Raw genomic sequence first — 72089 nt, forward strand, 5'->3', positions numbered from 1 at the left:
ACTCGTTCCGACGGCCAAAGCAGCGCCCAACCACTTTGGCAACGTCCCGCCGGCTTTTCCTCTCAAAAGAATTTGAAAACAGATGCAGGCTGCAGTATATTGTTTGGATAAAATGTGGGAAAGAATCACGTAGTCAGGACACTAAGTTTCAGCTGTTGATGAAGCTTGCTTGACTTGCTTCGTAAAATATAATCACGTAATCAGTACTCCAAGCTCTATGTACATGTAAGTTCACATTATGCATTGAAACTACAGGAGCGTGCTGTTTCTTGTATGTGCGTTATTGCACATGTATATCATTATATGAGAATATAGATGTGGTTTATGCATTGCTAACTTGTCAAATTACAAATTGCGTCAGCTCATCTCGAAAGATTTACCAAAGAAAATTAATTTGCATACATTACTTAGCTTTGGTTCAAAAAATTTTTGAACAAGAATCACTGAGGTTACACGCAATCATTTGAACACTTACAAGTTAATAGGCTTTCATGATCATTATTGTCAGTATCCACAAATCGCAGCCCAGGCCGGCGGAGTCGGTTCTAGTCCATTGTTTCCTATTGGCGAATGCTAGAGGACAAAGCAAAAATCATCATCGCTTCCCACTTGCAATCACAATTATATTAGGTGATAATCTCGATACGTCGATATCATCGTCTGAAAGCACATAATTATTATTATATTTTAAAATTATAGTTTTTAAGAAATCATTGTGCCCAACGCTATTCGCAGTCATGACTAATTCTATCCTTACAGTTTAAGAAAAGCTAATTCACCAACTTCAAAATTTTGTCGATATTCATTCTTCCATGTGAGCTAAGGACTTACTTTCGCCCCCAAAAAGTTATATCAACAAATCTAGAGTTCACACTACTCAGCGCTTGCATTACACATGCCTTTTCATATCGATCCAACGATATGCATTTGTATCTAACCCACACAGAAGAAGATGAGTCCAAGGTGAAAGGGCCTACATGAGCTCAGAGGAACGAATCATGATGAATCATGATGAATGCAAGCCTAAAAAGGTGTCCCACGATTCAATCAGGAACCCTCGCGACCAACTCGAAATCGAATATAAATCTAAGACAGCTGGTTATATTCCCAGGTACGTCCTTATTAGACAAAAGAAAAGATTATATTAGGCGAAAAGTTGTCTAAAGAATCCTGTCATGCTATATTGTCTGAACATGCACAGCACGAACTCCCATAGTTTATCCTTTGACTTGTTGGCGATCCAAATGTGAACGCACATAATTTTCTCCTTATTCAATTTCGAAACTTGGGAGGTGGGGACAAGGTCATGTGATGATGTTCTTTAATGGTGTGAACGCAAATGTTGTCAGTCATTTTGCTTTTCTTCAACGCAGATGTCCCATGTTCTTTTCCTATTTATGCTTAATTCTCTCTCCTGTTTCCAAAAGCTCGGACCCTAACTTTTTTGTCTTGCTCAGACCTTTGCAGGCAAGAGATCTCCCTTCATTTTTATTTCTAGTTTTTTTTTTTTTAAACATTCAGACGATGTTGAGACCACATTTCGCATGCGTCAGAGCGGTCTTGAGAGCACACTTCCCCCACACTGATAAAATCCATGGGAGATTTTACTCCTAAAATGCTCTCAACAAAACCTAACATCAGAAGGAGAATAACAATCTCACTTTTATCATTTTTTTCAAAAGTAGACATATCATGGATAAGTTAGTTTCCTGGCTGAATCATCGATACAGCTTTTGCTTACTTCACACCAATGTTTGCAAACCGTAACGGGGACCATCCTAGATAGGCCACCAGCACACAGTTTTACTGGTCAAGGTGGTTTAACCGGAAAAACTGGACAGCCGGTGGAATGAGTGACATATAATATATTGCATTATGCAGTCGCCAGTCACGCGAGACTTGATGGGCCATCAGCATGCAGTTCAATCGGTTCAATTGATTTAATCGGAGAGATTGACCAGTTAGTGAAATAAGTAATATATATCATAGTGCATTTTGTAGCCACGGGTCAAGGGTAGCTACATTGGTCAAGTTTTTGGCTTTTTACATATTATTTAAAGATAAAAGATGAGAAATTGTGTGCACAGTTTGCTAAATATAGTTTAAATAAATCACATAGCCCAGTTGGTTGGAGTACATCTATCCTTCAAATTGTCAATGGATTGAATTGCCATTTTTGCAACCAAAATCTCTCTTTTACAACAAACGCTAAATAAGATCGAGACTGACTAAATACGAAATAGTCTGACCAGTTCTATCGATTTTGACCCCATCGGTACAGGGGCATGAACGGAACCAGAGGTCTAATTGGCCAAACCGGCCAGTCCAATCTGCTTCAAAAAAACATTGCTTGGGACCTCATCAAAAAGAATAAAAGTAAAGGAAGGAAACAAAAAAGCACTAAGCCCAAGACATTGGCGCCACTGCACTAAGGATAGGCTTGAGCGTGAGACTCCACATTGGAAGCCTATTCCCCTTGTCCCCGGAGTATGTTGAGATGGACGTACTAATTGTGTAGGAGAGTCTCAAAATTGTCTGGCGAAACGCAAATCACACTATTAATAGAAAAAAGAATTGTAAAATTGTCCAATGGGATTACTTGTAGTCATCTTGATGGACAAAGAATAAGTCAAGCCGACATTTTCTTTTTAACAATATCAGTGATTACCATGTATTACGTGGGAAGCAAGGATATAATTATGAGCTTCCGTCATCTGCTGCATAAACTAAATGACAATAAGAGTATAATTGTTAAAAGGTTTAGAGATCGAAAGTAAGACTTGACGTCTGACAAAATCCCATTGTGCATTCCAATTAGATGGCGCAAGAGGTCAGCAAAATGGCGTGCTCGATGTACATACCGGATTCTTTTATTAGCGTTAAGATTATATGACTATTCAGACTTTGCTATGGTCCTTGGTTCGTATTTTTTGTTGTCTTGAAAAGTTATTTACTCATTGAATAACAAAAATTGCTAATACTAACGCTTGTTGGAAAAAATTACAAAGATGTCGAGAAAATTACTTACCATCACAGATACTGTTTTTGTTTACCAACCTAAAATGTAATAAGACGTACTATTTTATATTTAATAAAGTGACGGGCCACCCAGTAGGCAATGGTGCGCAGGCATAAAATCTACTCTCTTCCTATTGGGATAAAAAAAAAAAAAAGAAATATCTTTCTTTCTAATTTTTGTTATATGAAGAAGTGTCAAAATCAAGGGCAAAAAAGGAGTGCCAAACATTCCAAGTATGAAAATTTGGTACGGGTCGATACTTAAGCATCGAAACTTTCAAAAGATATACTTAAGTGTCAAAATTGGAGAAAAAAGAAGCACTCAAGTGTTAATGATAAGAATTTTCGACCAAACTGCTGATGTGACAATTTTAAAAAAAAATTATACACATGGCACTTACATGGCTAAATAAGCCCAAAAACAATGTCTTTTTGTCCCCAAATTTGATTATTAATATAAATATTAATTAAATTAAATTTTAAAAAACTAAATTTAAAAAGGGTGGGGAGAGGGGGAGGCAACATTCAGTGAGGCCTCCACAACTTTTGCCGTTGCCGCCCCACGACGACATTGGGGCTAGGGTTGATCGGCGTCATGCAAGCCTCAACTAGTGACCGGTGACCCTAGTTGACCGCCAACAAGGGCTTGGAGGGCCTATAGGCCTATTCTAGAGGCTGATTCGATGTGGATTGCCGGCCCTCGCCTAGAGGCGCCAAAGGCCGCCACTAGCTATGGCACGGCAGGCGAACCTGCCTAATGTAGCCCAAGAACAGCTACTCAGATAATAGGATCAAGAGAGTGACCTACACGTACGTACGGAAACTTAACCACAAAATCAAGCAAAATTTTTTATTCTACACTAGTTTGGGAAAATGAGCAGGAAAATGAGCATAACTTTGTCGATTTAGATCAGAATGACCTGATTACTAAGCCAAAAGAACAATGACTTGAAGATATACAACATTCATGTTTTGAGTTTTCTCAGATAAGCACTACAATTTTGTTGAATTTTGATGGAAGTTGGCGAAATGGGATTGGATAGAATGAAGAAAGGATAGAAACTTCAATGGTCTCTCTTCTAAGCCTCCAAGGAAATTGAAATGGCATCAATTCTTCAAAATTGATGGCTGCAACTCGTCAAGGATGCAGGCTTTAAAATCCCCGACTCTTCAAAAACGGAGTGAAAACTCTTCTAGGTTTTCAAAGGGGTTTGAACTTTTCAAAGTTCAAGAGAATTGCACTAAGCAAATTTCATTAATTAAATTCAGTCTCCCATTTACAGAGGTTTGATGACCTTTTATAGTGAAAATAAGAAAAGACTAGATTGAAAACTAGAAACTAATAATCATTTATGTATATGGAAACTATGAGCTATTAAATGTACAATATTTCCAATGCTTGTGGTTATCCCAAAATGTCTTGATAAAAGCTTCGATGCATAGAAAATGACAAATTCAAAGATGAGGCTCTTCACTTGTGGATGAGGTTTATCAACATTAAATTTATCGATGAGAGTGTTGTCAATCTTAAATGCGTGCAGATTTTCTTGATTGGACGATTTTGACTTGAATATAGGCTGCATCATTCCCCCCTTTTTAGAAGAATTCGTCCCCTAATTTGTATCATCATCATTGGATGAATCACCCAAATAAGATATTAAATGCCGAACAACACACCATGTATCTTCATATGAGAAGGAAGCTTTAGTCAATGTGCATTAGGGTTGATGCGCTCAAGAACTTTACATGGACCAAGCTTTTGATCATTAAGCTTATTGTAACCTCCAACAATATGATGCTTTGATGGCAAATAAGACCAAACAAAATCTCTAGGCTCAAAGATAATTTCATGTGGACGTTTATTGACATCCTTTTTATAAGCCTCAACTTTGCTCTCCAACCTTTGATGTACTTCTTCATGAATTGTCCTTATCGAGATACAATCTAAATAGCACTGACACTAACACGCCAACACATTGTTTCTCAAAATTAGAGAATTCCGAGACGTCGGAACACGTTGTATATTAAATATATATTTTTATATATATGATAAATATCATTTTTATGATTATTTTAATTAAATTAATTTGATTCAAATTCACAAATATATAAATAATAAAAAGAGCCTAGAATGATTTTACACTAAAAACATTAATCCACCATTTGTTAGATCATTCATTATTTCAATTTGACAAATTTAACTACATTCCAATAATTCATAAAATTTGGAAGAAAATAAAACAAGTAATCCACTTTGTGAACTCGCTTGTTAGAGCGTGTCGAAGAGAAGAGCAAAAAAAAAAAAAAACAAAACAAACTTGAGGGTGAATTGTGTGTCACAAAAAGTGAGAGCGAAAGAAAAGAGAAGACTAGATTTTTATTCTTTCCCTCTTTATTATTTTTATTATTATTTATTTTTATATATTTTCATTTTGACCCATCATTTATTGAAAAATTTTAAATTGATCCCATACGTGTTCAAATTACATATCAGAATTCGGACGTGGAATTCCAAACTTGTATGTCAAAATTCTGAACTCGTGTGTTAGAGAGTGTCAGGAGAATCCAAGTGTTAGATTTTCCGACACGTGTTGATCGAGTATCGAAGAGTGTCGAAGAGTATTCAATATAACATGAAGGCTCTCGGAGAATGTCGATACTTCATAGGATACAATATCTTCCACCTTATCAATAGACTTCGCAGCAAAAGGAATGGGTGCAAGATCAAGAGTAGTCTTCGGTTGACATTCATACACAATCACAAATGGATTATATTCAGTGGTAAGATTCACCAAATAGTTATATGTAAATTCTCCAAGTGACAACTGAGTTTCCCAAGAGCGGGGGTTATCATCAATCAAAGTCCTTAATAGATTTCCCAATGACCGATTGAGAACTTCAGTTTTTCCATCCGTTTGGGGATGAAACACAATACTATATTGTATTTTAATGCCAACATTCTTCCATAATTGCCACTAAAAGTGACTAAGGAATTGGTATCCCGATCAAAAGTAATAATCTTAGAAAGGCCACGCAACTTACAGATTTCTTTGAAAAATAACTCAATAATCTGCGAGGCATCCATAATTTTACGACAAGGAATGAAGCGTGCCATTTTTTAAAACCTATCCACAAGCACAAAGGTTGAATCCATACCTCCTAGTGAACACAATAATCCAAGGACAAAGTCCATAGAGATATCTTCCCAAGGGGCTTGTGGAAATGGCAATCACAAATAAAAACTAGCATTAGTAGCTTGTCCCTTTCCTACTTGGTAACGTTGACACCCCTCACAGGCCAATATACATCACATTTCACTTGAGGCCAAAAATATTTCATTGGAACAAATTGCAGAGTCTTGTCACGCCCAAAATGTCCATCATGGTGAATTTCATCAATCACCCTTTGTTGAAGAGAACAATCCAGCACACATGGTTTCCTTTAAAAAGGAAGCCATCACATAAAGAAAAATTAGTAAGCATCTTGTTTTGCGCATCAAGAATGATAATGGAAAAATAAGGATCTTCTAATACAACTCCTAAAAGAAATCAAATCGAAGAGTATTAGAACATATAGTATGAAGTAAACTCTTCTTTCAACTAAGAGCATTGGCGACGTAATTTTGAATTTCAGCCTTATGCTTGATAATAAATGTGAACTCTTGAATATATTCAGCCCATTTTGCATGTCTAGAATTGAGCTTTTGCTGCCCTAAAATATATTTGAAAGCTTCATGGTTAGTGTACAAAATAAATTCCCAATGAACAAGATATTGCCTCTAATGCTCAAGTGTGCGAAATAGTGCATAAAATTCCAAATCATAAGTGATGTAACAAAGTTTTGCACCATTCAAATTTTCATTAAAGAAGGCAATGGATTGACCTTGACTTAGAACTCCTCCTATGCCAATACCTGAAGCATCAAAATGCACCTCGAAGACAAGATCAAAGTTGGGTAATGCAAGGATCGAGGCTATACTCAACTTTGCTTTGAGAAGTTCAAAATTTCTTTGTGCTACATTTGTCCACTTCCTTCGTCAAAATTCAAATTGGGCAAGGCAAATAAAATAAAATAAAAAAACCAAAGGTCATCTTCTCATTTCTTTACGTAAGATGTGAGCGGGGCTACAATGGTATTAAAATGCACAATGAACCGCCGGTAAAAAGAAGCTAGACCATGAAAACTATGAACTTCGTACACATTTGTTGGGGTTGGCTATTCTTTAATTACCTTAATTGTAGCACCGTAAACCGAAATTCCTTCTTTGGATATATGGAATTCCAAGAATAGGATTTGCGGCACCATGAAATAACGCTTGTCAGGGGCTGCATACAAATGTTCTCGTCTTAACACCCATAATACTTCTTGAAGGTGCTGCAAGTGCTCATTAGTAGACTTACTAAATATCAAAATATCATCGAAATAAACCACAATAAACTTCCCAAGACATGGCTTCAGAACTTGGGTCATAAACCTCATGAATGTGGATGGCGCATTAGACAATCCAAATGGCATGATAAGCCACTCAAATAGTCCATATTTGGTTTTGAATGCAGTCCTCCATTCATCTCTGAGCTTGATTCTAATTTGATGATATATGTTCTTCAAATCCAATTTTGAGAAGATGGTTGCACCAAAAAGTTTATCCAAAAGATTATCAAGATGAGGATTAGGAAACTGGTACTTGATAGTGACCTTGTTGATTGCCCTGCTATCAACACACATTCTTTGAGTGTCATTCTTTTGAGGCACCAAGAGAGCTGGAACAACATACAGACTGAGGCTCTCCTTTATAAAACCCCTATTCAAGAATTCCATAACTTGTCACTACAATCCTTCATGTTCAATCGGACTCATTCGACAATGAGCTAGATTAGGTAATGAAGCACTGGGCATCAAATCAATCTGATGTTGAGTGTCTCTCATGGAAGGAAGACTAGGTGGTAAGTCTGAAGTAAAGGCATTGTTAAATTCTTCCGAAAGAGGTTGAACTTGATGAGGTATAGAAGATACAATATCCACACTAGTTTTGTTAAGTAAAATATACACAATACTCACCTCCTTCAAAGCACCCTTTACTTCTTTCATTGTGAGCAAAGTAGAGGATGAGGAATTCTCAACCAGAGGGATCTTAAAATGTATGTCTTGAGAGGTTCCTTATTAGGGGCCAAAGTAATTTTCTTTCCTCCATACTCAAAAGAATACATTTTAAGATAAACATCATGAATAGCGTTTCTATGAAATTGCCATGGTCGACCAAGAATAATATGACTTGCATCCATGGGTAGAACATCACACCATATCTTATCAAAATAAGTAGAACCAATGAAAATATTGACAAGGCATCATTTCGAAATGGTTACCTCGGTACCTCTCTTCAACCAAGACATTAGGTAAGGTGTGGGGTATTCTTTCAACTCCAATTTCAAATTGCTTGCCGCCACTTCTAATATCATATTCTTACAACAACTCGTGTCAATAGTTAATTGGCATACCTTCCTCGAAATAGTGTGAGATGAGTGAAAAATAGTGGTGCACAACCGCCTATCTCCAATGTCATCTTTAGGAGTGAGAAAAATTTTCCTCGTCATGAGAAGTTCACTAGAATCAAAACGTATTATTTGTTCTTCTTCCGCAATAATTTCGTCATCTTTCAAGTCTTCTTTAGGTGTCTCCTCTGTGTTCTCATTCAATTCATTATCCACCATGAAAATTTTACTGGCTGGTCGATTCTTGTTGTTTCAGCAATTACTTGCACAATAACCCATCTCTCCACAAGAATAACAACATATATATGAGGTAATTGGTTGTTTCAAATTGTTGGGCTAAGTAGAAAGCTCACTAGTGGGCTGTGTCGTAGCTTCGGCAGCTTTGGTAGTGCTAGTAGTACTTCCAGTTGCTTGATTTGGTGCAACAGAGGGTTGTTGTCTCCTAGAGTGAGAAGGCTTCATTTTGAGTGCCTGATGATGTGCATCTCCCAAGTCTCAAATGTCAAGGACTTCTAAGGTGTCTTGTATATAAAGTTGAAAACCATTCAATTACTTGTTCACAATCATCTCTTCCAAATCTTGAATTTTGTTGCAAATCACCAATTCATCAAATTCATTGGTATATTGATCCATCGTTCGTGTATCTTGTCTCAGATTTTGGTACCTTTGATAGAGCTTCCTCTTGTATCCTTTGGGAAGGAAATACTTTTGAATCTTGTCTTCCATTTTTCTCCATGAAGTGACTTGATGCCTTGCTTGTCTTTGAGGCATTATCATTTCCTCCAAGGCTTAGATACCAAATGATGTAGCCCAAGGTCAGCTACTCAGACGATAGGACTAGAAGAGTGACCTACACGTACGGAAACTTAATCATAAAATTGGGCAGAAATTTCTGTTTTGCACTAACTCAGGAAAATGAGTATAACTTTGTTGATTCAAATTAGAATGATCTGATTCCAAAGGCAAAAGAATGAAGACTTGAAGATTCACAACTTTTGTGTTTTGAGTTTTCTCAGATAAGTACTACAAGCTTGTCAAATTTTGATGGAAGTCGGCGAAACAAGATTGGACATAATGTAGAAAGGATAGAAACTTCAATTGTTACTCTTCTGGGCCTTCTTGAAAGTTGAAATGGCATCAATTCTCTGAGTTTGATGACTGCAACTTTTCAAGGATGTAGGCTTTAAAAGCCCTAACTCTTCAAGGATGGAGTGAAAACTCTTCTAGGTTTTCAAGGGGGTTTGAACTCTTCAAAGTTCAAGCGAATTGCACTAAGCAAAGTTATTAATCAAATTCGGTCTCCTATTTACAGAGGTTTGATGACTTTTAGGAGCTCTTAAATGTATAATATTTCCAATGCTCGCAGTTATCCCAAAGTGTTTTGATGCATTGAAAATGATAGAATTTTTATGACAAAGTCAAAGATGAAGCTCTTCACTTGTAGATGAGGTTTATCGATATTAGGTTTACCGATAAGAGTTTCATTGATCTTAAATGCACGTGGATCTTCTTGGTTGAATGAGTTGGACTTGAATACGAGCACCAACAACGGCCCTTGAGCCGACTGAGTGAGGGCCAACAATCCTCTTCGAATTTGGGGATGGCTATGACCCCTCGCCTTAGATTTGGGTGAGGGCCTACAAGCACTTACCTACCGTTAGCTTGAGTTGCCAGCCATTGGCTAGGGCTCGATTGACCCTCGCCCCACTGCCACTGCCGCTTTTTGGCGATGGTGGGGCGACGGTGGCAAGGGCTATGGAGCCCCTTACTAAATGCCGCCCCTTGGGTTTTTCTAATTATTTTTAAATCTAATTTAATTATTATTTATTTAAAAAAATCAAATTTGGGGGCAAAACTACGTCGTTTTGCACACTGATTGTTAAGTAGAGAACTCCAGTGAGTCACATAGATTACATTTATTCTTAAAATAATGACACATCAAATCTTGAATAAAAACTTCTTAAGTTAACAAAATGATTATTATAATTCAATATAAATAATATTTGAATTCAATATAAGAGATTCAAAATAACAAAAAATAGTTATTTAAATTTAATCTTATTTTTATTTACATATTCGAATTTAATTCCATTTTATAATACAAATTCAATGTATAAATAAAAATATATATTTATATTTATTACATATTTAGGTTTTTTGTTATTTAGGCATATTAGTACAGTTTATTATTTAATAAAATTTTATTAGAGAATGATAAATGGGAAAGAAAGAAATAAAGAAGAAATTAATTTAGAAAGAGAGGAAAATAAATAAATAAATAAATAAATAATAAAGTATGCAAGGGTATCATGAGAAATTTTTATATCTTACTCTATGCCAATTCAGTCATTTCCAGCTAATTTTGACCAGATTTTGCTAATTAGGTGATAATTGATTAATGTAGACAACTTTTAATAATATATTTAATATTTTTGAATTTTTTTAACGTTTTTTTCATTTTTTTTTTTTCTATTTTCCTTCTCCTCTTCCTTCCTACAATTGGTCGTTGGATCTCGACAATTGGCTAGAGGCGACGGCTGGCGAGGCCATACCACAAGGGCTACCTTAAGTTGGCCTCATGCCGCGCTAGTGAGGCTTGCCCCTCACCAAATCCAAAGAGGGCGAGCCTCACAGCCTAGTGTGAGGCCACCCTCGCGACCACTAGTGAGGGCTCAAGCCTTGCCAATGACCAGCAAGGTTGACCAGCCTTGCCCATGACTGGTGATGCTTAACCCTCGCTAGATTCAGCAAGGAAGAGCCTCGCCAGCCCAATATGAGGCTGCCCTTGTGGCCACTAGCTAGGGCTCAAGCCTCAATTGTGATTGGTGAGGTCGACCTTGACCTCAACCTTGCCAGCCATCACCTCTAGCTGATCGCCAAGGTCCAATAACCGGCTGGGAGAAGGAGGAGGAGAAGGAAAAAAGAAATAAATAAATTCAAAATTATTAAAATATTATTAAAAATTGTCCACGTTAGCGCCGATCGTGTTACGTTAGTCAGCCGGTGTCCAATCAGTAAAATCCCGTCAAAATTAATCATAAAGGACTGAATTGGCACCAAGTAAAAATACTTATGACTAAATTGACACAAAAAAAAGATTTATAACTAAATTGACATAAATGCAAAATGTTTTTGATTTTTTTAACACTTTTCCCGATAATAAGTGATAGATTGCAAGATCATTAGGGCTAAAAAATTTTCTTTTCCATCTCAGAGCTTAATAATCCGAATAAGTGTCTCATGCATAGACACTAGATTATATAAAAATTACACATGTGAGAAATCTAAACAATTCAATCAATATTGCTAATTTGTTCATAAAACTCAATGAAAAAAATCAACTCATTAATTTTAAGTTGAGCTCAGGTGAGCGCCATAATTATATTATATTCGCTAATTTACAGTAGACTACATTATACTACAATAGGAATAATTGCATAAGTCTTTACCAGAAACGAACGAAATTGGCAAAGATGATACGTGCTCTCCAAATAAGGTGATGTTGCCAATCTCCCAAATATGTCGCACCCTTTGTGATGATTACTTACAAGCTCAAATACTAAAACCTCATTTTTCAAGTCTATTCAGTCTTAATCAGATGATTAATTGTCATTTGGGGAAAAGGAATGTGTCCAAATCGATCGTTTGTCGTTTTCTGGTAATTAAGTTGACTCGACCGGGTTTTACCAAGTGGTGTTCGGGTGCCATCGGCCGAACCGTACTCGCGCGAGTAGGCACTACCAAGAGTCCCGACCCCCCCTGAAACAGAAGTAATAGAAAAACCGCTGAGGCGGTTTCCAGTTTTTTCCTTGAATTTGACAAGTCCTACTTCGATTTGGTTTTCTCTTGTCTTGACTCTGAGAAAACCTCTCGGATTTCAATCTCAAAATCGCCTCTCTGATGAACACTGTACTCTCTGCAGAGGTAAGACTGTACTCTTTTTTTTTTGGGGGTATTGAAGACTGTACTTTTAACTCCTCATCTCTTTTTCTTTGCTTTTTTGTCCTTTTTGAATTCCGTTGATGATTTCGTCTCCTTGAACATGTCTCCTTCGACTTTCACTTTTCTTCCCTAATGTTCTTTGACTATAAGATCGCGCTTCCTGAATTGGGTTTTCCTTGAAGGAAGATAATCGCGAGGGCCATTGAGTGACGTCAGAAGAGGGCGAGATCTATCGGGGAACGAGGAGGAGGAGGAAAGATTCCCAGTACGGAGATGAATCCGCATTCGAGCAGCAGCGACCACATCACGTTCGCCAAGAGGAGGAATTCGCTGATGAAGAAGGCCAAGGATCTATCGCAACTCTGCGATGCCGAGGTCGGAATCATCATCTTCTCCTGCACTGGACAGCTCTATGAGTACTCGAGCTCGAGGTCAGTGTGCATCAATAGATTCGACTCGCCTTGTCTCCCTCTCCCTTCCTCGCACATGCGCGCCCGCACACCCGCACGGGCACGCACGAATCATGATACGTGTGCATGTGCTTCTTCTTCTTGCAGCTTTAGCAGCCACTCTGGCGCAACTTTTTCTTCCATGTCGGATTGATTTCTGAGATGACGACGCTGCTTCGACTTACACCTAGTTTTAGAGTTAAGCATCACTATCGGTTCAACTTTTTGAGTTTCTTTGTTATGTCTTCTCTCGTGTCACTAAAGCTTCATATGTTCAGTTCAGTTCAAACTTACTAAACTGATTATTCATTGCTTCAACTGTCTGCGAGCTGAATTTCAACACTGTTGTGACTCTTGTTTTTAGTTCAACTTTTGCCCTAAATTTTCCTTTTCCTTCTCCTATGAATCAACCAAGTAAGTAACCGTCTAAAATCAACAAATCTTTTATATGCCTCAAGAGCATCAAATACCGTCTCCCATTCTTGATTACATCAATCTTTATGATATAGATCTCTTGGAGTGACTCTTGTTTGTGTTCAGCATGGACTCAGTCATCGAACGCTACAACAATCTGAAGCGGGAGGCCCAACCGGAACTGGATCAGCCAACCGTTGATGCCAAGGTACGTCACATAAACATCCTAGCCTTCGACACTATCACAGGAGAACACACATTGATGTTAAATTAGTTATCTGGGAATTTCTTCTAATTACTGTTTGCAGGTCTTAGAAGAAGAGATAGCAAACTTGAACCGTCAACTCCAAGGTCTGCAAGAGTACCACAGGTACATCAGTGTCACAATTTAAGAGCTTCCTACAGTAGTGTGTATGCAAGTATCCTCGTAGTCAAATACCAATTCTGTATCTGCGAAGTAGAAAGGAGTGAATGAATTAAAGTCGAGAGGCATTTGGATAAGTGCAAAGTCTTTATTCTTGTCAAGAACTAAGTCTGCCCAATTAAGGTACAATTTAGTGTTTTGACTTTCAACTTCTTGGAACATTTCTCTTTAATTTTCTAAGACTATAGTGCTCCCATTTATGTTCATACTCTCATCAACTTAATTTCTACCACTCTAATTTTTTGGTGCTTTTTTCACTCACTACAATTCTCTCAAATGTTCACTTTTTTCAACTCTAGGCTTACATGGACTAATAATAGTAGTTCCTCATCCATACTTATGACTCGGTACCATACTTCAGCATGCTTTTAATTGGAGACTCTTCTTAAAGCCTCAAAAATCTCTTCTTCTTTTTCACGTTCTCAATTCCCATGCACATATATTTGGTTTGAACTTATCAATTATTAGGCATTAGATATATCTCCGACTCCAGATCACTTGTGTATGAGCCTCAAATTAGTACAACATATTGTAAAATCATGCAAGCATGTGTAAGGCTTGACCAGAGAGGACAATATCGAGCAAGCAACAGACTTGAGTGGGGCTGCCTTCAGGGGTAATAGAGCCAGGATGAGAATGTTAGGCATCAATATGTTCCTCATATCCCATCGCACATGTCTTGGTTGTTATCCACGGTCTCATACTACTTCAAATTAGTTTGACAAGTTTCAAAACCAAAAGCAAACAATGTCAGGCAAGTGACTGAACTGAGTTGGGCTGTCTTATAGACTTTGATCACTTTCTAACACTCCTTATCATTTCTATAGAGCATAAAATGTAGTTTCAAACAATGTTCTTTCCTCTGGAGAAATTTAAATATATGCTTCTCAGTTGGCGTTTTTGAGATGTGACCAAATCTTTCACCATTGCAACATTAATCTTTGATACAAATCCTTCAATCCTCCCCTGGTCTGTCTCCATTTGCATAAATGCCCTTCTTGTTGTGTTCCTGCCTGTCTACTATCAATAGAAAAGTAAAATGTGTTTTCTCAGTAGCTGTGATCCTTTGAACATAAATCCAAATCGTCAACCATCTTCACCTTCTTCCCTAGAATCAGCTTCACTCTGGTTGAACACCAGTTTATATGGCTCTATTTGAAGCTTCACTCAGGTTGGTTGACCTGAGTTGGGCTATCTTCAATTGTGTTAGAGATAATTATGAGATTCTCCACACCTTTCTTGATTGTGCATGTATGTCCCTTGATTGTGCACATCCCTAATGTATTTGTCGAAGCCAAGATGAGTCTACGGTGCTTAAGTTTTTTGATTTGTTTGTTTGGTTATTATATAGGAAGAAATCCATAATCAAGTTTGGTCTTCTTTTTTTTTTAATTTAACCAGAGTCTTCTATAGAAACATATATGGCATGGCTCATATTATGATGCGGATGATGTGTAAATGCAAACCATCTTCTTTGATAAAAAATTATAGTATGAGCAGTTACACATAAGGAGGCTATTTGAGTACTTGCAGGCAACTAATGGGTGAAGACCTCTCTGGCTTGAGTGTGAAGGATATACAGAATTTGGAGAACCAATTAGAAATGAGCTTATCGACTATCCGCCTTCAGAAGGTACTTTTGGACATAGTATTATCATCCCATTTATGTTAAACAACGAATTATGCATTTAATCATCTCATGTTATACTGTGATTCAGGAGCAAATTATGATGGATCAAATAAATGAGCTCCATCGCAAGGTCTTACTTTGGCTATAGATCCCAGTTATTCTTTCTCCTAGTTCAACCGTAAGTCAGCTAATACTGGATTAATTTACTGCAGAGAAACCTCGTTCATCAAGAAAATATAGAGCTGCAAGAGAAGGTAAATCTTATTGACAAAGAAAATTCAGAATTCCTGGAGGTGTCTTTTTTTTTTTTGGGGGAGGGGTGGGGGTTGGAGGTGGGTGTCAAACTGGGGAAGATGTTGATTATGTATGTGCAGATACACACAACTTGGGCACGCAGACGGACATTCTCTGATTGTTTCGAATGTTTTTACGTTACCGGGTTCTCATCTTATAAATGAGGATATTTGTTTCAAATGAGATACTTACACAAAGTTGACAGCATGTGCCGACATTTAGCTGGTCTTTGCATAAGCAAATATGTTTCTTGATGTGGAGTGAACTATATATTAAGCCTATCTTCCTATCTTGACAGGATGAATCATACTGGCTGTATTAGTGATTATTTTTTCTTGGTCTAAGCAGTTTTTAGTGAATATTATGAACTAGGTTTTCACTATATTTTTTTTGGCGGTCACCTTAACATTTTTCAGTGTCAGATCCACAGGGAAGGGAGTTCTAGTAGTGAGGCCAACAGATTTCATGTATCATATGGCATTAACACCGGAGATGATACAGATATACCAATTCCTTCCCCTTCGAGACGGCCCTCGCGTCGAAATAGGAGCGCAACTCCTCCGGTGACCACAGAATTGGCGTGAGTTGTTTACTCCTTTACACTTCCAACGTACAAGCCCTGAATACTTTTTACGCCTTACTTCTGTCGATATTCTTCAAGAAGACATTAAGTCGAAAATCCTTTTGACAGGTTACGATTATCTCGACCAAGCGACTTCACGACTTTAGATGATAATGAGTAGCCTCTGTGCTCCCTCGAGATTAAAGCACTGATTGCTGCCAGTTTTGATATGAGCAAGCAGATCTTTAATTTCACTTCAACGGCCAGACAAAACCTAAGGTTTTTGCAAGAGATTCATACTAAGATTCACTGTATCGATTTTATGTCCCAATTGCTTGTAAACAGATGATTACCTTAAAAAGAATCTGGGCCAATAGTTTAATTCCAAGGTTAATGAATCCGAAGATCCAGTTTCCAACTATCTATTTTTTTCTCTCATGGTAAAAGATATAAAATTGCAGTCGGAGTCGCAAGTGAAGGGAGCGAATGAGTTTCCCAAGATACAAGGAGATGGTCAGTAGAATGACCCGGTTGCCTTCATTTCAACCATAAACTTTGATCAAGCAGTTCGTTCTTTTCTTTTCTTTTCCTTTCTAGAATAACGCACATTGATCTATGTTTTTTTTTTTTTTTAATTTCCATAATCCTACAATTAAATTTGGTGGGTAAGTTCTATCATATGACTCGGATTTACGAGTATGTTACATGGTTATTTTCTGATAGATCATCGATCAATATCTGGCTTGATTGGAGCATTTAGTGCCTCTTCAATTTCGTAAGGTGGACCTTGAGAAATGGATCTATTCGCATCCCACTATTCACTTTATACGAGAACACTTACGGAATTTAACAAGAAACTTCATCCTTTTCGGAGAGTTCTAATGCATGTGAGGCATACCAAAAGATCAAAATATGTATAACTACACATGCCATTTGGTTATTAATTATTGTTATGGATACACTTACCCTTTTTTCCTTTTTAGAGAGCCAAAAGATGATCTTTCATGTATAATCTTGCATAATCTCGAATGTTATCAATTCCAACACGTAGACCAAATAATACGATGCAAGCAAAAGTTCCTAGATTCATGGAGATATAGAACAGCATATAAGTTATCATGCTTGCATATCCACCATTTGAGTCTCCAACAATTATTCCAATAATTATATATCCGATTTGACCTATGAACGAATATGCAAGCATACTTTTCATGCTTGTTTGAGTCCAAAAAAAGAGGAGAATGCACATTTGCTTGTTCAATATACAAATATAGAAAGGTACATCTTTGGCAATTTCTTAAATACATGAGAAAATTGAAATTTCGATGCATTAGATTATTCGTAATTTTTATTCATGGAATTACGAACAATTTATTGAACATGGTTATTAAATGTATTTGATCAATACTCCATTACCAAATAATAATAATAATAATAATAATAATAATAATAATAATAATACGGAATAGTATATGCAATGAAAAGTTATAAATTGTTACATCAAACTTTAATATCGTTCTTATTATATAACAGTAAAAACGCTTAAGCATTGACCGGGACGTGGTCATTTACCCTCTAGTAACAATTCTCTAACTCGATTGATACAAAGCAATCCAAAATTATTTGTGTGGACCCCTAAATATTGGCAACCGATTCATCATTTGTTAATTGTTAGGCCTGCCCGGCCTCTTTTCCTTTTTCTTCTCCCCCTCCTGGGCCGGGCCCAGCCCATTTTCTTTTCCGGTTTCGGCCCGCTCTATTCCCCTTTTGGTTTTCTTCTTCCTCTCACGCCCTTCACACGAGAGACGGAGAGAGCAGAAGACGACGACGTACAGAGCAACAGGGCCAGAGAGAAGGCGTCGACCAAGGCTGGCGGTCGGGGGGCAAGCCGGCACGGCGAGCTGGCGGAGGCAGGCGCCATGCGCGCCTGCCGGGGGAGCTTAAAAGGGGAAGGTCGGAGAGAGAAGTCCGGGGATTTTTTGGTACCCGAACTTTGGGTGAGAGGAGGCCCACCCGAGTGTCGGCCGCCGCCGCCGCCGCCGGCTGACCAGGCGGAGGCCGAGCCCTCGGCCTGGGGCGGCTAGGGCGGTGCGCCCTCGGCCGGACTGAGGCGAGCGTCGTCTCTGTCGCGGCGCGGTTGCAGGAGGGGGGACCGCGAACCGGGTCAGTCAGGCCGGGGCCGGGTCGGGCCTGGTTGGCGGGTCTGGTAGGCCCGGGCTCGTTGCGCATGGGCCGGCTCATTTTTTTAGGCTAGCCTAAATTTGTCATGGTGGATTTAGTGTGTGTGCGTTTCATTTGGGCTTAGTGGGTTTAGGTTTGGTCTGGGCTTGAATAGGATAGTGGGCCAGGCTGACTTCATTGAGGGTTTTAGGGGGTTTGGGCTTGCTCGGACTGGGCTCACGTGCTAAGCCCAGACTGACTGAGGGCCTGGGGCCCTGAGACCCCAGACGGCGGAACCGGGTCCCTACTTTCGGAAAATTTTATACTTTCTAAAAATTAGGATAAAGCTTTAAAAATAGTTTTTGAGTAGTTTTCGCTTAAAATGCGTGAATATCCTTGATCAAAAAATTGTGTTCAAAATTGAACAAGTTCCTATTATTTTATAAATAAGGTTTGAATGTTCTTAAAGGCTAATGTTAGGTTGCTTTTTGCACATTTCGATTTCGATTATCACTTTATTGCGCACTTTTCGATACATTAATTGTGGTTTCTCTTTAGCCTCATTTAGGAATGGGATTTTTCTTGACAAAAACGATTGAATATGTCCAAAAAGCTAGATATATCTATTGTATGGATACATACAATGTACAGAGTGGAAATTAGTAGCATACCAATTGAATATCAACAGTGTACTGGAAAGTTAGGTATCAGTAACTACGGATATAAGCAAAACACATACAACCTTTGACAAAAAAAATTTCAAACTTCAAGATTATTAATGGCTTTGTGATCCAATATGGATTCCTAATTCGAAAGATTTTGATTTTCCATTAGTCTTAAATATTATATTCCCAAAAATATTCAATCATGAGAGATACCTTGATTGATTATAAAGGCAAGATTCTCCCCATAGCTTAGGCACTTCAATTTTGGGAACCAAGATTTGATTTTATGGATAACCAAATCTATGATGGTTCTCATTTGTCAACCTCGACAACTACCCAAACTTCTCAACAATTGTCCAATGGCTAGATTGGAGATTGATCCTCTTAAAACTTGTTCAACAGGAAGCTTGAATGGGAGGAGTATGAAAGAAGACCAAGGCGCTAAAAAGAGATATCAAGATTTCATTATTCGATATTTTGAGAGAGCTTTACATCATTTTCCATTGTTTTCTATGAGCTTAATATTGTAATCTTTTGAGAAGTGTTGGCAGAACTATAATTAGTACTTAGGTGAGAGATAGTGAGACCTATATATATGCTTGGATATAAGTAGCACCGGTCTTTGAGGAAAAGGGCTTGAGTATAAGCATCGTAATATAACTTTTCAACTATTGATTAGTGAAATTCAGGATATTAGTCTGAAATAGTGACTGTAGATTTATACTAAGCTGAACCATATGCATTGTTCTCTATTTCTCTAATAATATTCATTTATTATCGGATCGAAACATTGCACTGCACTGCTTGATTTAACTAGAATATGCTTAAATCAACACTCTGTTTCACTTGATAATTTTTATATCAATCTAGGCATCTTTAAATCTGTAATATATTTTCAAGATTTATTAAAATCACCTATTCACCTTCTTAGATGATTATGTTAGTTAACATCAAGAGAAAGCGAGAAAGCGAGCCTTTGACAGAGAAGAAATTGTCTGAGAAACATTTCATATAATTTAATTAGATATTTCCACGACGGATACAATTCCCTGCTCAAGGAACCACGTGAATTCGGTGGGACCACCAATCAGATCACTCAATTTTTCCAGGGTTTAGTTTAGGATTAGTCCGTTAACGTGCTTGGAAAAAACGTTGCAGTTTACCAAGTTAATACTCTGGGCCGGCTTATTACATCGTGGCCCAATGTCCATCATAGACATGGCCTCATTGACATACGCCGCAATCAAGTCCACAAGAATTTTGTCACTACTTGGACAACCCTTTAATTTTCCTTATTTAAATTCGGACATAATTACTTTACCAATATTATATCCATAGCACTTAACACGTCCTTCTTCTTTTTTCTGCCCGCCCGAGCGGATCATGAGAAAAGCACATAAAGACATGGACGGGACAGAGATCGAGATGCCGCCTATTCTATTAAATACTAAGCACATCTAGAATAATGCGCTGACAAATGAATAGATGAATAAAAGGACACAGAACTAGTCAAATGCGTGATGATTAACGAAATATTCCACGATGTGTTCACACTTGATATTTTATGCTAATCATCTATGGTTGCGACTTGAATCTCTTCGATAATCCTAGCAACCATGTTGTCCTCCTTGAATGATTGCTAAGAGGTTCCACAAGCATGTGGATCGGAAAAATTTGATGATGGGTCGCTCATCATATTCATGAACAAGTCAAACCCTAATGATGTTATCGGTTCTATCGTGTAAACTTTAATTTGGTACTCGCAAAAGATAGTGGTAATATTACATGCATGCACATTTTATTAGAAGTCCCTTTCCTATGCTATAGTTTATAAAGGCCACTTTCTAATTTGTTATTGGTTTCACTTAGATGCGCAATTTAATAAATGCAAAATGCTTGCCTTCTGTCTCTCATTTGTGCTGGTTTAATGTAGTTGTGGTGGATACTACTTCAATTCTAATGAAGCTTGCATCAATTAAGAGTACTTAGTTTCTTTTCCATGGAAATGATGCAATAATCTTGGACTCTCTCAACTATAACTCATTGCATGAGTTTACTCTACCTTCTAGAAATGAATCGATATTATTGGACGCTATTTTAAAATTGTTTCTTGTTGTGATTTGTATCTAAATCATTTTTATATCATCCATCTTTTATTAAAATTCATGATTCAAGCATGTGTATTAACTTTTCTCACGATTCTTTTTAATTCGATTTGTGGAGTTTGATAGCCTACACCATGACGTTCATAATAAGCTCAAAACAGTTGCTCCTTGTTCCTTTATAGAGGTCGTTCTATGTTTGAAGTAGGAACCCCAAAAGGATAGGCTTATGCATCCTGATCTTAGATATTGCATCAAGAATTGAAAGATATTGATGTATTTTTAAAACCTCTAATTGTGCCGCCGCCATAAAATTACGTAACTCGGATATATCTCATTTTTTATATGCTTTTCTTGGTTATCTAAAATCAAATTTAGAGTAGACTATAAAGCTAAATTATGGTCGCAAGAAAGATTTAAATCAGTATATATTCTTTCGATTTTCTTGTATTAAGAATACCGTTAGCCAATTTATTTTACATAGAACATATTGTTAGCGATTAATTAGCTTTAACTGAAGAAATATATTTTTATCCATGACTTGAGAATTACAAGTTTACTTTTGACCATATGCAGTACAAGATCGTTAATATATGGTGCAGAGCAAGAAAATATCTTCTTGTAGAACCAAGCTCACATCTCCCCCAAGTAGAATCAACTAACCATTCGTCTTTCCATTTTTTAACATATATAAGCCACACAACTGTTAAATCACGGTACCAAATTTAACACATACATTATCCATTGGCCATATTATGCACTGCACGGTTTGTTTTATTGGATTAAGTATATGTCCATTGAGAACCTATGATAGGAACTTTTTCATAATTAACTACATGAATCAATTGCTGAAAACAGGTGTCGAAGAAATGGACTTAGACCGGGGTAAGTGGATCTTAGTTCTCATATAAACAGACACCTCTCTTTATCCCTCTTTGCCCTATCCGAATGGTTTGTTGCACAATCACAATGAAATATAGAATAAACGTGAGAAAGAGAATTTGAGACACAATGATTTATTTTGATTCACCCTTAAATTAAAGCTACACCCATAAGCAAATTCTGTTATAATTAGCACTTTACACCAATCTATTGTACTTCATGTTGGAGAAATCTTTCCAGAATATTTTGAAGCTGACAAAACATTTCTATCAGTCTAGTCTGAATATCGATAATTTAAAGTCTCAAGACTTTGTAATCTCAAGACTCAAGACTCAAGACTCAAGACTCAAGACTCAAAATTATTCTCACTGACAGTCTTTCTAATCCAGTGGCGAAGGATATCTGAAGCCGAAGTATATGGTTGGGGATTCGATCCAATCCTCTAGAAAAGATCCCTTGGTTGGATAATCACTTCGGATTTTTTGATTCTTATCTAAGAACAATTAAAGATCCGATGGTCGACGAAACATTCTTGGAATGTTCTATTCTTGAAACCAAAATCCGATTGTATGGGCGAACGAGTTGATGGGCTATCATCGATTCCTTAAATAGCTCGGATGATCTTCTTAATTGATTCCGTCCAACGGGTAGATTGGAGGAATTCCTTTGGTAAGTGCCAACGGCTATGATGGCATAAAGGAGTATAAAAGGAAGACGTTCTAGTTGTTTTAAGTGTGTGATCGATAGAAAAATTCCAGTCGAAGAACCTTGATTGTTAGTCGATACGGTTCGAGCGAAATTGTATACACAGAGAGTGTTTATACTTGGTGATACCTTGAGCGAGTGTAGTAGATCATCTACATCGAGAAATCAAGGAAGATCAACACCGTAACATCTCTTTGTTCATAGTGGAATCCAGCCAATCGGCTGTCGGTGCGAAAGAGTGGACGTAGGCTTGAATCAAGCCGAACCACTATAAACCTCGTGTTTAATTCTCTCTTTCCTTTACTCAGTCTTACGATTGATTTTTTAATACTTCATCTGTCTAAGTATTGTGCAATCTTCAAGAAAATTTTCATAAACCTATTCACCCCCCTCTAGGTACTCGTACTAGCATTATCACTTCATTATGATGGAAACATAAGAATTTGAGTGAGCCTTTCGTACCATTCTATCAATGGGAAGTAGGAATCACACCCCAACACTTTCCCACTTGGCAAATACTCCACATGCTTCTTTAGACATAACACAATTATACATCATCTAAACTTTTCTACATTTATTGCCTTGGTAAAAGAAAACTGCACTATTCACTTGTGCATCAATTTTTTTTAGCACTATAACCTTATGTTCCACTTTCTCATGGATGAAGTGATATTATATGTTGATGTGCTTTGTTTTTGTACAAAAGCCAAGATTCTTCTCAGCTCTCTGACTGTGGGGACCCGTTCCATCATATCGATGGAGAGTATAAACCACACTCTAACATCATCCAAAAAAGCCTTGAAATAATGGGCTTTGTTATAACTAATCCCGTTTCATTAAAAAAAAACTTGCGAATATTAAAATGATTTACGTTGCCTCTAAGTTCTTCCCCCCTCATCGTGGACCCCCATCAAATGGCAGCCCTACTTACGGAGAACTGCACCTTGAAGGGGCCATTTTCAAGACGACCGACGACTTTCTTCAATCTCCAATCCTGTGACGCCATCCATTTAAAACCCTAACCAAGAAGGCGTAAGTCGTACTGATCTGTTGTCTTCTTCTGTTTCTGGAAGTTTATAATCACAAGGGTTGTCAGAGAAACGCCGTTCTTCGCCATCATCTTTCATTTCAGCCAGTTTTTCATCATTTTTTCTGATCCTTTCTTGAAAAAAAGAACCATCATCCTTTTTGATCTAGAAAGATCTGCTCACAAGTGGTGAGAAGCGAAGATGGTGAAGGGGAAGATCGCAATCCGAAGGATTACTTGCTCGAAGAGCAGGCAAGTGACTTTCTTCAAGAGAAGGACTGGGCTACTGAAGAAGGCAAAGGAGCTCTCGATTCTTTGCGACGCTGAGATTGGTGTCATCATCTTCTCCTGCACTGGCAAGCTTTACGAGTACGCAAGCACCAGGTGAGCTCTCTCTCTCTCTCACTCTCTCCATCAACAATTAAACTTTTCTTGGTGCCTGATAAAGAGAGCAGAAAAGATGTAACAATTTCGGTAGGAAAAATTGGGCATATGAAATCCATTGGAGGTCTATATTTCCCTTTTTCAGTCCAATTAACTGCAGCCTCTCGCCGAGATGGAGATCAAAATAGCTAGATCCCGTGCTTAAAGATATTTTGACTTTTTGATCCGTTTAATCATTCCAAAAAGATTCATTTATTTTCTCGAGAAATAAAGTTATATCATTTTACGTAATACTCCATTTTGACAAAATATGGTGGAGAAGTATTTCAAAAATCGACTTTCATCAACTAGTTCGAATCTCGATTTACCTTTGACCAATAAAAAATGCCGATGAAACTAAGGGCATTTTCATTTTGTCTTAAAACTTAGAATTTGCAGAAAAAAAAAAAAAAAAAAGAGGACAAATCTTCTGAAAATTTGTCACAGAAGTAAAATTTCTTCAAGCGCGATGTCTAGTCTTTCATTGCTCAGAATCTGTTTGTTTAAAATCTGATATAGATGAGGGGATTACAAATAACTAAATAGTACGAACGAGTCTATACAAGAAGGATGTGCCTCGTGGATTTTTCATGAACTTGACAATCTGCAAGAAATCTGTTCTTGCATTTTTCACGCAGCATTTGAAATTGTTATTGTGTTTTCTCTTTAGCATTAATTCAGTTATCGAGCGTTATAACAAAACGAAGCGAGACAACCAGCAACAACATGTGACTGCCGCGGAGATCCAGGTAAATGGCAAAGACCCAGTAAAAGCTCACGTGTTGTCTTTAACTAGTAATAGCTAGGTATTTCTTTTGTGCTCTCGTTTGCTTGACCGAATTGGAAGTTCAACTTTAAGTCACGTCAAAAGCTTGCACATGTAATTTCATGAATGGGCGTTGCTCAAAAAAAAAAAAAAAAAAAAAATTCATGAATGGGCACAAGATGCTAATCAATGATGGAGAAGACCCAAACAATTAGCCAAACTAGATTTGTGAAAACATCTTATATCATATTTCTAGAGCTTTTAAAACACTACATCGTGAGACATGTATGATTTTTGTATTTATTGTGAGATCACTATCAATTCTTCTAAAAGATCGAGATAATTAATGGAGGTGTGATTTCACTTAGTTTCTCTAGGCATGTGCATGTTGGAACTTGGCTGATCACTGAAAGTTACTTATGGTAAGGGATGCAAATTGATGGCAGTCTTTATATATTTAATTATATCTAAGACTTCCATTTTTGATACCATGTGAAAAATTCTATGGAACATTACAATCCATCTGAAAGCTTATTCTCAACATATAGGTAGAGCATGATGCAAGTATGTAAGGTAGGATGGAAGCTTATATATAAGATATGTTAATCTTAAAGCACCACCAATTAGAGCAAACAGAATGAGGATTTGTACGTGAAGTTGAAGAATGGAAAATAAGATAAACAAGATAAGGTGAACAAGATAATCAGTTCCGAGAAAGGGAACATAAAGTATTAGAACTCAACTTCGATGCTAACAAAATTTTGTGCTCCTCTCTTAGTATCCAAAGGATTAAAGTAGTAGACAGATGGGTAAATCGTGTGATCTTATACTTATGTTCTTTAAAAGTCTTTGCCTTTTCCACTAGCTCCGCCAATTCTTGTGTCGCAAACATTCAAACAAAACGGAGAGAGCTAGATTAGTACTATTCAGAGTAAAAACGGGAGTTTAAAGGATTAGAGAGCAATTAAAGTTTAATGCAGCATCCATATGGAAAATTCATAATCATTTGGATGAGTCTAATTGCGTGCACTAATTTTAATCCTTCAGTTTTTGAAAAAGGAGACGGAGAGCACGATGCAACAGCTGAGGTGTCTGCAGAAATACAACAGGTACATCTCCTGCTTAGTTGGTTACAAGTTGCCTTTTCCATCCAACCGAGAGTTAATTGAACTTGGAAATGACCGACATATAGTCAGAATTTTCAATAATCTATACAAGCTAAGGTTCACTAGTACTACAAGTGGTTAAATATTTAGTTTGAAATATCCTACATCATTTGATTTTGGGTTCTATACTCTTTATATACACATGGTTTCCTTTCATCTATGAACTTGTACTTTTGAGTTTGATCTTCTAGCATGGTATCAGAGCTAGTTTCTGCCCCAATTTGTTTCGCATGTGCATCCACCATGGTCATTAAATTTCATGTGTTATTTCTAATCTGGCTTGCACAAGAGAGTTTAATGTAACTAGGACCACACTAAAGCGAGGGAAATCATAGTATGACAACCTCGTATAGAAATTCTTTCTATACACGTGTAAGCTTTATTTTAAATGTTGAAAAATCATCTTAAATATTTTCTTCTGTCACCCAAATTTACTTTGAAGTATAATGAAAACCCAAAGGAGATGAAAGACAATGCAAATGCACGAGCGGATGCCATTGTCAATGTTGGCTAGATTTGAAGTCTTAAGTAACAATTAATGAATGTACCTGCAGCTAACAAATATGACCTTTTCGTAACCGGAGGCTCATTGGTAGAATTCTTGTTTTAGTTTGTTGATCGCAAAGAAATGAGGCGATGATTAGTATCATACGGATCATGTCTATACATATAAATCTAAACAAGTGTTCGCTCTTGTATTGGTAATCCGAAAGTCATGTATGAAAAATCAAGTCTACTACGAAAACTTGAGGTCCTCAGCTCAAAAGTGATGCATGTGATTACAGTATTTCCTGAATGTTTTGTCAAAAAATTGAGCATCAGCAGTTAATTTCAGTATCCTCGAGTACACAGGCAACTGATGGGAGAAGAGCTTTCGAAACTAAGTTTGGAGGACTTGAAAAACTTGGAAAATGTGTTAGAGATGGGTTTGAAGAATGTCCGCTCGAGGAAGGTAATACATGCGAAGACCCTGTCATTTGTTGTGCAAGAAATATCCTGATTCGTTTTATTTAATTCATTCTCGGCATGCTTTTGCGTAATATGATTACTATAATTTGTTACTGTTCATCTAAATAGGACCAGACTTTCATGGAAGAAATGAGGGAGCTAAAGAGAAAGGTTTCACATGGAAATATATCCCTCTCTCTCTCTCTCTCTCTCTCTCTCTCTCTCGTTAACCTACATTAGATTGGTTTCATCCCTGTAGATAGTTGATCTCTCTCTCTCTCTCTCTCTCTCTCTCTCTCTCTCTCTCTCTCTCTCTCTCTCGTTAACCTACATTAGATTGGTTTCATCCCTGTAGATAGTTGATTTCTTTTCGGGTTGCAGGCTGATGACGTTGAACAAGAAAATGTAGAATTGCGGAAGAAGTTGAGAGTCTTAAGTCAAGATCACAGAGAAATTAAGGGGGAGGTACGTACACTTTCCTTAAAGCCCATAGATCAATCAAGGAATTGTTTACCTTCACTACGAAATTTCTATGTTTCAGACATTTATCATACACATGGGTCAAAATAAAGGAAAATATTTGAACTAATTGTCACAAAATAGACAAGCCAATCCGTCATTATATAGATTTCACATGACCATATGAGCAAAGGATGAGACGTACAGATGCAAAATTTTTTCTCCACGTGGGATCTGTATCTCAATAAAGAGAGATTATTGGGTCCTTTTAGAGAGCATCGTTTCTGTCTATGCAAACCCAGTCACCCTACCAATAGGCATGCAGCTCTGTTGGTGAAGGGTTTAATCCCCATAAGTACTACACACACATGTACATAGAAGAGAGGAGTATAACAAAAAAAAAAAAAAAAACAAACAAACAAACTGATCACCCCATGAGTAGTGTTATCTTTTTAGAGAGAAAAGTGCGAACTCACGTGCTTCGCACAAGGATTTGCATTGATAGGGATATCATGCTTCTACAAATAGTTAGAAGTATTTTCTCTAGAAAAGACTTTCAAACTCCTAAGATAGGGTTTCCCCATGTCACAGTCATGTTGTTTCCCTGTAATTCTTGAACCTCGGACTCGATAGTTTTCCCAACTTAAGAATATTTAGAATCGGTTCCTCTGTCTCAGTTTGCTGCAGAAACTAGTTCGAGTAAAGAAATGAGCAAGAGTAGCGATCAAGCAATGCCGGATAAAGATGATATACCTGAACGCATCCATCTCCAACTAAGCTTGCAACCAAAAGCCCCATCTTTGGATGCGCATGAAACCGAAATTAAATAACAGTAAGTATTTTGCTTTGCCTTGCAGATTTTGAGAAAAAGAATTGGTTTTTCAAGTGGATACAATTCATCTTCCATTTACTCTTTCTTCCATTATATGACACAAAAATAATTGATTGCATGCAAACTACAAGATCACTTCATCCTTCGTTGCATTTGATGGCAGATTGTCATGGGCGTTGAGGATTGTCGGATACACTTCTCAACAAATAAATTCCTACGACGGTGTACTAGCTAATAAAAGTGGATCCATGTGGTGTGAAATTACATTTTCTCAAACGACGTACCTTTTACATACATTTAACACTAAAATTAGCTATAATCTTAAATCCATGTCAATTGAAATGAACTATTGTGTGGAATTTGTTCTTCCATTTGTACTTGCTTAACAAATGCGACTACCATATAGTAAATGTTATATATCATTTTTACTGTTGTGATCAGTGAAACGAAAAACACGAGCATTATAGTATATACCAGGTGCTTTTGCAGTCCATGCCTCTAAATTTTTCCTTCGATCAGGGTACATAAGGGTCAACATGTCAAATTGTGAGAATGGGTGATTCAGTGAAATACAACCTTCGTGCGGATTTATGAGGTATGAAAACCTTGGAATGCAGGAAGTGAAGTGAGCTGATTAATAAAGTTACAAATCATCAAGTGAAGATTCTGGATGTATCATGAGTGGACTTATGACTATAAATGTTATTACCTTACTTCTCAGGAGAATTATAAAAACGAAAATTCTTAAGCGTCTGCTTCTTCCAAAGTTCGCAGAAGAGCATTTAGAAGCGTTTTTCTTCCTTTTTGCCTATTTTGGATGGTCCCTACGTATCACAAGCTTGTGGGTAATCAATTTAGAAAAGAACTGCTATCACGTCCAACGAATTCATCATCAATCCATATAAGACCTCTAACCGGTTATGGATAACGGTTATGAATTATCAGAATGAGCGTGTCGAACGGTATTATTCCAGACTAAGACAACAGTGGTAGCAAGATCAAAATGCAGGAAAGATCATAGCTCATGAGCATGAACGTCACACATGCCATAGAAACCCTAAATCACCACTACTCTCGCCTCAAGCTGTTAGATATGTATTATTTAACGAAACATCACGTGTGAACACAAAAAGTTATAGGGGACCGAGGGTCGAGCGTCTCAAATACAATCGATGCTGCTTCTGGTTTTACGAATGTGAACGCATGATTGTTTACTTGCCCCTACGCAAAACGAACCACGTGGATCCGCCAACGTATATTTTGCCTCGTTTTTATTCCATTTAGATTCTTTGTATGATGGGACAATGCGGTCCATACCATAATTAATTATTCTTGTACCACTCGCGATTTTCAGACTCCCTTTATTTCTTATGTTTCAATTATAAAAGTACAAGCTAAGTGAATTCTTGATATTATGTGTGTCCTTAATATGATCAATTAAAATAAAGGACGGCATCTGCCACTTCTGCAAATTCTTCAGCTCGTGTCACAAGAAATACAAAAAAAAATATCTTAAATTTATTGTAATTGTACTAATTCAATCCTAAACATTTTTTTTTACTAATTGAGTCGTAAACCTTTTTACATTTGTACTAATTCAGTCCATCTGGCCAAATTTGACTGACTCATGTTGATGTGACACAACTGACGTTAATATGAACAATCTTTAATAATATTGCATGTAATTCTAGTAAGATATATATGGTATGTAACCTCCTAATTCAATCAAATAAAGTAATCTTCCCAATTTTATAATTCCCCATGTGCCATGCATATGCAATCATAATTATATCTAACAAGATTGATTGAAATCCACTGTCTCGGACTTAGTTCATATAATTCAAATAAACTCAGGCCCCATTACTTCAATCAATTAACTCCAATGAAAAATCTATATGCAGTTTAACTAGTATTCTTTTTGTTAGGGTTCATGATCAATCCCTAACTATCTAAGCCAGGAATGCCTAAATGCATTGTCAAAATTTAGGTGCTAACATCTATTAATAAAATACCATGTCATGCAATATTGTTATTGTGGCTCGCTTGTTCAGTATAAGTCCAGTACAGCTGTTGATGAGGCTTGCTTACTCAAACAAAAATGTCCTCTTCATTTAGGTGTTAGATGATGGGGAGAAAGAGGGCTTGCTGGCTTGGATGATCATAGTTGTCCAATATGTCTTTGCTAACATTGCATCATCTCAAAAGACCATATTAGATGCCAATGTAGGGAATTCTTGATAATTTAATAGCATTAGCGTAAACGGTAGCATTTTTTGTTTGCAATTTTAGTGAAGGGCTCGAATTGAGGCAAATTTCAAAAGTTCAGATACTTCATCGAATGGAAAGAAGTTTATGTACTTAATTGTAAAACGGATAAATATTCAATTATTTACGGTGTCATTACACCTATTGCAATACCATCTTATCTCTCAGTACCAAATTCGGAACTCCTGACCTAGGGTTTAAGAGAGAGGCACTCAGGCCACGGGGCCGGAGTGAAGTTGTAAAAATCTGAACTTGGTAATTCGTTTGGGTGAGAATTTTTTATGAGTCATATAAGTCTTAAGAATAAAAGCCCGCTAACAAATGAAGTAGCATCTCTCTAATTACGAAGTTAAAGTACCGGAAAGAACTTTAAACGGATTAGTCTTGTCACAACCAAAGAACGTGGGCCGGATTGAATTCTTTTTGAGTGATAGTTGGGAATCGATGTCCTTAATTTTGCGTTAAGACACATTAGAGGCAGTTCATTTGCAACGGATTATATTTAGACAAATCCATATATTATATCGAATAATATTGAAATTAATTGCATGACCAAAATAAAAATAAAAATGCCCCACATCAACCTCAGTTATACTCGCAAATTGCAGCTAACTCCAGTGGAGCCATTGCAATTTACCTTACTGCTAGAAATAGTGACGAAAGTATCGAAACAAAAAGAAATTTGAAATTCACACAAGCAACAATTCTCATCATGACTCTCAAGTATACCAAGCTCCAAACAGACTAATCTTGGGAGAAGGACACTATATGTTTAAGAGTTGTGTGCGACACTCACTTTAATGTCAAAAGTGTTTTCTGTATCACTTAAGTGCCACTTAAAAAAAATTATCATTTAAGTGCCAACTTCGATTTGGGTTATCGAAAATTTGATGTGGTCATATTTTATTAATTTTTCAGTCCTACGTGGCTCGACAGCCCGCCCAGTCAATATATAATCTCTAAACGATATTATATAAAAGTTGTAAATAGTGATCGTTTGAATATCAAATTTTATTTAAAGTGATCATTTCAATGCAAGTCGTGGTGAAAAACCGATCACTTCAATGCCAAGGGATGAAGCTAGTACGAACATTTTAGATGGGGTGAATAGGTATTTAAAAGAAATCTTGACGAATAATTGCGGAATGCAATAAGTCATTAGTAAAGTCTGAATAAGGATCATAATTTATTATGCAAGTCACTAGATTTCTGAAATAACCTGTAAATATGCAACAAAAATAATTAAAGAGAGTTAAGGAAAGAGAAGATTGTACATTAAATTTATAATGGTTCTGCTTAAATTAAGCTTAAGTCTACTCTCCCACACTGATAGCCTATTGACTGGATTTCATTATAGGATCAATAAAAGATTACAACTTATGAGTGCAAATAATTAGTGATATATCACACTATCTCACTAAGAAACTCTTTTTATGTTTTCTCTCTAAATAACAATTTGAATAGCTCATAGACGAAGATAAGTAATCGAGAATAGCTTTAGACTTAGAATTTTAGATTCACATCCCTATCCTTTTTTACTAAATGACCTCCTTAGATACTCCTCAATGCTGCATTAGCCGTTAGTTAATCATTGAATGAAATTCTTCCAATTAATCCATTAGACAAAATCCTTCAAAGAGATCTTGTGGCAGTTAAAGACAAGGATGTAATTTCCATTTGATTATGATCGCCTATATAAATAGAATCTTGGTTTCCACAAGTGATGTTTCCTTATTTGGAGAATTGATTTTGTCAATTAATGATTGACTATATATATATATATATGTAAGGTGAAATCATTTGCCAAAAAACTAGTCGTTGTTGATTAGTTTCCAAATAAGTCTCATTCTGGATCTGTGTTGTAATGTTGATGAGTTTGGTTCTGGGCATTTCCTCATTTTGACCTCAACACTTTTTGGACTTGTCAGAGCAGGATATGTTTTTGGGATAAAATAGTCTTGACAAAAATCCTCAACAATAACTCAAAGACATACTTATACCAATGGGTTTCAATATAAGTGTTAGAACTATAAAGTTTTGTCGACTTCAAAATTTAGTAGGAGGTTTCTCAACATCAAGCACGCCACATAGAAATACCATATGGACTAGATTTTTTTAAATAATATACCAAGTCATATAAAAAAATTTATTTATAAAAGTCACGTATTATTTTTTTGCCGGAATTTCTTGCCGTTGATACTTAAGTGATCTTTTTTTCTTCGATTTGGCATTTAAATAATTCGGCAAAAACTTTTGATAATAAAGTGAGCGATGTACACAACTTTTGGCACTTTTAATGTTCTTTGCTCCACTAATCTCTATGCAATGAGGAAGGGCAAGATGGCAATCGTGAAGGCCTCGTAAGTGAATGTTGCCGAACCAGAAATCATGGTGTCTCTCTCCTTGAATATCTTGGTTAGACCCTAATATTAGAGGTAAAGGAAGTTGTTAATATACTAATGGTATATTGTCTTGGACTTAGGTATGTCATTTTTGTATTGAAAATTACCTTGACAATGAGGCAGCACCTGCATGATATAGAACCATGGAAAAGAAAGTAAATCTTTAATAATTATTGACTAATTTTTTTTTTGAAATGGAAAGTATATATTTAACAAAGATATAGGAGGGAGCATACTCGATGAAATTATCATATTCAATTGCCCGCTTCCATCTCCATTTTTGTCATAATTAGTGACTAGCAAGTCAACCACCACTGGTGGCACCACAAACCCTATGCTCAAGAATGCCTCTCTCAGCTCTGGCCCATTAATTTTCCCACTCATGTCTCTGTCAAATCTCTCAAATGTGCCCTGAACAATTGTCCCTTAATTATAAGGGTTAATACCTTGAAAAACCCAAAACTGGTACACTTGTGACAAATTTACCGCAAACTATTTTTTTGACCACCAAAAACCCCAAACTTGTATACCTTTAACAAATTTACCCCAAACTGGTACACTTATGACAAATTTACCCTATGTTAGTTTTCGTTAAATTTTATTCTCAAATTATTAAGTTAAATGACACGTGACAGTTAACCGGTATACCAATTTAGGATTTTACGCTCCGTTTGTCACAATTTACAATTTTTGTGATTTTTTGTGGTATTAATCCAATTTAGCAGAAGATATATTTGTTACAAATTTACCAGTTTAGGGTTTTTTACAGTTGAATAAATTAGTTTTGGGTAAATTTGTCATAAATGTATGAGTTTAGGGTTTTTTATAGTCAATCGGGGTAAATTTGTCACAGGTTTACCAGTTTGGGGTTTTTCATGGTCAAAAAAATAGTTTTGGGTAAATTTGTCACAAGTGTACCAGTTTGGGGTTTTTCAGGGTATTAACCCTAATTATAATTACAAATGAGAGGATCTGATCAAAGACTAGGAGAGATTAGGGTTCCTACCCAAATATTAAGCATTTCAATGCAAAATTGATTTAAACTTGTCGCTCACTTAAAAAGAGAAACCCAAATAAGCGGGAGGTTATGACTTTAGATTTTTGTGCAGAGCTAATAGCTCTCTAATCTTAAATAGCACCAACATTGACATGCGACATGCGACATGACATGAAACAACACGCCGACACGTCGTTTCTTAAAAAATAGAGAATTCCGATACGTTAGGATACGCCGTCTATTAAATATATATCCTTTAAAAATTATCATTTTCATGATTAGTTTAATTAAATTAATTCAATTCAAATACACAAATAAATAAATAAAAATGCGATAAAATGAATTTATGCTTAAAACATTAATATGTCATTTATTAATATCATTCATTGTTTCAATTTGATAAATTCAATTCAATTCCAATAATTCATAAGACTTGGAGAAAAAAAAAGTAATCCATGTTCTAGACTCACGTGTCAGAGTGCGTCGAAAGAGAAGAGGAAAGACAACAAATTTGGGAGGTGAATGATGTGTCAAGAGAAGTGAGAATCGGAAGTGAAGAAAAAATTTCTTCTTTCCCTTTTATTATTTATTATTATTATTATTATTATTATTATTACATATTTGCATTTTGATTCATCATTTAGTGAAAATTTTTAAAATTGACCTAGTGTTTATCAAAATTACGTGTTTGAATACCGAACTCACATGTTAGGATTTCGAACTCAAGTATCGAAAGAGTTTATTGTACGTCAGATTTTTTGACAAGTATTGATCGAGTGTTGAAAAGTATCGGAATATCTCACGAACACAAAAACTCTCAAAGAATATCAGCGCTTCATAGCTTTGATCATTGTGGGAAGTTCTAGCTAAGGGCTACTTGCTTAACTTAATAGTTTCATTTACTGGGTATTTTCACTATGCGTAGTTTTCTTTCACTGTAACTACTTCACTAATTTAATGCAATTTAACCATGGATCTAGCTCCTTGAATTTAGCATCATTCTACGATGTGACGACTTAGGTACAAAATTAGGGTCTTTCCAAGTTGGAGAGAGAGGAAGAGAGAGGGGCCAACCAATCCTTTTGGTGTTTGAGCGAGTGAACAGGAACATGAGAAGGCGAACAGTGCAGATGCTGAATGTTCGCTTTGGTTGCAAGAAGAAAGAGCTCTCTGCAACTCTCTATCGTCAACCAGGCCGCTCTCGTCTTGGCCGGCCGTCTGGAAGCAAGCGACCATGTTTGGATCAGTGCCCGGCGGAAAGGACGATGGCGTCAGTGCCACGATCCGATTCCTGTACAGCTGAGTTGGTGGCGGGGACCCACGCCACCTCCATATAGCCCACCATAGCCATATCCATCCATTCTCTCTCTCTCTCTCTCTCTCTCTCACGCAAAAGGAAAGAAATATTCAAATGAGCAAAGCAAGGAGAAGTGTGTGATTGTCTTGGAGCAGGTACTAGCTACGGTGAGAAAGAGAAATTATATAGGTTCATTCTTGAAATTTTGGGATCACCCTTTGGTGCAATCACAAAAATGCCGCTAATTTTTCTAATTTCTTGGCAAACAATTAAACCCTGTCACTAACTCTGCCCCCTAAACACTTCGGTAAATGAACCTAACAATTGATCGTTCTTTTCATACAACTTTCTTCATTTTCTCTATGACAATTTGAAACGGTCAACAGATTGCTGAACGATGATTTAAGAGGCTATCATGCATCCCTAAGAATTTGTCTTTTATGTTTTAGCAAAAAGATTATCCATCTTCGAGGCGAAACCTGCGGACTGGTATTAATGCTTGAAGGTTAGGTGCATTGCCAAGGTCACGTTCTATTTGATCCTAGTTACACTTCACCAATGATAGATAGAGATCTTACAAGACCTAACCTTTTCTGTTTGCTATTTTATATGAAGACCACTTGCTGCATTTGACTTCTAGATTTCTGGACAATGCCAATGCGAGTCTATATGACAATTTTAACTGCCCATACAGCTTGCGGAGCTGCTTTGGACCTCAATAAAAATCTTCTTTCTTTATGAAGACATTTTTAACAAATTATATCCCCATCAAGTCTGACCTGAGAGAGAGGAACAAGGGACACAAAAAACAAGCACAAAAGAAGAGATAGAATGGATTTTTCCCTAGTCAAGGTTAGATAAAATTCTCTCATGACCATATCCATACCTACACCTTTTAGATATGTATTCAATCATTGGCTTCGAAAGATGTATATGTATTTTAGTTGTTAAAGATAAATTTATCTATAATTTGATCTACTTGTTGGGAGCACACAACAAAAGTCTAATACATCCACCCGGGAAGATCGTCAAGAGGAAACCCAAGTTCGAGCCTGTCAACATATTTAGTTGAACCCACTTTCATTCAAAAGCTTGAGTCAATAAATTATGGGCCAACTAATGATATATTAACTGCTCTACACCACATTAATTCTCCTATGTGGGATTTCTCTAACACAACTCACTCATACGTGCATCCTAACAATCTCTCCCTCATGCGTGAGCTAAGTGTTAGGCTCATTGCCCCTTAATTCAAGTATTGTTCCACATCAATTTCACACGTGCATCCTAACAATCTCCCCCTCACACGTGAGCTGAGTATTGGGCCCACTCTTCATTAATTCATATATCCTTTTGCATCAACTTATGGGCTCGTGTTGCTACACCACAATGCCTACTTGTCCTGAAATTGCAACCATGGGCTCCGATACCATTTGTTAGGAGCACACAGCAAAAGTTCGATACATTTATCTAGGGAGATTGGCAAAAGGAAGCCTAAGTCTGAGCCTATCAATATGTCCAATTGAACCCGCCTTCACTCAAACGTTTAAGCCAATGAGTTATGGGCCAACTATGATATATTAATTGCTATGCACCACATCAATTCTCCGATATAAGATTTCTCTAACACAACTCACTTACACGTGTATCCTAACACTACTTTCTTCTTAGATATATAATGCAATTTGATTTTTATGTTATGTTGATGATCTTGTTATCTTCTTGGTTCGCAAAGCTAAAGGAATTAGAGAGATCTTGTTGCTTTTTGAGGAGTATTATCACATGTCGAACCTTAAGCTAAATCCCATGAAGACAGATTTATACAGCAGGAACATTTGGTCAGCATCTTACAGCTATTTTGGATATGTTTGGATTTAAGCATGGCCAATCTACTTGTTAAATTTCTGGGAGTTCCTCTTAACTCCAAGCAACCTGAAAGGCAACTATCGCAAGCCTTTGATGGAAAAATACTGCAGAAGGTAAGTTGCTGGATTCTTAAGCATTTGTCTTTTGTCGGTTGATTGCAGTTTGTGCCCTCTGTTTTGCAGGGTATTGCAAATTATTGTTATCATGTTTTCATTCATCAAGGGGATTGAAAGCAAGCATATGAAGGAAATGCCACCAGTACTAAAGGTACAAGAGTTGCATGGAAAATAGCATGTCTTCCTCAAAAGGAGAGTGGATTGGGGCTAAAAGATCTTTACTCACTGGAATATTGATTGTATTTTGCATCAGATTCGACTGCTTATCACCAAGGCAGGTTCTGTGTGGGTGTCTTTGGCCTATTGATAATTATATGATCAGGGGCGGGGGCTTTAGGACACTGCCTAACTTTGCTGCTTCTTCTTACTCTGGGAGAGCTACCCTAAAGCTAAAATCATAAACTCCGCTCTTCTCATAGTTTTGCGAGCCATGAGATTCACCATGCTATACAATGTGATATTAGATAGAGGACTCGTAAGTCGGGGAAAATGAATTTGAGAGACACTGTTCAAACGTCGCTTTGTGCTAATTGGGGGATTTTGTGTTAACAGTCTTTTAATCTGATAATCTTTCAGATGTTGAGATACAAGCTTTAGCCCTGACTGTTGCACGGTTTCGAGCATAACTTTGTTTAAATCTATCTTTTGAGGTTACATGTATATTAAACTATTGATAAAATCAATGACAACATTGCATTTGTATGGGGCAAAAGAATTGGCAAAATGAGTTACCATATGGACACATGTGGCTTCTATTTCTTTTCATTTCCCAGCCCCATTGTTACTAGAGTAGAAGGGAAATTTAGAGGGGTTAGACGCAGGTTTATATTGGTTGGCGAACCAGAAAGCCGTCTCAATCTCCATAATTCAACATCATCTCTAACGATATTCAGAAATGTCTATGTGGAAGTGATTATACAATGTCCTGATTATGATGGTATAAACACCCTCCACAGCATTTTATTCTATTGAGCGGCACACTTCATGTAAGTCTTTAGTATACCAATTCAAAATGTGCGACCAAGACCTTACGAAATTGATTTGTATTATGCGACAGGCTTGGAAAGTACATCCTTAATGACTAGGTTTTTGAGAATATTGAGTTCGAGAATGTGACGAGAGTTCATTTATCTCCTTTCATTTTTGGAACCATGTCACAATTTTAGTCTAACTATGAATGTATATCACCTAGATCTAGGAAGTATATTGATCTCGAGGAACAATTTATTCAAGTTTTTGCTTAGCTTAATGTAAAATCTCGAGTTTGTTAATTTTCGTGGTCAATGAGTGAATTGTGTGAACATGTGACCAAGAGCGGTTGATCTTGATAAAAAAATTTGTCTAAGAGTAACAATATGAAGTAAAGTATTTAATTCTCTTGCCAGTTTGTATGATATATAAAATTTTATCTGGATGGCCTGACATTTTGTCATTTTGCTCTGGTGATTGATTCAAAGGCAATAAGATATTGTCAGTATTGGGTGGCCTGCCCTATGGAAAATTTGATATTTTGAGGTCAAAATTCATTATCAAGGAAGGAGTATGGCAAAAAATATAAAAGAAATCGCTAAATGAAGTTTGACAAAGATAACTAGCAGGAGCCCATTCCATTCCACAATGGTGTTGAGGCGGAGATGAGAAGCAAGCGTCCAAGAGACAGCAGCAATAAAGAGCAGCCAAAATGCAATTTAGCAGCAAAAGGGAAAGAGTAGAACACATCACATAAGCGGCATCTTGAATTGGCTTGTCAATAACTGATCATATCGTTGAATCATAGTTCACTAATTCCATCTAAACCGATGTTTTTCTGCTCCGATTACTGTTGACCCTGAACAAACTAGATACGAACATGGGGAATTCGTTTCAAGAATTGACTAGAGGAAGGGAGAGAGAAGGCTACCGGCCTAGTGCATATGCTGGCGGGGAACATTGTTGAGAGAAACCTGGCGGGAGATATGCAGCGGGCGGTTGATAAACATTATTTGGATATGGTTCGGGCGGATATGCTCCACTTCCACCGGGAAAACTCAATAACAAATGGAACCCTAAACATAAGTTAGCCCTAATTTGAAGTTCGTCCTACCAAAGTCAGGTGAAAGCATTAAAAGACGAGAAATCTGGCATCTTCAGTTAATTTTTTTTCTTTGTGAGCATCGAGAATGCCTTGACAAGTAAAATCAGGACACGCATCCATTCATTTTGCAGAGTATTCAAAATCAAGAAACGAAAAACAGGGAAAAAAAAAACGAAAGATCACGAGATGGATGAAGATGGGAACTAGATGGAGGCGGCGGCGACCATTGTAATAAGTCTCGTGAGAGCTCGATGAGACCAAGACCTTGCCTTCTCTGCTCGTAGAAAACCTGCAAAACCTTGACGGAGATCTGGGTACAAAGGAATGGAGAGAGAGACCTGCTTTTTCCCCCCCCCCTTAATTTTTTGGCCTTTTCGAAATACAGGTATAATTTTACTAGTTAAATCGAAGAGGAAGGAGTGGAAAGAGAGGAATGAGAGATGAAACCGCAATGAAATATGTGCTACCACCAATATTATTATTATTATTATTATTATTATTATTATTATTATTATTATTATTATTATTATTATTATTATTATTATTATTATTATTATTATTATTTGTTGCTTATAAGATTATAACTCCACCAACTTTCAAATATTTATACACTTTTTGTATGCAGTTTTATGAAATAAAATAAAAATATCACAAAAATTACCCAAGGTTAATTCGGTAAGAGTTAATCAACACATTATATTTGAGTAATTTGTTTTAAGAATATTAAAGATGTTATTTTGACTCAATTCAACTTATACATAGGACATTTCCTTCGTAGCTAAAAGAAGATTTGAGTATTGATTTGACAAGACACCATCCCAATTAATCGTAATTTGCATCCGTAACGAGATAGAAGTTATAAGATTACTAGAGTTCAGCTTTTGAAGGTATTAGCAAGCTCTAACTTGAATCGCATCAAGCGTTCTACCCAACAAGATCGAGTTGAAGTAGAGTAACCTACATAGGTAGTTTACTCGAAAAAATTAAGTCATTTGGTGCCAGAGTATGTACATACAACACCGCTATAAAAACCGTAAACCAGAAAAATGTAAATATTAACATTAAGGAATTGCCAAATGGTTATTCATACGCGCCGGAACATTAAGGAATTGCACTTGTTAGCTGTAATGTTCCCACCTATAAACATCCTGATTTTAGTATTGTAGAGTTGCTCCAAATATGGGAGGCATCACTGTGTGTCGTGACAAATATTTTTCCATCACCCCGCTAAATAATTCTCAATGGTAATATTTTATTTAGGGTGAGTATCACGAAAATTCATTAACTAGTACATCTATGACAAATTTATCATAAATTAATTTTTTGATCACCAAGAACCCCAAACTCACCAAAATCCCCAAACTGATACATTTATAATAAATTTATTCTCTATTAACTTTCATTAAATTGAATTAATATCACGAAAAATCACAAATCGATACACTTATAACAAACACAAATTGATACACATGTGACAAATGAGAATAAAACCCTCAAACCAATATACCCGTCAACTGTCACGTGTCATCCAATTCATAAATTTAATAGTAAAATTTAACGAAATTAATAGATGTATAAATTTATCATAGGTGTATTAGTTTCAGAAAATTAGTTTGGAATAAATTTGTCACGGATATATTAATTTGAGATTTTTCATTGTATTGGTTTTTCATATATAAGTTTAAGTAATGTACTATAAATATGACCCTTTTGAGGAATCTTTTGTGCTGAAGCAAATTTATCAGCCTATATCCATGACCAAGAGTATTTATTCGTTAAATTGATAGTGAGGAAAAAAAATGCCAATAAGTGGGATACCAAAGATCACACGTGTCGTCACCTAACACCGCTTTTGAAAAGTTTTTGTTCAACGACGATTCATATATGAATTTTGTTTCACTTCCCCAGCAAAAATTGTAAGATATACTAAGTAGACTCTCTCAAGTAATGACTAAAAGCTTTAAGGATGGGAAATTGTCCAAAAGTCTAAAATCAATTACACAATGCTTAATTCAATCCTTGACTTTTTAATTTAGCCAATTTAGTCCTAAATTTTTTACATTTTTTCAATATAATCATTCCAATCAATTTTAGCCAAAAATCGCTAATGTGGATACTGATAGTCATAAGTGGTTTGTTGACACCAACATGGATTTTTTTGCAATTTTTTTTTTTTTAATTCGAGATGTTTTCCCTTCTTTTTTTTTTTTTTTCCTTTCTATTTTTACTTATCTTTTCCTTTTCATATGTGGTTGGTCTCGGCAATAACCGAAGATTGGCCATAGGCGAGGGTGTCGAGGCATTGGTTGGCAGTGTGGTGCTTCCCCAAGTGAGGGCGGCCTCACCCTCGCCAAATCTGGGCATGGAGCAGCTAGCAAGAGGGACAACCGAGTTGAGTCCTCATTTTTTCCTAGCGGCTAGCAAGGGGACAACCAAGCTGAGGACTATTTTTTTCCTATGCCGATTGAGTGAGTGAATAAGAGAGGATGACACCGATTGAGAGAGAGAGAGAGAGAGAGAGAGAGAGAGAGAGAGATTTGTTCACTTGAGAGAAAATTTCAGGTGTATGGAATCGCCACCTCACCATTTTTTAATACAAAAGCCATGTTTGATTCAAGATTTTATTTAAAAAGCCACTTAGGATTTTTTTTTACTGGAATTTATCGTCGAAGATGCTTAAATATTCGTTTCTTCTCCAATTTGACATTTAAGTAATCTAGCAAAAGTTTTGGCATTAAAATGATCATTGTACGAAAGTTATGACATTTCTAATCTCATTTTCCCAAAAAATTCAAGGAAACATAGTTAGAAAATCAACTGGATACAATGAGGAACTATAACAAGTTAATCACCAAACACTACTTAAAAAAGTTGTCAAAGACATGTTTATCTTTGTTCTATCATAACAGTGAAGGGAACTGCACGTTCCTCACTTGCCTCGGTTATGGCAGGTAATCCATCATGACAGCTTGAGGTCTAACCCCTCTTCCACATTCTGATGAGATCGGGCGTCGCCTCAGGCAACAGTCCGCCGGGTTTCGTTCTTACGTAGTTAGGACTATAAGCTTCAGCTGTTCATGAAGCTTGCTTAACTTTGTTCATAAAAGATAATTATGTAGTTAGGAGACGTGCGGACCCCTCAAGTGCCTTAACTTTGCCCAAAGGGACACTTGAGTGCCATAACTTACGAAAGGTACACTTAAGTGCCAAAATCGGAGCAAAAGGGATCACTTGAGTGCCAATCCGGCCAAAATCCGGCCAAATTGCATACATGGCATTTTCCGGCGATTTTCGGCGACTTCTTTTACTGATGTGGCAAATGTTATTTTTTTTTAAAAAGATGACGTGGATGACAAAAACGACGTCGTCCATCCACATTGTGCGATGACCTAACCGCCGTTCCTCCCCATCCGTGTTGACAAAACGCGATCTCAGCCCTTCTCTCCGTCGCCGTTCACGCCTGCAGCTGGTCATCGGTCGCCGTCGTGCCGCCGCCGTGTTGGTCGCCGTTGCCGCTCACCGCTACCATCGTTGGTCGTCGTCACCGCTCACCATCGTCGCTCGTCCAGATTCGACCCCTTCTCCCCTCCCCGTGATGAAATTAGGGCTCGATTATTTAATTAGGGCTCGCTCGATTATTTAATTAGGGTTGGCTGACCTAAACGCCGTTCCTCGCCGTCCGCGTTCACAGTAGATCACATGCCTTTCTCTCCGTCACCACTCACGCCTAAAGCTGGTCATCGGTCGCCGTCGTCAGTCGCCATAGTTGGTCGTCGTCGCCGCTCATTGCTCACCATCCTTGGTCATCATCATCGCTCACAATTGTCGGTCATCCAGGTTTGGCCCCTTCTCCCCCTCCGCTGTGATGAAATTAGGGCTCGATTATTTAATTAGGGCTCCACTCGATTATTTAATTAGGGCTCAATTATTTTATTACAGCTCCGATGTAATTTGTGTTGATATACTTCAACTGAAACTTGCTGACATTACACAAAGAGACCAGATTTCTCATTATTTTGGTGAATTTGTCTTTCAAGCCAATGTCAGAGTATGTGATTGTTAACTGTCTATGCATCTCCTTAAGAGCATCCTAGTAAAGCACATGACTAATGCCATTATAAGAAAAAAAAACTAAGTTCTTGAACCACCCTGCTTGTGAGAGTATATAGGGTATGTCCTTGAACCACCCTGTTTGTGAGGCTGTATAGGGTATGTCCTTGAACCACCTTGTTGTGATTGCTGTATAGGGTATGTTTATTAATCCAAAACCCTGCTGTGATTGCTGTATAGGGTATGTTTATCAATCCAAAATCCTGAATAAGAACATAATCCTGTTGTGATTTGATTAAGTTGATGTCAGAGTATGCTATGCTTTGATTTGCTTAAGTTAATGTACATTCTCTCACATCGCACGTTTAGTGCAGTAGACATGCTTGGGCTGTGATTGCTGTGTGGGGACCTCTGTTTTTGGTTAATATTTTAAGGGAAGGGAAGACAAATAATTAAAGTGCCGACCTCTTTTTTGGCTTTTTTGGCTGTCATGTAGGGGCATATTGTCAGTGTGTGGACCTCTATTTACTAAAGTCCATGAGAGTGGGGGGACTCCCATGTGCAATTGTCTAGTGGTCCCAAAAACTAATGATTATTTTTCTTGTTCTTGGTGCAGTAATGGCGCATGAGAAGGATTATGTCGCTGTTATAGTTTGCTACAATGGGGAATTTGTGATTGGGGAGGATGAGTGGGAGTATGAGGGTGGAAATGAGGGCACCATCTTTGTGGATATAAAGAAGGCATCTTATATAGGATTTCTTAGGGATATAAATACTTATTTGCCTTGTAAAGTTCAGAAGCTGCTGTATTGTATCCCTGGGAAAGACTTAAGAGAGGGTTTGAGATGCTTAGAAGATGATAATGGTCTTAGGGATGTTCTATACCATTATCTTCATGGTGAAGAGGTAAAAATATTTGTTGAGTACAATAGTGAAAGTGAGGATGAAGATGATGATGGAGAGAGTGCCGGAGTAGGACAAGAAGGAGATGGTATTCAAGGTAGTACTGACGTTAGGGTCGAATGAGGGCGGGATAGATATGATGGACATGAGAGAAGCGCAAATGTAGTTCACCAAAGTGATGATGACATAGGTGATGTCACAATCTCTGGATTAGATTGGGAAGTAGCTGAATCAACTTATGATGATGATGGAGGGTTGCCTGCTGAAAATTTTATAAGTGATGACGACGACGATGAGCTTGTACAGTCAAGAATACAGCGAAGAGATTTTTTAACAGCTAAGTTTGCAGCTTTGCAAGTAGCCGAGGAAGTTTCAAACAGACCCGAAGGCCCTACAGATGCTGGTGCTACTGGCGAGGAGACTGACAATGAAGAAAGCGTCAAGAATGCTACTTCCCAGGATGAGCTTGAAGAAGATGAAGGACCTGTGCATAGAAGGAAAAGGAAAAGTAAGTTTCCTTCTTATGATCCATCCGTTGCCTCTCCCACTTTGTCGATAGGCATGAAATTTCATGATGCTAAACAATTTAGGGAAGCTATACTGAAGATCTCCATTGTTGCACAAAGGAACATTGACTTCATTAGAAACACTGAGACCTTTATAAGAGCTAGGTGTTCACAGCAAAATTGTCCATGGAAGATCTATGGCGCATTTGTTAAGAAAACTGAATCTTTCCATATTAGAGCCTACCAAGAGGAACATACTTGTTCTATTAATTTTGAGAATAAAAGGGTAACGAGTGCATGGTTATCGAAGCAATTCTTTGAATTGATTAAGCTAATGCCTCAGATGAATACTACTCGCCTCAGGATGCTGGTGAAGGAGCAGGTAGGCATCAATATATCTAGGAATCAATGTAAAAGATCGAAGCAAAAGGTGATGAAGATACTCATTGGTCAGACACAGTTGAATATGGACAGTTGTGGGACTATGCTTGGGAGTGTAGGTTGCAAAATCATGGAAGTATAGTGTATCTCGAGGTCGTGGAGAGACCACTTCCTGATATTGGGATGAAGTTCGATAAATTCTATGTTTGTTTTGATGCATGCAAACGAGGTTTTTTATCTGGCTGTAGACAGATTATAGGATTGGACGGGTGTTTTTTGAAGGGCTTGTGCAAGGGAGAATTGCTGGCCGCAATTGGAAGAGATGCAAACAACCAAATGTTTCCCTTGACTTGGGCTGTTGTGAAGGTAGAGAACAAGGACAATTGGTCCTGGTTCCTAAAAAATTTGATGACTGATTTGGAGATAACAAATGGGGTAGGGTGGGCATTCATGAGCGACCAACAAAAGGTAATGTTTGCTTTTTAAAATATTAACATACTTGTTTGTTTTTTGATATCAACATGTCATTTGCTTATATTTTTTTATATTTTCAATTATTGCAGGGACTTGTTCCAGCAATAGCTGAGCTGTTGCCTTATGCTGAACATCGAATGTGTGTGTGACACATATACGCAAATTGGGCAAAGACCTATAAATGGGACAAATTGCAGTCGCAATTTTGGCAGCTAGCAAAGAGCACGAATATGGCCGACTTTAGGACGGCCAAAGAAAAGATGCTTCAATTGACAAATGATGGTTATGATGCACTGTTCCAAACAGACCCGAAGCATTGGTGTAGGGCGTTCTTCAGCGAGAAATTCAAGTGCGATAACATTGATAACAACATCTGCGAAGCATTCAATGGGAGGATAATAGATGCTAGATGTAAACCAATTATCTCGATGCTTGAAGACATACGGCTTTTGGTCATGACTCGGCTGCACGTACAAAGAGATGACACCGCAAAGTGGACTAAGCAATATGGTCCTAGGATTGCTAAGAAATTGGATGACAACTTGGCTGCAAGTAGGTATTGTCATCCCATTTGGAATGGGGATGAAGGATATGAGATAATTAAGGGTTCCGATAAGTATGTTGTCAATTTAGGTACGATGAAGTGTTCATGTAGAGCATGGCAACTCAGTGGAATTCCTTATGCACATGCCATATGTGCAATTCAATTGAAGGGCCACAACACAGAAGACTACCTTGATGATTGGTACAAGAAATCGAAATATCTTGCTTCGTATCAATTCATGTTGTAGCCAATTAGAAGTAGCAAGTTCTGGGAGCCAACAGTATCGCGAAGCACCTCAACCTTTGCCACTAAAGAAGAGAATGGGAAGACCAAAGAAAAAAAGAAAAATGACGGAGGGAGAGGACTCATGTCACCGTAGGATGAATAGGATGGGTGTACCGATAAAGTGCTTTTTTTGCCACATAGCAAGGCACAATATTAAGGGTTGTCAATTAAAGAAGCAGCAGGAACAATTGAGGCCAGCCGAAGGGCCTAGTGAAGGGACAGTTGGAGAAGAAGAAACAGAAAGGCAAAGTGAGTCGACTGTTCTTCAGTCGACGACAATAAACCCAGTAAGTCATGACAATTATGTTTATGTTGCTTTATAGTTTGTTATGAATATGTACATAGATATAAGTGACATGTATGTAATGTTTTTGTCTTTGTCAGGTCACGGTGACACGTGAAGAATTGGCCGAAGCCCCTGCTATACCTGAAAATGAAGATGAAGGGCCTGTTCAAAGAACCGAAGGTGGAAGACAGCCAGCTGCAAGATTGGCTAAAACAACTGGAGGGCCAGTTAAGTCGACTGTTCTTCAGCAAAGAACAGAAAAAATACCCGGTCGCTAAATGATTTGAGTTTACTTTTCATTTACGTTCTAATATGGCCTGATGTTATATTTATGATGTCCTTTGCCTTTTTCTTAGGTTCAAAGAAGACAAGCTAGAGCTCAGCTGCTAATAGAGGGCCTAACTAAAGGGCCACCACAAGATCCATCACCAAGGTCATCACAAAGGCCACTAGAAGGGTCATCACAAGGGCCACCACCAAAGCCTACCGAAGGTGTCATTGAAGCTGAAGGCGTAACTAGAAAAACAACCAGAAGAAAGCCAAAGCCAAATCAAGAGCCACCTATAAGAAGGCCATCTACAAGACGCCTAGCTAAAGAATTGGCTGAAGAAGTCCCTTCTGTAGCTGAACAGCCACAAGAGTCGAAGAAATCACATGCGAGAAGAAGATGCAACCAATCACAAGTACACAAAGTGACGCTCCCCTTCGAACAAGAGGGGCTCTTGGGAAGAGGCTTAAACAATATGGTTATGGCCTTTATACGGATGACCGTTCGAACAAATTATTCTTAATGTAAGTTTTATAAGCTGCATTTAATTTAATTTATAGTGCAAACTTTTGTTGATAATTGAGTTTTCTTTTTGAAGCCTGGGAGAAGTTCAGAGGTTCTTATCTCTCAAGGCCGAACTCAAGAATCAACGGCTGCGCCAACAAAGAAGAAGACATTGCCTGCGCCAACAAGAAAGAAGAATGAGAAGAACCCAGGTTGCGTCCATCCGAATCGCCCAGCTTACAACAGCTTGCAACTCCTTCGAATCGGTTCAGCCTAGGACAATTGCAGCTCCATCAAACTCAACGCATCCCAAGACAATCAAGAAGAAGTCTCACGTCCAGTTAGAAAAAGTGCAAGGATTATGAATCAAGTGCGAAGTCCATCAAAACGAGCACGAATAGGAGGCATTGTGCATATTGATTGATGAAATGGGATGTGATATGGTTTATGGGGCTGAGGAGTCAGTTGTAAACATCTGTGGATGTTTTTTTTTTTAATTTTTTATAATAGTTTGTCATTGAGTTAGTTGAGTTTGTGAGACTTCAGTCATTGAGTTTGTGAGATAGATGTTCAAAATCAATGGAACAACCGTTGTTGCTTATCATTTTTGGCATGCCTTTTTCTTTTTTCTTTTTTGATTTTGTTTTTTCTTTTACTTATTGCTACTTCTGGTGGTGGATATGTGGTGGTGACTAGGGTGCTCGTGTGGCTGGTGGTGAAAAGCCTGGTGGTGGTGGGTTGGGTTGGAGGTTTTTGCTTCACCTGGTGCAAGATGTATGTGCAATATGCACAGCTTGCACTAGGTAGTGCTGGTGCAAGCTGGTGTAAGACACCTTACACTTGCAACTTATGCAGCAACATACCACCAGCATAGTGGTGGCTGGTGGCTCAAATGGATGCTTGGGATGCCTGGTGGTGATGATGGCTGGAGATGGTGGCCAGTGGTGAGCGGTGGTGGTGGCTGGTAGTAGCCGATGTGTACAAAAAAAATGCCACTTAACTGATCACATTCTAAAAAACCTAGCATTTAAGTGTTCACTTTTAACAACAAGTGACACTCAAGTGATCCTTTTTAATAATAACTTGATACTTAAATGACTCTTTGTCTATCATGACTGGCACTTAAGTGATCACTAGATACAACTTATAGTACTCCAGTAATCACTCGTGTCTGTTCTATGTATATGGTGGTTTGCAGCAAACAGAAAGCTGTTGGTTTACACATTTGCTGCTGATTTACATTCAATTCAAGTAAAAATAGTCACCACAACACATCGACCTAATATACATTCCATCATCACTGATTTATATTTGAGAATAAGCAAAAATTGTTGAAATTATTCATTCATTCATTCAAAACAAGTACATTTCCCGACACATTTACAACTATGGCAGTTGAAAACTTCTTCTCATCTTCCAGTCCTTTTACATTTCATCATAAAGTAGGATAGACAAGGAAACAACAACACAATAAACGCTTGGTAACACTTCCGTTCAATTTTCATTTTTGAAACTTCGTTCTTCAAATGGTTGACAGAAGATGCTTGAGCTTGAGCTTGCATCGAGTCAACATCGTCCAAGTCGTCCACAAGCGTAGATGGAGGTTGATGACATCCATTAAGTAGGTCCAATATCACCTCTGTGGCTCGGTGAGAGAATTTCGTATCGACCCATTTGAAGTATTTGTACTCCGAGCCTTCTCTGTATCGGGCACATCCATAGAATCTTCTCCCGGGATTCGTTCGAGTCCACGATGTTCTTCTTGGACTTGGTAACCCACGCAGAACAGAAATGCTCGCCTTCTCCTTCGCTTCGAGAGAAATTTGAGCTGCTGCTGAAAGTCTTGCTCTCCATTTCCAATATTCGGTGGTAGAATTTGGGGCAAATCGAATTAGGATGCAGGATTAGGGCTCCAGCGCTTCAATAGCATTTTGCCCGATTTAGGGTTTTAGATTTAGGGCAAATGGGGAAGATGACGGCGTTTTCGCTTAAATAAGGGGTCTATTTTGGGCGAACACCCGGAACGACGTCGTTTGGGGTTAATTCGAGCTGACTCAGCTCTCCGGCGAGACACATCGGCGAGAGATATTAATATTTTAATGCCACGTATGATTTCCGGCCAGCTTCGCCGGAGATGGCACTCAGTGTCCCACTTTTCTTAAAATTTGGCACTTAAGTGTACATTTCGTAAGTTATGGCACTTAAGTGTCCCTTTGGGCAAAGTTATGGCACTTGAAGCGTTCTTTTGCCGTAGTTAGGACTATAACCTCTATGTACATGTAAGTTCACATTATGCATTGAACCTTAAAGAGCGTGCTAGTTCATGTAGCTACCGTTATTGCACATGTATAACATTACATGAAATTGTAGATGTGGCTTACGCATTTCTACTTATTATATTATGAACCTGCGTTCGCTCATATCAGAATTTCACCAAAGAATGCTGACTTATATACATTATTTAGTTTGGTTAAAAGTTTCCTGAGCCGGATTCACTGCACTGGCACGCAATTAGTTTTCTTTCTTTGGGTCACTAGACACATGACTATTTGAAAATTGGCTCTTTGTCGTTTATAAGTTTGTAGGCTTTCATCAAATCGTGGTTCAAGTTGATAGAATTGATTCTAGTGTGTTGTTTCTCATTGGCGAACACTAAATGACAAAATAAAAACCATCATTATTGCTCATCTGGAATCACGATTGTTTTAGGTGATAATCTCAATGCGTCAGTCATTATGTCTGAAAGTAGATAAATATCATCGTCCATTCATAAATGACTAGGAATTATAATTTTTTAAAGGATCCCTCTGCCCAATACTTCATAATCATGACTAAGTTTATAATACTTTTTGGTTAAGAAAAGCTAATCCATCAACTTCAAAATTTTGTCAATATGCATTCTTCCATGTGAGCTTGAGAGCTCACTTTTGTCTCAATACAACTCACTTAATCAGACCACTTACAATCAAGTTGCCATAAAATATAAATCTGAGACTGCCAGTTATATTTCCCAAGTACGTCCTTACGACTTACAAAACTATATTAAACAAAAAAATTACATTAGACGAAAAGTTGTTTAAAGAATCCTCTCGCGCCATATCGCTATGAACATGCGCAGCTCGAATTCCCATAATTGTGCTGAAGGAAATTTAAAATTATACGGTACGTTATATTTAAGTAGAATACCATAAATTTTGATCCTTTGAGAAATCTTTTGTGCTGAAGCAAATTTATCAGCCTTTTACATGACCAATAGTATTTATTAGTTAAATTGACAGTGAGGATAAAAAAAGTCAACGAGTTGGATATCAAAGATCGTACTTGTCATCACCTAACGTCACTTTTCAAAAGATTTTATTCACTAACGATATATATATGTGTGTATATGAATTTTATTTCATTTCCCAGCCAAAGTTATAAAATATAGCCAATTAAGTCATAAACCTTTTAAGATATATCTATGAATACTATGTAGACTCTCTCAAGTAATGACTAGAAGCTTTAAAAAATGGAGAAATTGTTCAAAAAGTCATAAAATTATTGCATGATAATTAATTCAATCCTTTTAAATTTTTTTTCAATATAATCATTCCGACTAATTTTGGCCAAAAATCGTTGATGTGGAGAGAGAGAGAGAGAGATGTCTACTCGAGAGAAATTTTTAGGATTGTTTATGTATGGAATCACCAGCTTATCATTCACATTAGACTTGTTTTTTCAATACGAAAGCCATGTTTGATTCAAAATTTTATTTAGAAAGCTACTTAGGACTTTTTACCAGAAATTATCACCAGAGATACTTAAATGATCATTTTTCTCCAATTTGATTTTTAAGTAATTTGGTAAAAAGTTTGGGTACTAAAATAATCACTATACGAAAGTAATGACACTTTTAATATCCTTTTCCCAAGTCACGTAGGCAAACATAGTTAGAAAATCAACTGGATATGATGAGGTACCATAACAAGTTAATCACCAAACATTATTTAAAAAAGTTTTCAGAGAAATGTTCTGCTTTGTTTTATCATAATAGTGAGGGGAACTGCACATTCCTCACTTGCATCGGTTGTGACAGCTAATCCATCGGGATAGCGTGAGGTCTAACCCCTCTTCCACATTCTGATGAGATCGGGCATTGCCTCAGGCAACACTCCGCCGGGTGTCGTTCTCTAAAGAATTTGAAAACAAATGCAAAGGGAAGTAAATTGTTTATATGAATAATCACGTAGTTAGGACTCTAAGCTTCAGCTGTTCATGAAGCTTGCTTCGTAACTTTGTTCATGAAAGATAATTACGTTGTCAGGACTATAAGCTCTATATACATGTACGTTTACATTATGCATTGAACCTAAAAGAGCGTGCTGTTTCTTGTAGATATCGATATTGCGCATGTGTAACATACATGAAATTGTAGACGTGGCTTATGCATATCCACTTATTATATTATGAATCCGCGTTGAGTCATCTCAAAGTTACCCAAAGAAATCTAACTTATATACATTATTTAGTCTGGTTTAAAGTTTCTTGAGCAGGATTCACTGCACTGGCACACAATTATTTTTCTTTTATTGGTTGGCAGACACACAACTATTTGAAAATTGGCACTTTCTCGTTTATGAATTTGTAGGCTTTCATGATCATCTTAGACGGGATCCATGAATTGCAGCTCAAGTTCATTGGTGAATACTAAATGACAAAATATAAACCATCATTATTGCTCATTCGGAATCACAATTACTATAGGTGATAATCTCAATGCATGAGTCATGATGTCTGAAAGCGCATAGATATTATCGTCCCTTTATAAATAAGTGAGAATTATAATTTTTTAAGGGATCCTGTGCCCAACACTATTCATAATCATAACTAAGTCTAATACTTTTCTGTTAAGAAAAGCTAATCCACCAACTTCAAAATTTTGTCATTATGCATTCTTCCACGTGATCTTGAGGACTCACTTTTGTCTCAATACAACTCACTTAATCAGAACACTGAGACTGGTAGTTATATTCCCAAGTACGTCCTGACGACTTATAAAACTATATTAGACAAAAATATTATATTAGACGAAAAGTCGTTTAAAGAATCCTCTCGTACCATATTGCTATGAACATGCGCAGCTTGAACTCCCATAGATCCTTCAACTCGTAGGCGATCCAATTGTGGACGCACGTAAGTTACTCCTTTTTTAATTTGTTGTCGACATGGTCCTTTTTCTTTTCTTTAAACCAGATGTTCCATATTTTATTCCCATTTATGCTTAATTTTCTACCCCGTTTCCTGTTTCCTACAGATCGGAATCTAATCTTTTTGTCTCGCTCACAGCCTTTGCCTGTAAGAAATGTTTTCTTTTCTTAGCATTTTCACTAGAATTTGCACGCCTCAAGAAAATCACTTTTTTTTTAAGCGATCTTAAGAGCACACTTCCCAACATTAACTAGATACGTTGAAGATTTCAGTACTGAAATACCCCTAACAAAACTTGAACTTAAGGCCAAACAGAGAAAAACAAACTCGCGAACCATTTATTCAAAAGCAGAATATCTTGGTGAAATTATTTTCGTGGCTGGATCATACATACAACTTTTGCTTACTTCATACCAATGTTTGAAAACCGTAGTAGAAGCACATTGTGACATTCTCAGAAGTGAACCATGAAAAGAAAGTTAATGGATTACTAAACAAACACTTAGCATGGACTCTCCAAAGCTCATATTAATTGCAACTTTCTTTATAATAAATCAATTATTGATTATGCTAAATAAAGTGACTTGATTATGCTAAATAAAGTTGCTTCAATACCTTTTTCTCTTTATTTCAACAATATTATTGCAAGCGGTATTTGTTGATTTTAATTGCAAACCATTAACATGTGATGGGATGATCATGCAGGTACATAATTGTTGATACCTAAATTTTGGTTGCATATTATTGACGTCTTATTTTGTTAGTCAGGTAAGTCATCAAAAAATAGAAAGAATAATAACAGGCAGTTGGGTAGACTAGCAAATAACCATGTTCAATAAATCGTTTGTGATTCAGTAAATAAAATTAATAATAATCTAATGGCTCGCAATTTCAATTTTCTCATGTATTTGAGTAGTCATTGAGGATGTATGTTTCTATATATGTACATCGAACAAGTTATGGCAAACCTACGAATTATGCTATTTCCCAGTTGGGGAATGTATCATATAAAAAAAAAAAAAAGAATAGGTAAATGTATCCATAACAATAATTAGAGTAACCAAACATTATATGTGGTTATACAAATTTTGATCTTTCGGTATGCGTCACATGCATCAGAACACTTTGAAGACGATGAAGTTCCTTATTAAATCCCGTAAATGTTCTTGTATAAAGTGAAATAGTTGGATGATTTATACCCTAATTAAGCGAGGTATCAGATCAATGATTTATCAGAATATAACCATCTAATGTACTAGCGCATCCGAATCATCTTATAGATCTTAACAACAAAATTTAACTGTACAATTATGGAAATGAAAAAAAAAAATTATGATCAATGTGCGTTACTCCAAAATGGAAAAAAAAAAAAAAACAAACAAACAAACAAACCGCTCGATCAAAGTATAGAGTTGAAACGAAAGCAACTGAGTCAACCCTAATGACCATCCTCATAATCACAGGAGGTTCACCCGCTCATCTTTAATTTCGACTCCGAGTGATTTTTTTTTTTTTAATTACCAGTGATAAACTATTTGTGTATCAATCACCGGCCGTGGTGGCTCCGCTGGTTAAGTCTTCCCCACCGTGGGGGGGCCCACTGACCCATTCTAGGAGGGAGAGGGTTCGACTCTCCGCGGAGACGCTTGGCGTCTTACCCATTCCATGGGGGTGGTGGGTCCTCCCGTGGGGCCCCAGGGTTTACCCCCGTCACCCCGGGCCTACCGAAGCTGTCCGTGTTGGTACGGTGCGTGGATTCCCTAGGTCATCAAAAAAAAAAAACTATTTGTGTATCAAATTCTCAAAATCTCTAGGGTTAGTGTCTGTGTCCCAAAAAATAGCTAGGTGAAAACTGGATCTTCAGATTCGTTAACCTTGGAATAAAATTATTAACCCAGATTCCCATTCAGGGCAATCATCTGTATACAAGCAATTAGGACATAAATCATTACAGTGAATCCTAGTATGAATCTCCTGCGAAAACCTTTGTTTTTGTTTGGCTGTTGAAGTGAAATTAAAGAACTGCCTGCTCACATCAAAACTTGTAGCAATTAATGCTTTAAACTTGAGGAAGCACGGCCGGCTAACCGACCTCATCCAGAGTCGTGAAGTCGCCAGGTCGAGGTAGTCGTAACCTGTCAAAAGGATTTTCAATTTGATGTCTTCTTACTGAATATTGACAAATGTAAAGTGTAAAAAATGTTTAGGGCTTATCTATGTTGGAGGTTTAAAGGAGGGGACAACTCAAGCCAATTCTGTAGTCACCAAAGGAGTCACACTCCTATTCTGACATGGGGTCCTTCTTCAAGGGGAAAGAATCAGTATATCTGCATATGATACATGATATTTGTTTGCCTCACAACTAGAACTCCCTTCCCTGAAGATCTGACATTGAAAAATGTTAAGGTAATCAGTAGAAAAAATATAGTGACAAGCTAATTCATAATAATCACTAATTTTGCCAGTGCAATTCATCTTGTCAAGATAGGCTTAATTTATAGTTCACTCTACATCATAATGTAACATTTTGCTTAGGGAAACGATCAGCGAAATGTGGGTACACACTGTCAACTTTGTGCAAGTATTCTCATCATTCGAAACAAATATCCTCATTTATAAGATGAGAACCTCGTAATGTAACAACATTCAAAACAATATCAGAGAAGGTCCGTCTGCGGGCCCGAGTTGTGTGCTTCTACACATACATAATCAACTCCTCCACGAATTCTGCATTTTCTTTGTTAATCAGATTCACCTTCTCTTGCATCTCCATATTTTCTTAATGAATGAGGTTTCTCTGCCGTAAATTAATCCAGAATTAGCTAACTTACGGTTGAACTAGGAGAAAGAATGATTGTGATCTATAGCCGAAGTAAGACCTTACGATGGAGCTCATTAATTTGATCCGCCATAATCTGCTCCTGCATCACAGTATTACATGAGGTGATTACGGACATAATTTGTTGTTTGACCATAAATGGGATGATAATACTATGTCCAAAAGTACCTTTTGAAGGCGGATAGTCGATAAGCTATTTTCTAATTGGTTCCCCAAATTCTGTATATCCTTCACACTCAAGCCAGAGACGTCTTCACCCATCAGTTGCCTGCAATTACTCAAATAGCCTCCATATGTGCAACTCGAGTATGGTTTAAACTAAAAAATCCAGAAGACTATGTCTTCTATCTGGTTTAAACTGAGAAAACCAAACTTGCGTATGGGTTTCTTGTAATATAATAACCAAACCAAACAAATCAAAAACTTATGTACCATGGACTCATCGTGGCTCCGAAAGTACGTCAAGGATAGGCAAAACTAAGGGAGATATATGCCCTACCAAGAAAGGTATGAAGAGTCTCATAATTATCTCTGATATCACTGAAGATAGCCCCACTTAAGAATGAGCATGGTCCGGGTTAAATTGGTCCAACACTTAATCTAAGGATCAACCCGCACAGTATTGGTCCTCAATTTCTAGGACTAAGGATTGACCATGTTGAGCTTGGGACTGAGGACCAGACTAACCCTATGGGTTCCAATTTCAAAATCAACCCGGGACCAATTGTTTATTTTTTTGGTTTCATTTTTTATATTTCTTAAAAGGAAAAACTTACTATTTCAAATTACATATGCATCAACAATGCGATATTGAACAACTAAATTATGAACATTAATACATATCAAACATAAATATAAGATAAAGTAACAATAGAAACTTATACTTGCTAAAAACAACAGACCATAAAAATGAATATTCTAGGTGAGAGAATAAAGGCAAGAAGCGAGGTGAGTCAACAGAGACAAGCAACAAGGCAAGTGAGGCAAGCAAAGAGAGGTGAGTTGTGAGCAAAGTGAGTGAGGCCAAGGGGAGTGAGCGAGGCCGAGGCAAGTGAAGAGGGTTTCTATTTTATTTTATTTTATTTTATTTTATTTTATTTTATCGAATTCACTCTAGGTTTCTACTTTCTAATTTACATGAAAAATATAACTACGAAGAGAATAAAAGAGGACGTGCTAGAATTTAAAATAGATAAAAGCATGTATTGTATAATATATTAGATATAATAATATTTTATATATAATATTATGTACATGGTTGGTTCAAAAGTTCAACTCTAAACTTTCACGGCTGATGACCAACCCACACACTGCAAGGTCCAAGGGCCTTAGGACTAAAGACCGTCATAGTCTCCCTAAGGATTGGACTAGGACTAGTAAGGTTGGGCCAATCTAGGGTTGGTCCAAGGTTAAGCTCACCCCTAGTCCCACTCATGTTGATCGACCTGGGTGAAGCTTCAAATAGAACTGTATAAACTAGTGGAGTGATTCTAAGGAAGAAGTCGAAGAGGGTTTGTCACGCCCGAACCCCGAGCGTGAGCACATCCCATCATCGATCAAATGCGACATTCCCAGGTAGTGTCGCCGACCCATTTATTTTATTACGCATGCGGAAGCGAAACAAATCCCCTGACAATAAAATACGGGATAGAAAAGAATAAAGCAAAACCACAACATAACACTTCCATAATTCAACAGAATTACAAACAGAGGTCTACGGCCAAAAGTCTACAAAAGACCGGCTCTTAAAAAAAAGAATTGTCTTACAACCTACAAGTCGGACACGTTCTCCAATCTTATGACTTCACCTCTGCAACTCCTCAAGGCCAATCAAAGCTATCCGGTCGCTCCGTCCACCAGGGACCTGAAATGGTTATTCAATAACCACTGAGACAACGTCTCAGCAAGTTCAACCCCCTAAACCCCTATTAGAAAGAAAATACGCCAAAGGGTGGCTTAGCCACATCACACAGAAGACTTACCTCGCCTCAGCCTTCATCCGAGTTAGCACAATTTATATAATTCAACCACGTACAATTATGATAACCAAACAACCATGGCACAATCACATTATCAAACAATTCAACCACTTGGATCATCTCAGCGATCAATCGACTCGGTCGATTACATGTCATTCTAGCAAATCAATCATTGCTCACAATCACGGCCCTACTCGGCAAAATTAGAATCAGTGGCATCATGGCCCCACTCGGCGCGACCTTTAATAGGTGGCAATTCACGGCCCCACTGGGCGCGACCTTTATCAGATGGCATATCACGATCCCATTGGGCGCGACCTCTAATAGGTGGCATATAACGGCCCCACTGGGCGCGACCTCTAATAGGTGGCATATCACGGCCCCACTGGGCGCGACCTTTATCAGGTGGCATATCACGGCCCCATTGGACGCGACCTTTAATAGGTGGCATATCACGGCCCCACTGGGCGCAACCTCTAATAGGTGGCATATCACGGCCCCATCGGGCGCGACCTCTAATAGGTGGCATATCACGGCCCCATCGGGCGCGACCTCTAATAGGTGGCATATCACGGCCAATCGCTCCTCAATTTCCACATTTAGGATTTTATAAAGAATCCCTATATATCGCAATCACACTCAATTTGCCACAACCAATCATCAATATCAAATTCTAAATGCATAGCAGCGATCGGCACGAAATTCGAGAGTTTAGGGTCTCGACAAAATTTTCGGAATTTATTAAATAATTAATTTTATTCCGAAAATAATTAAATAATAATATTCATATTTTTCATGATCCAAGCTCAATTTATAATATCCAATCATCAATTTCAAAATCCGAATGTACTCGTGGCCTAACCGGCGCGAAATTACGAAAGAATGGGGGTCAAAAATAATTTTTCTGATTTTTTTAAATAATAATATTTTAATAATTTCGGATTATAATATAATATAATATTTTCCAGAATTTCGAAGCACTTAAATAATTCAAAACTAAAATCATTTTGTGTCACATCAAGGCTTAACTTTAAATAAAGTCTCTTAGCATTTAATTAAACATACTTTAGATTAAACAAACATCTTAATCTAAATCATAATTAAATCAACTAAATTAACCACCTAAGCTTAATCAACTTAAGCTAAGCACACCTAAAACATAATTAACCCTCTAAGCGAGATTTAGTGAGCTAAACTCACCGGATTAGCGAGCCGAGCGGACCAAAACGACGAGGACGACGCGAGGATCGACTTTCCTCAAAGCGGGCCGAGCATTCGGGCTCGGAAGGCGGCAAAACGGGCCAAAACTCCGCTGCAATACCCATTTTCTGCAGCTTCTGATTTGGGGCCGAGAACGGCGGATCCGGCGCCGGAATGGGCAGAGGAACGGCGGAGAAGCGGCGGCTGCAGCTTGGCGAGCTAAGGCGGCAGCTCCGGCGAGCTAAGGCGTGGGCGCACGGTGGCTCACGGTAGCGAAAACGACTTCGGCAGCTCCTGCACGAGCTGGACCGCTTGCTGAAACAGTGAGCTGGGCGAGAGGGCGGCCAGCAGCGGCGCACGAGGACAGCGGCACGGCGGCGAGGCGACGCGAGGTGAGGACGGCGTGCGGCGCTGGCTGCTCCGGCGTCCACCCCAGATCTGCGAGGGCGTCGAGCACAAGCTGGAGATGGCGGAGGCGGTGCGACGACGAGTGGGCAAGGTGCGCGGGCGTGCGGACGAACGGCCACCGCGACGGCGACGAATTGCGGACGACGAGCGGCGAAGCAGGCGGCGTTCGGTCGGCTGGCTGGTTCGAACGAGTAGCTCCCCCTCTTCCCTCTCTCTCTCCCCCAAGTCCAAAGGAAGAAGATGATGTTGATAGGTGAGAGGAAAAACCCCACTTTATGAGGGTCAATGGGCTCTTTGCCACTTGTCAACACCCCATTCGCTTCTGGCCACCGCATGACATCACCCGCGCGATGTCATCTTCCACTATCTCATATCCCACAACATTCTTCAATGGGTCCACTTTCATTTTCTCCGCCTAAAACTTCAAAAACAATTTCTTCAATTCCACTTCCAATTGAGTCCAAATTGAAGTCTATAAAATTAATCCCATGTCACCACCCTTCAATTCACATCTTCACTTATCCATAGAATCAACTTAAGTCCCAAAAGCACGACCAAAAGCGGGCCTACTAATTTCTCGAGCCAAATTAGCCATTTTCTGATTTAATTGCTGAAAAACTCGGCTTGCATGAAAAATCTTCCGAAGATAAATCAATAATCCTAAAATGATTTGTGACACACCCGGACTTCCAATTTCGAATTCGATCTCAATTCCACGGTTAATTTCACTTTGGCACGATACTAGCGAGGCCCAACCTACCGGGTAGCCTTTAGAAATTTTCATGCATTTGACCCGTGGTTGATCATCTCAAGCCACGATGTACATCTTTGAAACATTGGCGACTTTCGGTTGTCGGGGTAATCTCAAGGTTTCAAATACGAACACAGGGTACCCAATCGATAGAAAAGTCGGTCTAGTGCCGATCGACACGAATTGTGCGATCTGGTGGAATCACCCACACCTGATCACATGCCTCTGTCGAGTCGACATATCTCTGATCTCTAATCGATTTTAATTGTGCCGTAATGACCCTTGCAGACTAGCTCAGTCGAAATGTCGCTTCCTGGTCAAATTCTCGAGTTTGGTGCATTAGAAACTCTTAACAGCTTTCCCCCGATAGACTAGTTTCCATATGAGTGGCCAACTCAAGGAAAAGAACTATATGCGTGCCAACGAAATGCCCGTATCAATTTATTGAAAATAGAATTGGAAAATCGGGATGTCACAGGGTTGATGGTTCGGATTTATGTCCATAGGATCACAGCGACTAAGAAAAAAAAACATTTTACTTTTCTATTGAAAGTACATAGTTAGGAACACAACAAGAAAGGCATATATGAAAGAGAAAATAGGCCAAGGAAAGAACTGAGGAATTTGTATCGAAGCTTAGTGTTGCAATGGCGAAAGATTTGGTCACATCTTGAAAATTCGCTAACCAAAAAGCATATATGTAGTTAATCTCTCCAAAGAAAAGGACTATATTGTCCAAAAAAGGTTTAGGACTGAATTAGAAACATTGCAATAGATTTATGACTATTTTGATAATTTTCCCTACTATTATCAATCCATGTAAGCCTACAGAGGAGAATAGTGAACATTTATGAGAATTGAAGTGGGTAACAAAAGCACCAACAAATTAGAGGGGTAGAGATTAAGTTGATGTGAGTATGAACATAAATGTGAGAACTATAGTCTTAGAAGAGAACTTTATCTAGGCTTGTATCAAAGAGAAATGTTACAAGAAATTAAATAGCGTGACTGCAAAGGGCATTTTTCCCTAACCATGGTATAACTTAGAGCAAAATTTTGCTAACTTTATGGTATCATCCTAGTTTCCTATCTGGATAGAAGCTATTAATTAAGGTATACTGATTGGTTCTTGAAAATGAAAATACTAAAATGTGCTTTAATGAGGCAAGCCAAGGAGTTCTTGACAAGAATAAAGACTTTGCACTCATCCAAATGCCTCTCGACTTTAATTCATTCACTTCTTTCTACTTCACAGATACATAATTGGTGTTTAACCATCAGGATACTAGCATTCACACTATTGTGGGAAACTCTTGGGTTGTGACACTGATGTACCTGTGGTACTATTGCGGACCTTGGAGTCGACGAATCAAGTTTGCTATCTCTTCTTCTAAAACCTGCAAATGGTATTTGAAGGAAACTCCCAGATAATTAATTTAACATTCGCGGGTCTTGGCATCGATGGGTGACCGATCCAATTTCGGTTGGGCTTCCCGCTTCAGATTGTTGTAGCGTTCGATGACCGAGTCCATGCTGAACACAAACAAGAGTCACTCCAAGAGATCTATATCATAATGATTGATGTAACCAAAATGGGAGACGGTATTTGGTGCTTTTGAGCCATATAAAAGATTAATGGACTTTAAACGATTCCTTACTTTGGTTGATTCATAGGAGAAAAAGGAAAAGGAAAATTTAGGAAGATGTTCAAATTCGACTCGCAAACAGTTGAAGGAATGAATAATTATTTTAGCAAGTTTCAACGAAACTGAACATATGAAGCTTTAGTGACACAAGAGAAGAGATAACAAGGAAACTCAAAGATTTGATTAGATAATGATACTCAACTCTAAAACTAGGTCTAAGTTGAAGCAGCGTTGTTATCCCAGAAATCAATTTCGACATGGAAGAAAAAGTTGCGCCAAAGTAGCTGGTAAAGCTACAAGAAGAATAAGCGCATGTATCATGGTTCGTGTGTGCACGTGTGGGTTCGTTAGCGCATGTGCGAGGAAGAGAGAGGGAGATGTCGCGAGTCAAGTCTATTGATGGACACTGACCTTGAGCTCGAGTACTCATAGAGCTGTGCAGTGCAGGAGAAGATGATGATTCCAACCTCGGCGTCCCAGAGTTGCTATAGATCCTTGGCCTTCTTCATCAGCAAGTTCCTCCTCTTGGCGAACGTGATGTGCTCGTTGCTGCTCGAATGCGGATTCATCTCCGAACTGGGAATATTTCCTCCTCCTCTCTCGATAGACCTCGCCTTCTCCTCCGACATCACTCAATAGCCCTCGGCGATTATCTTTCTTAGTGGAAAACCAGATTCAGGAAGCGCGATTTTATCGTTGAAGAACATAGGGAAACAAAATGAAACTCCAAGGAGACATGTTTAAGGAGAACAAATCATCAACGGAATTCAAAAAAGACAAAAAGCAAAAGAGAAGGAGAGGAGTTAAAAGTACACAGTCTCACCTCTGCAGAGAGTCCAGTGTTCATCAGAGAGACGATTTTGAGATTGAAATCTGCGTGGTTTTCTCAGAGTCAAGACAGGAGAAAACCAAAATCGAAGTGGGACTTGACAGATTTCAAGACAAGCGGTTTTTCTACGACTTCTGTTTTTGTGGGGTGGGGCTCTTGGGCGTGCCTACTCGCGCGAGTCCGGTTCGCGAATGGCACTCGCACCCCTCTTGGTAAAACCCGGGAGTCTCAACTTGATTACAAGAAAAGGACATCAGCCTAATTACCAGAAAACGACATGCGACAATTTATCATCTGATTATGACCGACTAGACTTGGAAAATGACGTTTTAGTACTTGAGCTTACAAGCCATCAATTATCATCACAAGTGGGCCACGTATGTAGGAAATTGGCACCTTCACCTTCTATAGAGGACTCATAATCTTTTCCAATTTCGTCTATAGTAAATATTTATGCAACTATTCTTAATGTAATTTAATATAATCTAATGTAAATTTGCGAAGGGTGCTCACCTAAGCTCAACTTAAAATTAATGAATCAATTTTTCTCATTGAATTTTACGAACAAATTAGTAATAATTATTGAACTGTTTAGATTTCACACCCATGTAATATGATATAATCTAGTGTCTATCCATGAGACACTTGTTCGGCTTATTAATCTCTTAGATGGAAAAGCTTTGAGTTCTTAAGATCTTCCGGCCTCATTTATTATCAAAGAAACATCTAAAAGGAAAAGAGGATGACAATAACATGCAAGTCATTCTAAAAAGTTTCAAACCTCTAGAATATATTATTTCGGATACATTATCAATATCACGGGATATCTTAACTCGATTCATGCTCTGTAAATTGAGAAAATCTGAATTTATGATATAAATCATGGGGGAACTTAGTTTGAGTTCAATAATAAGTTTATTCAGACCAACTGCATATCTTGATTAAAATCCCCAACTAGGGGTCCATGATACATAACTCATATCCTTTTAGCTAGTTTTCTGGTAAACATTGCAGGCCCCCTGTTTTTCTCCATTCTTAAATGGAGGAAGCAGATTCCTAATTAGCAAGTGATAAAAATATGGATATCACTTACATCCATATATAACTATATATAAACATGAGTGATGTCCGTCTTTATAACTCATCAACCAAATGCTGGACTGAATGAATATATCCTCCAACTGAGGATGCAGAAAATATCGGAATTTCCCTATTTTAATGTTATGTTCAAATTAAAAATGGAGTTTTACAAAATTACAGTAAACACTAGATCTTAATAAGCAAACGACTCGTGATAGAAGGCAAACCGTAGCTAGTTTCCCTTAAAGACGGACCTTTAAACTTTTTTGGAACATTTTTCTACTACTAGAGGTACTTTGTTGCCTTTCGCATGAGGTTTTGATACTTCTTAATAAAATAGAAATTGAAAAGAGAACATTTTTCTTTTTTCATCTCCATAAGAAGGGAACAGATTTTACATTCACGCACCACTGTCGAATAAGTTGTTTGTCGCTTTATTGAATATAATATAGTAGGTCTTGTTACATTATTGTTGGTAAATAAAAATAGTATTTGTGATGGTAATTTTCTCAACATCTTCGTAATTTTTTCCAGCTTGTGTATCAGCAATTTTTGTTTTTGAATTAGTAATTAACTTTTCAAGAGGATAAAAAATACTAATCAAGGACCATAGAAAAGTCTGAATAGTCATATCATCTTAACCCTAGTAAAAGAACCCAGTATGTACACCGAGCACTCCACTTTGCTAACCTCTTGCGACATTTAATAGGTATGCACAATTGGATTTTGTCAGCCGACACGTTCAACTTTGGAATTCTAACCCTTTTAACAATTATAATTTTATTGTCGTTTAGTTTATGCAGCAGATGACCGAAGCTTGTAAATATATCCTTGCTTCCACGTAACACAACGTACTCACTGATATTATTATCACAAAAATGTCGGCTTGACTTATTCTTTGTTCATCAGTTTGACTATATGTAATCCCATTGGACAATTTTACAATCCTTTTTTATTGACAGCGTGATTTGCGCATTGCCCGATAATTATGGAACACTTCTCCACAATTAATACGTGCATCTCAACATACTCTGTGGACAGAGGTAACTGAGATTATAACATGGAGTCCCGTGCTCGAGCCCGTCCCCAATCCAACGGAGCCAACGCCTTGGAGTTAGTGCTTTTTTGTTTCCTTTCTTTTCTTTAATTCTTTTGTACGAGGTCCGAAGCAATCATTTTAGAAACGGATTGGACCCGCTGGTTCAGTCAATTAGACCTCCGGTCGCGTTCGTGCCCGTTTACCGATGGGATCAAAACCGATTAAGAACCAGCCGAACTGATCCAACTGTTTTAGATTTAATCAGTCTCGACCTTGTTTTTCATTTATTGTAAAAGACAGATTTCGGTTGCGAAAAGGGCACTTCAGTCCGCTGACTTTTTGGATGATACACGTACTCCTCCAACCAACTGGGCTACGTGATTCGTTTAAATTATATTTGGCAAACTTGTAGTTCACACCATCTCTCACCTTTTGTATTAAAATAATGTGAAAAAGCCAAACGCATAACCAACGTAGCTATGCGTGACTGGTGGCTGCTGCACGATGCACTATAACATATATTTCTCATTCCACTAACCGCTCGATTTGTCCGATTAAATTGGTTGAACTGCATGCTGATGGCCTATCAAGTTCTGTGTGATTGGTGACTGCATAACGCACCATATTACGTATTACTTATTCCTCCAGTCGTCCAGTTTTTCCGGCTAAACCGCCCACTGTGTTGGTGGCCTATCTAGTATGGCCTCCATTATGGTTTTCAAACATGGATGTGAAGTAAGCAAAAGCTGTACGGATGATATAGCCATGAAACTATTTTATCCACCTTATGTCTGCTTTTGAATAAACGGTAAGTGAGCTTATTTCTCTCCTTTAGGTTTTGGATTCAAATTGTAATGGAGCATTTCGAGAGTAAAATCTTCGATGAATTCGGTCAATGTGAGGGAGTGTGCTTTTAAAATCGCCTGAAAAGGTGGTTTTATTGAGGTGTGGGAAATCTGGTCCCAACATCCTCTGAATGTTGAAAGGAAATGAAGAACATTTTTTTGCAAAGGTTGTGAGTGAGACAAAAGCTTATGGCCTATTTGGTAACCATCCAAACAGTGCCTGATTCTGATTTTTTGTTCCAAGAATCGCCTTTGGGACGAGAATCGCGTTTGGTAAAATTTTTGTTCCCAGGACCAAATTTGTTCTCGGAAACAGATTGGGAAGACAATCAAGAATAAACAAAAAAAAAAAGTTGATTCTTGTTCCGGGAACAAAATTGAGAATTAAAACTCTTCTTTTTCTCTTTTCTTCTTCTTCATCGATCGCCATCCCACGACTGCCGCTTGCCGCCATCCGCCGCCGCCCGCTGCCGTTGGTCACCACCGGTAGCCGGAAAATAGTTCGACGAGCTCGCCGGAGGCTCTCGTCCGGCCTGAAAAAAAATGAAAAAAAGAAAAAAAAAAAATAGGAGAAAAAAAGAAAAGTAGAAGAAGAAGAAGAATAAAAAGAATAAAAAGAATAGGAGAAAAATAAAATAAAATAAAATAATAAAAAAGGAAAAAATAAAAGAAAAGGAAAAAGAAAAAATAAAAATAAAACAAATAAAGGAAAAAAGGAAAAAAAAAAAAAAAAAAAAAAATTATAAAAATTATAAAAATTATAAAAATTATTTAAAAATTAAAATAAATTGATTTGGAACAAAATTAATGAACACGGTACCAAACACAATTCTATTCCAGAATCAGAAATTTTGTACGGTTACCAAACGCGTTCTTTTATTTAGAATTAGTTCCCGGTAACAGAATTAAAAATAATCATTTATGATAAAAATTTGCTTCCCGGAATAGAATCATTACCAAACGCGCCTTTAGAGTCGTAGCTGTTGAAAATATTAAATGGGAGAGTAAATCAAGAGTAAATAGGAATAGAGTGAGGACAATTTGGATTGAAGAAAAGAAAAATGACTGACATCATTTGCGTTCACGCCGAAAAAAAAGAACATAATCACATGACCATGTCCACGCCTAATTAAATAAGGAGTAAATTATGTGCGTTCACATTTGGATTGCCAACAAGTCAAAGGATAAACTATGAGAGTTCGAGCTGTGCATGTTCATAGCAATATGGTACGACAGGATCGTTGGACAATTTTTCGTCTAAAATAATTTTACAAAGTCATATGGACTTACTCGGGAATAAAACCTGCTGTCTTGGATTTATATTCGATTTCAACTCGATTGCGAGTGTTCTGATTAAGTTATGGGGTACCTTTCCAGACCTGCATGATTATTCTCATCATGATTCATTCCTCTAAGCTCATGTAGGCCCTTTACTCATGTTCTTCTGTGCGGCTCAGATACAAATTCATATCGTTGGATCGATAGAAAAAGGCATGCGTAATGCATGCATAGAGTTATTAGTTCGAACTCTAGATTTGTTGAAATAACTTTTGGAGACAAAAGTAAATTCTAAGTTCGCATGGAAGAATGCATATTGACAAAATTTTGAAGTTGGTGAATTGGCTTTTCTTAGCCTATAAGTATAAACTTAGTCATGATTATGAATAGTGTTGGGGACAGTGATCCTTTAAAAAAATCATAATTCCAGCTCAATTAAGGATTTTGAATGGACAACAATGTTTATATATTTTAGGATGTCACGGCTGACGCATTGAGATTATCACCTAAATAATCGTGATTTCAAGTTTGAGTGGTGATGACTTTCATTTTGTCCTTTAGTATCTACCAATGAGAAACACTGGACGATAATCGACTCTACTGTCTTAGGTCGCGATCGTGGCTACTGACAAAGATGATCATGGAAGCCTACAGACTTGTGAGAAAGAGTTAATATTTTAAATGATTGCATGTTCACTTAGTGATTACTGCTCAAAGAAACTTTGAACCAGACTATTTATATAAGTCAACATTTAAGATGAACCGACGCAGTTTATAATATAATAAAGAAGGAATGCAGAAATCACATTTACATTCTCATAGAATGATATACATGTGCAACAACTAATCACACAAAAATCCCCACGCTCTTATGGTTTCAATGCATAATGTATGCTCATGTACATAGAGCTTATAGTCCTGATTGCATGATTATATTTTATGAACAAAGTTAAGCAAGCTTCGCCAACAGCTGGAAACTTATAGTCCCGTCTGTTTGATTTTTTTTTTTTTTTTCCACATTTTATCCAAACAATTCGAGGCAGTTTGCATTTGTTTTCAAATTCTTTTGAGAACAAAACCCGGCGGGGTTGGGTCCTGTTTTGGCCACTGGTGCGAGTTCGAATCCTCCATGAGGCAATGCCCTGATCTCACCTGAATATGGAAGACGGGTCAACCTCACACGCCAAATTACTTAAGTTTTCGAATTAACTACCTATTGAGGGTACTATAGTTCAACTTGATTTTGTTGGGTCGAACTAGTTCAAGTTGGGGCTCCCCAGTACTTCAAACGCTCAACTCCCACAATAAAAAGTTCAATCTTGTTATGGACGCAAATTAGGGTTGGTTGGGACTGTGTCTTATTTGGTCAGTGCTTGAATCTTATCGAAGTAATTCCAAGTATAACTTGAATCAAGTTAAAAAAAAAAAAAAAAAAAATCTAATATACTCAAATTGAGTAATTTAAATAGAGAAATGCTCATGTGACTATCTTTAATCTACTATGATATCAATAGCCTATTTAGGGTCACAAAAAAATAATTAACAAATAACTAGAAATTGTTATGGAGACTATTCCTTCAAAAATTTGTGGCTCACCATATGTTGTTAGTAACCCAAAAAATGTTATGTTAGTAAAACCTATTCAAAGATAATGCTTTGATCAATTCAAACTGAATCAACCATTTTGATTTTTGCAAAGCAAGAACCTTCCATAATATGACTATAGATCATTCATCCATAATATGACTATAGATCATTCAAATATAACGCTTTGATTGACGGGGCGTCATAGTAGAGAGAGAGAGAGAGAGAGAGAGAGAGAGAGAGAGAGAGAGAGAGAGAGAGAGAGTAGATCATTCATCCATAATATGACTATAGATCATTCAAATATAACGCTTTGATTGACGGGCGTCATAGTAGAGAGAGAGAGAGAGAGAGAGAGAGAGAGAGAGAGAGAGAGAGGAAAAATATTATAAAAATCTAAAAAAATATTTTACAAATGACCTATCAACGTCGGCAAAAAAAATATTTAAAAGATGACATGTCAATGTTGATCAGATGGCCAACGCCAGCCGGCATCCAAGCTAGCATCAACCGGTCAAATTTGACCAGATAGATTGAATTGGCCAAATTATAAAAGGTTTAGGACTAAATTGAAAATTTTGTAATAAGTTTAGAACTGTTTCGATAATTTTCCTTAGATTGGCAGAAGATTTTAAATACTTCACTTCATATTGTCAATCCTAAAGAATAATTCTTTTATCAAGATTGACCACTCATTGTCAGATGTTCACACAATTCACTCAATGATCACGAAAAATTAATAACCTCAAGATGTTACAATGAACAAAGTAGAAACTTGAATCTATTATTCTTCAAAATCCATAATTGCATAATTTGTAGTTTGAGTTAATATATATTTCCAAGATCTAGGTGATATAGATCCGTAGTTAGACTAAAGTGGTGACACAACTCCAAAAATAACAGGAGATCGATCAAGTTTCATCGCACTCTCGAACCCAATATTGCCAAGGGCTTAGTCATTAGGTATGTACTTCCTAGTCCATCGTATAGTACAAATCAATTTGGTAATTTCTTGATCAGCACATTTTGACTTGGTATACTAACGATTTTATGGAATGTGCTGTCCAATAGAATAAAATGGGCGATAAATACTTCAGCATAGACATCTCTGAAGATTGCTAGAGACGATGTTGAATTATAGAGTTTGAGACAGCTTTCTAGTTCGCCAGCAAAGATGACCCAGCGTCTCGCCCTTCATTTATCCTCCTCAATAATAACAAAGACAAGAACAAGAAAAATAAAGACGCCGGGGAAAGACGAGAAACAGAAGCCATACGTGTTCATGTTGCAACCCATTTTGACAACTCTTTTGCCCCATATAAGTCCAATATTTTTATTTGTTATCAAGAGTTTACTGTACATGTGACACCAGAAGATAGTTTCAAACAACATTATGCTTAAAACCGTTCATCGCTCGGGACTAAAATTTATATCCCGACATCTAAATGATTCTCCTTTTCCACTAATTCTCAACCTTGAGAGGTTCATCATGTCTCCTTATCTAGGGAAGAAGCTTTATCCCACAAATAAGCCCATTGTAGAAGTGTTGAGATTTCTGTTGGTAACTATAGTGAATATCTCTGAAAACTTAAAACATAGGGGAGCGGTGAAAGAAAAGGAATTTGAAAAATGGATTATCATTAATTTTTTTGGCAAATTCATAAAAAATTAAAAATCTTTTCTATGGAGTATAGTACATTTCATCAAGCATTGGCTTATATCATAAAACGATGGAACTTTTTTTTTTTTTTAATATATGTAAAAACTTATCGCATCAGAAAGAACACTCATCCGGGGGACAAAATCCTGCATAGAAGTCCTCATGAGGTTAAAAAACTGTTAACACAAAATCCCCCAATGAGTACAAAAAGATCTGTGAACAGCGTGTGGCTATTAAATGAAGCCCATATCTAATGTTACATCGTATAGCATGAAGAATCTCATGACTTGTGACGGTAGAATAATTTGAAGGCGATGCACTCATAATGCACACAACTCTATTCTAATCAAGAAGAGAATGAGACGAATAGGTTTATTTCTTTTTTGTTTCTTTTCTTCACCTTATCAAAAATGATCACAAGACTTGCCTTTGTATATGCTTATTTACATTTCAAGGAAATAAATTCTTGAGAACTTACAAAATATTAAACTACACATAGAAACACTAACAATCAAGATGCATTCAAAAAATGTTGACTAGACATAGAAGCACGAATAGTCAAGATGCATGTAGGACATTTATGAATTTCGTTTAATTACTAACATTTCCTGTTAACAAATCTAAAGAGTTTTAGTAAAAATATATGCTACCTGATCTTCCATCTTGACATGTGTAACTTCAATTTCCTCCTCTCTCACTTGTTCTCGAATGAAGCGATATCCAAGAACGATATGTTTGCTTCATTAATGAAAAACTAGATTTTTTCTTCAAAGCAAAAGCATAAATATTATCAACAAAAATCTTTGTTGCTTTCTTATGCTCCATATGACTTTCTTTAAATAGTTTTCTCAGCCATATTGCATGACAAACACATAAAGATGCTGCTGCATATTTAGTTTCATAGGTTGAAAGACTAGCACTAAATTGCTTCTTTAATGATTGCGTAAAAGCAATGTCACACAAGAAAAAAACAAAGTCTGTTGTGCTCTTTCGATCATCAATATCTACATCATAATCACTGTCTAAATAAGCTTTAAGCTGTAAGAATTTGGACTAATGGTGGTGTAAGCCATGAGCAACAATCCCTTTGAAGTACGAAAGTATCCTTTTTACAGCCTTTAAGATGAAATGACTTTGGTTTTTCCATGTACCGACTCACAATTCCAACACTATACATGATATTTTGTCAGGGTGAATGGTTCTTGGTTTTGTACAAGTTCCACCTGAAACCTAGAATCTACTTGTTGAAACAGGTTCCTCATTTTTTGAAATATAAAATCTACCATGCATACCCTAAAACTCAAAACGTATCTTGTCACAAGTTCCAAGGTCAATTCTAGTGTTTACCCTAGTTCCACCTATATTATTATTATTATTATTTTGGTCGTACACCTATATTATTATTTAAACGGTTACAATTTGCTAACTATAACTTATATTTAGACATACAAAAAATATGAACATTAGTAAAGTAAAAATCTTAGTCATAAAATGGAAACTTAGATTAGTACTTCCAAATTATACACTCATCATCAAACAACATGAAATATCAGGGGATTACACGGAGACATGAACCGAGAAAAATATTAAAACTTGTTCTAGGTTCTAGGTTACAAATTATAGGTTTCATATTCCTCAAATTAAGAACCCAAAACTTACTCGTCGAAATAGATTCTTCATTTTTTTGAAACTTGAATCCTACCCTGCATACCTTGAAATCTATAACCTATAGTTTCTTACCGGTCCGGTTCTCAAGTTCCAAGTTCTACCATGAAATCATGCTTACCCCTAATATCCTGTCTAGTACATGTCAAATATCTCAAGCTTCCTATCAAGCTTCTATAGTACATTGAATCAACATCAACACTATCATCAAACTTTGAAAGCTTGGTTTCACACTCCATTGGTGAATTGACTGGTGTACAATATTCATATTGAATTTTTCAAGAATATTTTTTGCGTATCCTTTTTAGGAATTAAAAAACTCATATGCACTTTGCTTTAGTCTATGCCAAGAAAATAATACATGTGACTGTTATCAATCATTTCAAATTCCTTTTATCACGGATGCCTTAAAAGCATCAATCATTGTTGGATTACTTCATGTTAAAAAAAATGTCATCTACATAAAAACGGGTCAATAAAACATCACCTTTTTCTTGCTTGGAATAAAGTGCACACTCATATGA

General features: G+C 37.4%; 2 protein-coding genes, 2 long non-coding RNA genes and 1 pseudogene across 12 annotated transcripts; 2 read left to right on the forward strand and 3 right to left on the reverse strand.

Moving 5' to 3' along the window:
- The first annotated feature begins 12291 nt into the window (after positions 1-12291).
- On the forward strand, positions 12292-16616 carry LOC104419861 (MADS-box transcription factor 27). 5 transcript variants are annotated; one of them, XM_010031660.3, is made up of 9 exons: positions 12292-12431; positions 12632-12880; positions 13439-13520; positions 13621-13682; positions 15270-15369; positions 15455-15496; positions 15579-15620; positions 16077-16240; positions 16352-16616. In XM_010031660.3, exons 2-9 carry the CDS (start codon positions 12723-12725, stop codon positions 16401-16403), a joined length of 702 nt encoding a protein of 233 aa, XP_010029962.1. In that variant the 5' UTR covers positions 12292-12431; positions 12632-12722; the 3' UTR covers positions 16404-16616. The 5 variants fall into 5 exon arrangements, with proteins under 5 accessions (XP_010029962.1, XP_010029961.1, XP_039166448.1 ...); XM_010031659.3 differs by having other exon boundaries at positions 12331-12431; positions 12636-12880; XM_039310514.1 differs by lacking the exon at positions 12292-12431 and having other exon boundaries at positions 12509-12880; positions 16077-16270; positions 16352-16435.
- A 7040-nt stretch (positions 16617-23656) lies between these two features.
- LOC104419859 (MADS-box transcription factor 23-like) lies at positions 23657-28758 on the forward strand. 3 transcript variants are annotated; one of them, XM_010031655.3, is made up of 9 exons: positions 23657-23768; positions 23934-24147; positions 24857-24935; positions 26000-26061; positions 26971-27070; positions 27196-27237; positions 27448-27531; positions 28203-28357; positions 28521-28758. In XM_010031655.3, the coding sequence occupies exons 2-8, from the start codon at positions 23966-23968 to the stop codon at positions 28353-28355; spliced, it is 702 nt and encodes a 233-aa protein (XP_010029957.1). In that variant the 5' UTR covers positions 23657-23768; positions 23934-23965; the 3' UTR covers positions 28356-28357; positions 28521-28758. The 3 variants fall into 3 exon arrangements, with proteins under 3 accessions (XP_010029957.1, XP_039164454.1, XP_010029958.1); XM_039308520.1 differs by lacking the exon at positions 23657-23768 and having other exon boundaries at positions 23787-24147; XM_010031656.3 differs by lacking the exons at positions 23657-23768; positions 27196-27237 and having other exon boundaries at positions 23788-24147.
- A 4182-nt stretch (positions 28759-32940) lies between these two features.
- Positions 32941-42903, reverse strand: LOC104420832 (annotated as a pseudogene).
- Positions 42904-54161: 11258 nt separating this feature from the next.
- LOC104419860 lies at positions 54162-57416 on the reverse strand. Of its 3 annotated transcripts, none has more exons than XR_720864.3 (4): positions 55770-57119; positions 55594-55683; positions 54855-55147; positions 54162-54522 (listed from the first exon to the last, which is right to left on the reverse strand). It is a non-coding gene; the product is annotated as an uncharacterized LOC104419860 (long non-coding RNA). The 3 variants fall into 3 exon arrangements; XR_005549290.1 differs by lacking the exon at positions 54162-54522 and adding an exon at positions 57372-57416 and having other exon boundaries at positions 54555-55147; positions 55770-55869; XR_720863.3 differs by lacking the exon at positions 54162-54522 and having other exon boundaries at positions 54556-55147.
- Positions 57417-60694: 3278 nt separating this feature from the next.
- LOC120291308 lies at positions 60695-62508 on the reverse strand. Its single transcript, XR_005549291.1, has 3 exons — positions 62409-62508; positions 61997-62238; positions 60695-61472 (listed from the first exon to the last, which is right to left on the reverse strand). It is a non-coding gene; the product is annotated as an uncharacterized LOC120291308 (long non-coding RNA).
- Between the last annotated feature and the right edge of the window lie 9581 nt (positions 62509-72089).

The sequence above is a fragment of the Eucalyptus grandis genome, chromosome 3 (assembly GCF_016545825.1).
Source record: "Eucalyptus grandis isolate ANBG69807.140 chromosome 3, ASM1654582v1, whole genome shotgun sequence".
In the NCBI taxonomy this organism is placed as follows: domain Eukaryota; kingdom Viridiplantae; phylum Streptophyta; class Magnoliopsida; order Myrtales; family Myrtaceae; genus Eucalyptus; species Eucalyptus grandis.

Excerpts from the sequence above, each read along its gene's own strand:
- LOC104419861 (XM_010031660.3), top strand. The coding sequence starts at position 12,723 with ATGAATCCGCATTCGAGCAGCAGCGACCACATCACGTTCGCCAAGAGG. Across the intron at positions 13,683-15,269 it reads GGTCTGCAAGAGTACCACAG|GCAACTAATGGGTGAAGACC; the intron begins GTACATCAGTGT and ends GAGTACTTGCAG. Across the intron at positions 15,370-15,454 it reads CGACTATCCGCCTTCAGAAG|GAGCAAATTATGATGGATCA; the intron begins GTACTTTTGGAC and ends ACTGTGATTCAG.
- LOC104419859 (XM_010031655.3), top strand. The coding sequence starts at position 23,966 with ATGGTGAAGGGGAAGATCGCAATCCGAAGGATTACTTGCTCGAAGAGC. Across the intron at positions 24,148-24,856 it reads TACGAGTACGCAAGCACCAG|CATTAATTCAGTTATCGAGC; the intron begins GTGAGCTCTCTC and ends TTTTCTCTTTAG. Across the intron at positions 26,062-26,970 it reads TGTCTGCAGAAATACAACAG|GCAACTGATGGGAGAAGAGC; the intron begins GTACATCTCCTG and ends TCGAGTACACAG.